The 72089-nt window shown below is 42.3% G+C and overlaps 2 protein-coding genes, 1 non-coding gene and 2 pseudogenes across 3 annotated transcripts in view; 2 read left to right on the top strand and 3 right to left on the bottom strand.

Moving 5' to 3' along the window:
- The first annotated feature begins 166 nt into the window (after nt 1-166).
- On the top strand, nt 167-1222 carry LOC137755591 (NAD-dependent protein deacylase sirtuin-5, mitochondrial pseudogene; annotated as a pseudogene).
- Nucleotides 1223-14481: 13259 nt separating this feature from the next.
- ZNF287 (zinc finger protein 287) lies at nt 14482-28543 on the bottom strand. Its single transcript, XM_068530043.1, has 6 exons — nt 28454-28543; nt 27024-27623; nt 26254-26354; nt 24340-24466; nt 23810-23896; nt 14482-18512 (listed from the first exon to the last, which is right to left on the bottom strand). Exons 2-6 carry the CDS (start codon nt 27424-27426, stop codon nt 16948-16950), a joined length of 2283 nt encoding a protein of 760 aa, XP_068386144.1. The 5' UTR covers nt 27427-27623; nt 28454-28543; the 3' UTR covers nt 14482-16947.
- A 4983-nt stretch (nt 28544-33526) lies between these two features.
- On the top strand, nt 33527-34051 carry LOC137755590 (ferritin light chain pseudogene; annotated as a pseudogene).
- A 7748-nt stretch (nt 34052-41799) lies between these two features.
- Nucleotides 41800-41871, bottom strand: TRNAW-CCA (transfer RNA tryptophan (anticodon CCA)). The gene has a single exon. It is a non-coding gene; the product is annotated as a tRNA-Trp (tRNA).
- An 18506-nt stretch (nt 41872-60377) lies between these two features.
- The window catches only part of ZNF624 (zinc finger protein 624), a 19590-nt gene continuing 7878 nt past the window's right edge, over nt 60378-72089 (bottom strand). Inside the window, 4 exon segments of the mRNA XM_068530042.1 lie at nt 60378-60570; nt 60572-62685; nt 68327-68422; nt 69145-69271. Of these exon segments, the coding sequence (XP_068386143.1) occupies nt 60466-60570; nt 60572-62685; nt 68327-68422; nt 69145-69271 (2442 nt within the window). The 3' untranslated portion in view covers nt 60378-60465.

Here is a 72089-nt window from a genome sequence, read left to right as displayed (position 1 = left end):
GGCAGAGCCTGTGTCTCATTCCCCTCGGGAGCAGCAGTCCTAACACAGGATCTGGAGAAGGCCTGTTCAATAAGAATGATCGAACAAAGCAATGAACAGTAATTATGCAGCAGGTGCAGAGGCTGTCACGTGGCTCTTCTTGTTTTAAAAATTGTGGTAAGACCGCATGTGCAGAGGCCCGAGGCCCGGTGTGTTCCCGGCACGGCGCTGGGGCAGCTGCGGCCCGAGAGACAAGGCGGGAGGCAGGAAACAAGCCCATCTCAATAATGAGTGCGACACAGAAAACCTGATCTCACCTCTCCGGATTGTCCCAAGCCAATTACTTTCCCAGCTGTATTGCGGATTGATCTCTCCAGCCTCTGCACAAACCAAGATCTGCCTAACAATGGCTCATCCAAGTTCAAATACGGCCGGGCTTCTGGAAGTTTTTTGCAAAAGCCAAGCACACAGTCATCATTTCAGGGGCTGGCGTCAGTGCTGAGAGTGGGGTTCCGACCTGCAGAGGAGCGGAAGGTTACTGGAGAAAATGGCAAGCTCAGGATCTGGCCACGCCTCAGGCCTTTGCCTGAAACCCGTCCCAGGTGTGGGAGTTCTACCACTACCGGCGGGAGGTGGTGCAGAGCAAGGAGCCCAACGCCCGGCACCTGGCCATCACCGAGTGTGAGGCCCGGCCGGACCGGCAGGGCCAACGGGTTGTGGTTGTCACCCAGAACATCAATGAGCTGCACCACATGGCTGGCACCAAGAACCTTCTGGAAATCCATGGTAGCTTATTTAAAACTTGATGTACCTCTTGTGGAGTTGTGGCTGAGAATTACAAGACTCCAATTTGTCCAGTTTTATCAGGAAAAGGGGCTCCAGAACCTGAAACTCAAGATGCCAGAATCCCAGTGGAGAAACTTCGCTGGTGTAAAGAGGCAGGATGTGTGGGCCTGCTGCGACCTCACGTGGGGTGGTTTGGAGAAAACCTGGACCCTGCCATCCTGGTGGAGGCTGACAGGGAGCTGGCCCTCTGTGACTTGTGTCTGGTGGAGGGAACTTCCTCTGTGGTCTACCCTGCCGCCATGTTTGCCCCCCAGGTGTCTGCCCGGGGAGCACCAGTGGCCGAATTTAACATGGGAACCACCCCAGCCATGAACAGATTCACGTTTCATTTCCAGGGGCCATGTGGGACGACTTTCCTGAAGCCCTCGCTCCTCGTGAAAATGAAGCTGTTTCTTAATTGCCCTGAGGAAGGAAGAAATCACAGCACATCTAAATACCAGGCCACCAACAGGAGAAACAGTCTTGTGGATGGTGAGCTGAATACTGAAAGGTCTGAAAATATCGTCTGGAATCCAAACTGCTGATAAGTGATGGGGACTTAGAAGCAACACTAGTAAACATGTTTAGAAGGAGAAGTCACAGAATTTCTCAAGTCAATTCATGTTATTTGGTTTGAACCTAAACATAAGATACCTCTGATGTGTTTGGTTGGTTACTGGGCGGGAAACAACTTTGTAATTAGATTGTCTAAAAAAAGTAATTATCCTGATTGTATTTTTGCTATTTGGGCAAAGATGGAAGTAGAGGGGTAAAACCCTGGTATTTGTGATTTCTGTGCAAGGGTTGGTGGAAAATAAAATCCCTTTCTACAGCAAAAAAAAAAAAAATTGTGGTAAGATACACATAACATAAAATTTACCATCTTCACCATTTTTAAGTGTACAGCTCAGAAGTGTTAAGTACATTCACAGTGTTGTGCAACCAACTATCACGCATGTCCAGAACTTTTCCATCTTCCCAAACTGAAAGTCTACCCACTAAGCACTAACTCCCCACTCCCCCTCCCCCAGCCCCTGGCACCCACCCTTCTACTTTCTGTCTCTATGAATTTGACAGATCCACATTTTAGGGACCTCATATAAGTGGAATCATACACTATTTGTCCTTTCGTGTCTGGCTTATTTCACATTATGTGTCCTCAAGATTCATCCATGTTGCAGCATGAGTCAAAACTTCCTTCCTTTTTAAGACTGGATAATATTGCATTTTGTGGACAGATCAGATTTTGTTTATTTACTCATCTATCGATGGACACCTGGGTTGGCTCCACCTCTTGGCTACTGTGAATAATGCTGCTGTAAACGTGGAAGTACAAATACCTGTCCGAGTCCCTGCTTTCAGTTCTTTCGAGTATATACCCAGATTGCTAGATTATATGGTGATTCTGTGTTTATTAATTTTGGGAGGAACATACATGCTATTCCAGGCTAGCACTTTACACTCATTATTTCATTTAGTGCTCATGGTAGTTCTGGGAGGGAAGACAGCTATTATTCCTTTCTCAACAGATGAGGAAATGAAGGCAGAGGGCGTTAACTTGCCAATTTCATAGTCAACCAGTGGCAGAGCTGGGACTGAGGCTCACAAATTCCAAAACCCATGCTTTTGAGCCCAAACCCATATTTGCTTTCTTCCAGAAGGGTGGGGGGCTCCCTCACTCTGATGGGCGAAGGACCTGCCTTGGGTTGAGGGAAAGGACCTTCCTAAATAAGAGGCATCCTGCTTGTAGGTGGTCACCGAGGTTAGATGTGTCCAGCTTTACCCCAGTCCTTCACAGGCTTGGATATTCTGTCATGAGGCTGTAACATGTCCTCTGGTGTTATACATCCTAGGATGAGACCGGCTAATGAGCTCATACTCAAGTGTGGTAATTACAAATTCACTGATTCAACTCTCAAAAACAACCTGGTTGTTGTGTATTCCTCTTAAGTGATGACTTAATATGGGTAAGAGGTCATTTGAATCTGGAACAGATCTCTCAGATTTTGTAATCCAACCTCTCTTTTAGGGGTTCAGGCATGAAAGAGAGAGTTGGTTCATAATTTACTAAATCATTCAGAAATAATCTACCTGCAATGAACTTTCCCCATCTGTCTCATCAAAGCTGATTATTTGGTAAATTGTGGTCAGCTCATACCCATATACATCACTGCATCAATAGACACAAAAATTCCCTTGCTTAGTAGCCACTGGATGTAAAGACTTGGGGCAGAGAAGAAAGGCCAGGGATAAGACGGAGAGTTCATGCTTTGATGTACCTTCTCTGTTCCAAACATACAGCAGTGACAGATAAAATATTGAAATAGAAAACCTAGATATGTATACCTAGATAAACTCAAGGATAAGATGAGTATCTGAAGATAGAAAAGATCCAGCAGAAAAGAGATAAATACTCCCTTTGCAGAAATGCACAACAGAGCAGACGGCAGCCTGGGGCGTGCTGTGCTCTGACCAGAAGTCAGCAGAACTGACTGCAAGTTTGATCCTATGGGATAAAGAGAGCTAAAAATGTTCCACACAAGGCTCACCGCTGGAAGTGAGAGGCAGAGTAGGTCATGAAAGGAAGTTGGGAAGAAATAAACAACTATTGCTGATCGCCACCTGGGGAGATGGCATTTCCTAGACCGTGAGACTGGAGAGGTAGGGACACAGAGATGAGCCTCACAACCAAGCCTCCAGTTGGTATACTTCCTGGTTCGGCGTGACTCTGAAACCACCGTGGGACAGGGGAGGCCTAAAATGTCATTGTAGGACTATGGCTTAGCCAGGGGTCAGGTGCAAGCAACCGTAAAACCACTAGGCAGGGCGGAGCAACTAAGCCCATGCGCCACAACTACTGAGCCTGCATTCTAGAGCCCGCGAGCCACAACTACTGAGCCTGCGTGCTGCAACTACTGAAGCATGCATGCCTAGAGCCCGTGCTGCACAACAAGAGAAGCCACCACAGTGAGAAGCCCACGCACCGCAACGAAGAGTAGCCCCTGCTTGCTGCAACTAGAGAAAGCCGGTGTGCAGCAACAAAGACCCAACACAGCCAAAAATAAATAAATGAATGAATGAATTTATTATTTTAAATAAATAAATTTAATTTAATTTATTTATAAATTAATAATTTATTAAAAATAAATTATTTAATTTAATTTATTATTATTTTAATAATTTTTTATTTAAAAAACCCACCAGGCAGGGAAGTATGAGCCCAGGGTAAGAGAGAGAGAGAGAGAAAAAAAGCTTTCCAAGAAAATAAAAAATTGGAAGGTGAATCCACTCCAAATTCACACTTTGGAACAGACTGATAAAGACTTCAAAATAAGTATATGTGGCATGCTCAGAGAGATACAAAAAGGGATAACTTCCATTTTAAAAAAGAACAAGAAAAATTTTTAAAAAGCAATCAGAAATAAAGCAGCAACAGGTGATGTTAAAAAGAAACAAATTGAAATCTTCAAATCTTGGAAAGAGAGTCACTGGAATTTTTAAAAATTACTCTACATATGGGATAAGCTTGATACTGGACAGACTCAAAGAGAAAATCAGTGAATGGAAAGAGAGACAAACTAAAAATGAAGCACAAGGAGATCAGTTGCATCTATTTTTGGGGAAAAAATCGACAGCCCGCGCACGTGATCTGCTTGTCACCGTCCCCGTGGACGACTCCCTGCTCAGATCACTTTCTCCTCTGCTAGGCAATCGGTATTGGGGTCAGCATTCCTGCTCAATTCCTAGGAAAGCCTCTCAGGGCTCAGGACCACCACCCTCTCCCAGAACAGCCCCCTTGGATTCAGGCCACAGTTTCCTCAGGAAGTACATGTACATAATGAGGAGTCCACTCGGGCCATCTCTGCTGACCTCTGTCTGGGTCTGAGCTTAACCCACTTCTAGCTGTTTTCACATCCACATGTTATGGGGCCGCATTAGTCCTTCCCTAATCTTGCAGCTTCAGCAGTGCAAATAGCGCCGCCCAGGATATTTCCAAAATTCATCTTGGTGAGAGAAAAACCTCCAAATACAGGTGTGAAAACTCTGGTAACTTCAATAGGTCAGTGGTAAAACAGAGTCCTGGTTCCTCCCAAGGGATATACATAACAATCTGATGCATACCTTAGAGTATTCTGCAGGAACTAAGATCATCCCCCACCCCCAGGTTGATGCTCTCCACCAGCTCGTAGACCCCAGACTGGTTGGAATCAGAAGGTTGATGATTAAAATTCCTGAAACACCACCCTGTTATCTCACCTCCAACAAACTAGAAGAAAGTCACCCAGCAGCCTTCCCCCAAATGTTGCCTTTAAAAACCCTTCCCTGAGAGCCACCTGGGAGTTTGGGTCTTTTGAGCATGAGCCACCCAGACTCCTTGCTTGGTGCCCTGCAACTAAACAGTGGACCTTCCTTCACCAAAACCCGGTGCCAGCAAATTGGCTTTGCTGTGCGGTGGGCGAGCGGACCCAAGTCCGTTCAGTAACAATACTCTCAAACCCTGGAAATGAGGTAAAATTAATTTCTAAATCAATAATAAAATGAACTATATTCCCTACTGTCTTTTACAATTTAGCAGCAGCATTAGAGCTGTGGGATTTTTACCCACTCAGTGTAAAAGACTTGAGCAAAGCCGCTCCTTTGAACACCACTGATTTTTATTTGCTTTTTACTTTTTAAAGTTGTCAGAGACATCTTCCCAGAATGCCCTGTGCTTAACTTGCTAAAAAGATTTCTACAGACTTAAAGGTACGCTTTTCTCTTAGATGAGGAGTGATTGGTGAAACGGCGATTCCACTCTAATTCTCCAGGATATAACCATTTTCACAATACAAAAAATTACATTTTAAACATTCTCTTCACTCTCTTACAAGCTTAAGATCTCTGATACGTGAAAGATGGCCAATATCTACCTTCATTGCACCTAAATATGTCCTAGACTCTCCATTTCTCTTATCTTCATGAGAAAAATACATAGAGCACAGGACAGCATGATTAGAAGGCTTAACCAGATTTCAATTATTTGCTTTATTTTCCTTTAAACCTCACGGCACCCAGGAGACAGCTTCATGCTCACTGTGTTTTCGTTTCCTGCAAACCTGCTGGCCACCCACCTCCGGCCTCTTTACTGAAGACCTCTGCCCACAAACCCCCTCTCCACCCCAAGTCTTAGCTTCCTGCTCAGCGCGTGCGTCCACAGGATAACTGACCCCCACCCAGACACACTGCCGTTGGAATATCTCCTCGCCGCCCCCATGAGCCCTCACGCTGAGGCTGCACCCCACAGGCCCCGCCACCACCAGGAACCTGCTCCCTCTGGAATATTCCATTTCAGAGCCCCATTCTCTCCCCCCACGGGTATGTCAGCTCGCAAGAACCTGCGATGCTCAGACCCTTGGACCTCTGGGAGCGCTCCATCCACGACACCGCCTGGCAAGTTGGTCACGACACTTACTTCCTTGCAATGCCCCCAACTTCCTCACAAAAGCCTTATTTAACTATAAAACCCACATTTTAGATGAGCTCAGGTGGCCTCCTTCTCCAGGCCTACATTTAAACGACTGCTTGTTTCAAAGAAAGATTACACAGTTGTGTGAAGTTTGCCTCACTTTAAACGCACGATCGAAAGACTCAAACCAGCGCGCCTGGAAATGCCGCTATTTCCCTGTAGTTGGCTTCCTGCCCACTCTCAAGTCCTCTGCTTCCAAGATTCACCTTTTCACATAATAATGGCTCTTGCACGGCTTCTGGTCTGATGTACAAGGTTGCAACAGACCAGCGCGCCCACGACAGCACACAGAAAGGTGGAATAAACTTTAAGAATGACATTTTTAAGGACACACAGGTGAGGCAGGGATGCAAAGAAGTCCAGAGGAATTAGATTCTAGAGAGCCAGGAGCCCTTCCCAGCTGGGCAGTGACTGGCCCTCCTCCCCGGGGACATCCTCAAAGGATCAGGCTTGCTGGGGTGGGTGGAGGGTCTCTGCTCGCTTGAGATGTCCGTGGAGGGTTGTTTTTTTTAAAAGTATTTGTAAAGTATCCGGTTGGCATGTTGGGCTGAAATCTGTAGGAACTACAAATGCAGAGCTAATTCTCCCTTTGCTGAGTGTGGGCCGCGGTGCTGGTGGCGCAGGGGCTGGAGCCTGGCATGACACGGGTGGATAAGGAAGATGAGAGGGAACTGGGGTCAGCCCGGTCACACTGCGGGGAACATCTGTCACCTGTGGACACCTGCCTTCAGTCCTGCTGCCAACAGCGTGCTGCCGGGAAGCTGTTGCCCAGCAGTAAAGACTGACTTCACACTTCTGACCGGACTCTCCTTTGAGTCACAGGCTGCCTCTCCTGCAGCCCCTAGAAGAGGTTCTCTGGATGGTTCTTTTCAACACTTTGAGTCAGCGGGGAGCAGCCATGGTCTAAGACCCCAGGTCACTCCTTTCCTCTTAATTGCAGCCAATATCCTGCTTAGAAGTTCGTCACCATCCTTAAGGGAAAAACGCCTCTTCCTGACCCCACTCTTCTTTGGTGAGAAGGCTAGGGAAGAAGTTTTCGCATACTCAGGTGTGGGGAAGTTATTCCGCTTATACATGAGTTAACTCGAATTCCATGTTAACTAGAACAGCCTGCGTGTGGCCTATGACATGCATCGTACGGCTGCTTTAACCATTAAAGAAAAGGGCACACTGACCAGAAGTAAGGAACGTCCGTGTTAACAATAAAGATGAGATGCCGCCCTCCCTGGGACCCCGTCGATGAAAACACTGCCCTCCCAGGCGCCAAGGCCATACTGTCCCGCCGCGTCCGAGCCGGTCTTTTTGGAAACCTTGAAGGAGTGTATCCCTGACTCGTTTGACCTTTGTTCTGACAAGATTTAAAACCGCGCTGAAAGCCCTGCCTCTCCAGAGCAGATCCGCAGAGCTACTGACAGGCCGTCTCCTGGGCCACAGTCCTCAGGTTGGCTCAGATAAACCTCTTTCCCATTCCTATCACAGACTGTTCATTGTCGACAAGGGGATGCTTCTACCACCCTCCACGCTTCGTGCCACCCGCAAAGCCCACGAACAATTCCCGGAGATAAACATAGAATCTGGGTAATAAAACAAAGTCTAACCTTTCTTCTCCTCTGTGCTGAGTCCAGTCTCTCTCGCTCACAGGGGGCCGCGGGCACAGGGCTCGCACCCGGCCCTTCAGCCTGGAGTTCCCGGCGGGAAACGGCTGCACCTGCACCTCAGCTCGGGGCCGTGCGCAGAAGCGCTGCGCACGACACTCAGTCCAAGATGGCGGCGGCGGGCCGTGCGCAGAGACGCTGCGCCCGACACTGAGCTCTCGGGCCGCCCCCCCAGAACCCCGCCCCCTCCCCGCCCCCGAGACCCTATAAAGCAGCCCCACCATGGCCTCTCCGACTTGTCGGGAGCGCTTGTCCTCGCCACTTTCTGATCGGAGAGTAAAGCGTTCCTTTGCTTCTCACCCCAACCTGGTCTCCTATTGGCTCGAATGACACCGGGCAGGAGGACCCTTGTTGGGACCCGACTCGGGAGGGTCGGTGACAACTGGACAATCCTGCAGCCTTAAGTTCTCTTGTCTTGGGCCTCACTAGTCCCCCCACAATTTTAAGAGGAGTCAAATTGGCTGCCAGCCTGCAATCAGTGGGAAGAGAGAGCCTACTTCAAATGTTTTATTTCTTAACAACAAAATAAGAAATCAGACAAATGAGGCAGGTTAAGAATGGACAAGACAGAGTGAACACTGGTGTTGGTTATGTACTTCAGTACTTCACTTTACTTTTTAATAGGATTGAGATTTCTAATTAAAATAATGCAAAGGGAATATAACTTTAAAAGATGCTGTGGGGGGGGCGGGGGCGGGGGCGGGGGCTTCCCTGGTGGCGCAGTGGTTAAGCATCCGCCTGCCAACGCAGGGGACACGGGTTCGAGCCGTGGTCCAGGAAGATCCCACATGCCGCGGAACAACTAAGCCCGTGCGCCACAACTACTGAGCCTGCGCTCCAGAGCCCACGTGCCACAACTACTGAAGCCTGAGCGCCTAGAGCCCCTGCTCTGCAACAAGAGAAGCCACCGCAATGAGAAGCCTACCCGCTCGTCGAGAAAGCCTGCGGGCAGCAACGAAGACCCAACGCAGCCAAAAGTAAATTAATTAATTAATTAATTAATTAATTTAAAAAAAAACCTGCTTAAAAAAAAAAAGTACACTGAAATGTTTACAGGTAAAATAATATGATGCTGAGATCTGGTTCCAGATAAGGGGCGGTGAGTGTTGGAAGCGAGACCGGCCGACTGTCCAAGCAGGTGGACAGGTACGTGAGGGTCACCTCTGGAGACCAGAGCGGCTGCTGCACTCTTGGAGGGAGGCGATGGGAGCGGCTAGAAGGGGCTGTTTGAATATCCGCACCAACAATCTCCTCCGCCCCTGAGGGCAGAGCTCAGGCGGCAGCTCGGAGGAGGTGTGGGGGTGCGCGGCCAGGCCGCCCCGGGGACGCCCCCGCTCCCTCCAGCCCTGCCTGCCTGACCGCAGCGCGCCAGCAGGTGCTCTCGCGCCGCGCGGGGCAATAGGCGGCGACGGGCGGAGCCACGACGACAGGCGGTGCGCCTGCGCAGGGAGGTGCCGCCCGCATTTCCCAGGAACGCCCGCGCGCCTGGCCCCGCCCAGCATCCGAGAATCGTCTGCAGGCCGGAAGCTGGGCGTTCCCGGGGGCTGTCGGGGCGGCCGCGCTGTGCGTCCCGAGGGATCCGCGGCCGTGGCCCCGGGGGGGCGGCTCTGGTTCGAACCCCTCCCTGTAGAGGGTGAGCGCGGTCTCTGGCCGTTCTCTCCCCTCAGCCTGACGGCGGGCCGTCCGGAGCGGGCGAGGGTCCCCCGTCTCTGGGTGGACTTACCCCGCTCGGGGCGTGCGGAAGGTGGGCATCGGGCGGAGGGGCTTACTGAGAGTTTCTCAGTCAGAGTGGGAGCAGGGCGCAGTGCCGCGGAGCCACCTCCCCGCTTGTGTACTGAGTGAACGGCTGAATAACTAGAGGAGAGGGTGCCGAGTTCACCCACGTCTCCTTCCGCAAGACTGGAAAGCGAGTCCGTGACCCCGGCCGCTCCGGGGAGGGAGGACCTCTGACGACCCGCGGGCCTCCGCTCGGAGGGGGACGGGGCTCGTGGGCGCCAGGCGGGGAGTGGTCGGCAGGGGCGGCATGGCTCGGGCGGGGGTCTCAGCAGGCCTGGCTTCTCGCTTCGTGGGCAGCCGGCCGCCCCTCCCGTGTTAGCCCGGACTGCCGGTTGTGCGCGTCTGTACCCCTTCGCTTCCGTGCTCCGGGGCCCTCCCGGTTGACTTTTCTGTCCTAGCGCTCTCGCCCTCCTCTGCACACCCCGAGTGTTGCTCCTTTTGCTAATTCGCCTGGTGTTCGCTTAGCCGGTAGACCTCAGCCCGCACCCTGTTGTGCAGACGCAGAGTCGGCTGATTTGTTCTGTGAAGAGTCAGATGGTAAATAGTTCAGGTCTTTTGATGGTCCACGACTTTGTCAGGAAAGCAGCCATAGACAATATTTAGAGGAATAAGTGTGGATGTGTGCCAATAAAACTATTTATTGACGCTGAAATTTGAATTTCATGTGTCGAGATAGTCTAATTTTTTTCAACCATTTAAGTTTCATGTAATGTATTACACTCTAGTGTAAAGCATGATGCTCAAAAATGAGATCAAGTACTCCAGGTGTAGTTTTAAATCAGTGTACAGTGTAGTGAGATCATTACTTTTCAACTTCTGGGTGTAGGTCTGATTTAGTGTGACCTAAGATTTTTCTTCAGGAAAAGACCTCTAGTCCGTAGGCTTGGAACAGGCAACTTCATTTTGCTTCCTCTCTTCTTACCTGTAGGCAAGAACGACCCCCTTCTCAGTGGGAGGTTTCCAGTCTTATACACTACAAAGGGCATTCTTGGGAGAGGCAGTAAGGCCACGGCCCTGAGTATCCCTACATGTTTGTGCTGGTATCTTTACCTGGGCCACTTCTCAGGCTTGTGTTTACAGCGAGCAGCGTGTCCCAGGACAGAGCATGCTTGCTTGCCGTTCACTATAAAAGGAGTGATTTCCCCAGATGTTGCTTTCCTGTGATGCAGCCCTTCCATCTAGGCCCACCGGTCACCCTCCTGTGATTGGGGTGGGGATGAGGGAAGGCAAGGGTAACTGGCTCGGATGTGAAGTCTGGCTACTGCTCTTGCCATGAGTAATAAAGTTCTTTGTCTTTGATCCAGGAGTCGCATGTCTTGTGCCAGCACCCATGAAAATAACAGGCTAGTTTATTATCTTGGAAGTCAAGTAAAATCCCAGACCCTTTGCAGTTCTGGACGGACATGTAAAATGATTTTTTTTTCTGAGGAAACAATCTTGTTTATTGTGCAGAGGTTCCTGCAGAGATGCATTCATCAAACATTTATTGAGGGCCATGTGCCCGGCACTGTGCTTGGTGTAGGAGATACAGAAATGAACACGCCAGTCTCTCCTCTTGGGAGCAAAGACAGCCGTCCTTGACTCCTCTCTGCCTCACACCCCAGTCCAACTCATCAAGTCCTGTACTCTACCTGCAAAACACACCCAGCGCTGGGTCACTTCTCAGCACCTCTACTGCGACCACGAGTTCTCCTCTGAATCACTTGTAAACACACCTTCCTCACTGGCTTCGCTGCTTGCTGCCCTTGCTCCGCTTTGGAACATTAGGATCACCTGGGCAGTGAAATGCTGAGATCCAGGCCCCATCCCAAATGAAGTCAATCAGCTGCTCAGGTCATTCTAACGTTCAGCTAAGAGTGAGAGCCAGTGCTGCTGATGGTGAGATGCTGAGGGTTTTTCAGCAAATGGTGACACAGTCACATGCACTCCTCCACCTGCACAGCTGTATGTGGTGGTCCTGGTTAGATGTCTTCACTTTGGCAAATGCGGCAGATACAGTGAGAGGTGCAAGATCTGGGGTAGGGTGAACACTTACCTGGCTGGCTACAAGATAAACAAGAGCTGATGAAAGGCCTGAAATGAGGTAGTGGCTGTTGGGATAGAGAAGAATGAACTGGAACATGGAGGGGTAAAGCCCAAACCCGATGGTCCAGGTGGTCATTGACCAGATGGTTGCCGAGCGGGGAAAAGATCTGGGTGGGAGACCAGAATTGGAAGGGGGAGGGGAGTGCATCGTTTTTTTGGGCTCTTCTCATATAAAGATTTGAATTTAAAAAACTCCACGGCAAGGGAGACAAAAAACTTTCAATGCTCTAATCTCATCAAAATACATAATTAGGTACATACTTTGTGTTCTGAGTTTTCACTTAACAATATTTTACAGGAAGAACTCAACTAAGTGCTGGAGCCATGGGTTCCAACCCTTGTTCTGTCACTATGTGTACGTGACCTCAGGTCAGCATCCTGGGCTTCACTTTCCCTGTCCACACAGCGGACTCAATGCTGCTGACAGGCTTACACACACATGTATACATATCACCGCAGTGCACATGCTTGCCATATTCAATGGTTATAGTGTTCTGAGGTGGGATAATTATAGTGAAATAGAGTGCCATGAGGAGAGTAACGAAAATAGAGGGCTGGAAGTACATTTACAGGCACATGCAAGTGAATTCATACCCGAAGATAGAGTGTCGAGTGAAAACTAATGGCTTTAAGTTTCAAAGACCAAATAAAAGTTTAGCAAGAAAAACTAGTACTTTGCATGAAATAGACCCTCAGAATTCAAATTTAGATCAGAAACCTGCCTTAAGGAAATGTGATGGGAAAGGAGTGTGATTAGCTTATCAACACAGTAAATCAGCAAGACACTTCATAGTTAAAACACAACACAGTTGGTGTCCTTCACTTCGTTGCTCTTAACTGCCCTCTACTTAACCCACTTGCCAGGTTGACTGACAAGCTCCCGTCCTCTGGAAACACGCTGCTGACGGCCTTGGCAAAAGACCTCTTGTGGTTAAGTTTGCTGCTTTCCTAGTAAGCGTAACACTTGTGTTCTCTCCAGTTTAGTTTGCTCAACAAGACTTGTTTGCTCCCAGAGTCCTTTGTCCGGGAGGTACTTATGTCTCCCATTACATAGATATTATGTAACTGATGAAACTGAGGGCAGAGTTGCCTTTATGCAGACTCAATGGTTGGAAGGGCTCAGCCCACTTGCTAAGCGCGCCCAGTAGCAGTGAGCCTGCCCACTGCCCAGACCTGGTTTCTAAATTGCTGCCTATTAAAAAGAGCCAGGGCTTCCTGGAGAAATGGCTCATGTCATACCTGGGGTATTTAAAGTGCAAGGTGAACCTGAGATGGCTTTGTCAAAAGGCCATTAAGTGCCCAGGACCTCCCTGGTAGCACAGTGGTTAAGAATCCGCCTGCCAATGCAGGGGACACGGATTCAAACCCTGGTCCAGGAAGATCCCACGTGCCGTGGAGCAACTAAGCTGGTGCGCCACAACTACTGAGCCTGTGCTCTACAGCCCGTGAGCCACAACTACTGAGCCCACGTGCCACAACTACTGAGCCCGCGCACCTAGAGCCTGAGCTCTGCAACAAGAGAAGCCACCGCTATAAGCCCGCGCATCGCAACAAAGAGTAGCCCCCTTGTCGCAACTAGAGAAAGCCCGCGCACAGCAACGAAGACCCAATGCAGCCAAAAATAAATAAATAAAATAAATACATTTATAAAAAAAAAAAGGCCACTAAGTGCCCAGAGATTGGAGGGGTAACGTCAAAGGACAAAAGGGCTACTTGAAGGGCTCTAACTGGCCAAATCTGGGATAATTAGAGCATCAGAAACAATGATCATAATTGTGACACACTGAATCACTTGTCATCACTGCCAGTGACTCCTGACTCTGAAAACTGGTAATTTAAGGAAAGACTTGAGCATGACCCTACGTGCATTCCCAGCTGACGAAGGAAAGCTCTTCCTTAAAGAATGCCAGTCAGTAACTGTAAAAAGAATGATAGAGAATTGCCATTTTGCAGGGGGAATTCCCTGATGGTTCAGTGGTTAAGACTCCTCGCTTCCACTGCAGGGGTCGCGGGTTCGATCCCTGGTCGGGAACTAAGATTCCGCATGCCACGTGGCGCGACCAAAAAAAATAAAGAAAATCGCCATTTTGCAAATCTTGACGAAATGATTGATTCTGGCAAGGATCATCATCATTGAATCCCAAAACCACCAGATAAAAGGTTGTTGGTAAACGGGCTATCCATGCACTGCTGGTGTCAGTGCACAGGTTATCTATTAACTGCAACAGCAAAAACATACCTTACGTTGGGAAGATGTGATCAAATTCTGCATCACAGTGAGTCAACCAGATATTAATGAGACTTTTGTTGTGATGCAATATGAAATACATCTGTGAGGTGTTAATGTCAAAAATTTGTAACCTGAATACACCAAGCCTTTGGCCCTAACTGCAAATTTACAGAAACTACAGGAACAAGATAAAGTGTTTAGAGGTGAAATGTCTGTAAGTTACTTTCAAACTATTCAGTAAAAAATATGGCAAAATGTTAATTTTTAAATCTAGGTGGATATACAGTTTGTTTTATTATTAAACTTTTCTGTATATTTGCACATTTTCATAATAAAAAGTTGTGGAAAATAAGACTACCTGTTAAAAAAAAAAACTTCAAAGCGTGGATCAGACAACTGTAAAAGTGGGAAAAACACAAAGATCTCGGATTCTCCACTATTATTATTATTATTGTTATTTTATAAGAGCATCAACTGCCTCAGTGTTTCAGTGGAAGACCTTATAAATGCATTATTTACATAAAACACACGAAGGTAGGAAATACAAATTAATGCAAAGAAAGGCGCTATGGACTGTAACATTCCACACATTCATTCCAGGAGAAAACAGCGTTGCGTAAGGTATGAAGTGCTATTATAAAAATTGCATCTTAAATACAATGGTTATTTTTTAACATGATAACTATGGCATAAGCATAATTTGAGTATTATGCAACCTGGAGAAAATCTGCACTTCGTGAAGGATGATTCCGTGACATCAAGGTTAACTATTAGGAGGACAAGGGGAAAGCAACTTCTTGAAGAAAACACTCAACAAAAAAGACTTGAAGATGCTGGTACCCCAGGTCCTTCGCCACTGCCCCCCCCCGCCGGCCAACCAGGTTTTTCCAACGTCCAAATGAAGCTGCATGGTCAACACATGCTTAAATTGGTATTTATGACACCAGAATTTATATCAGGTTTTCCTCACCTAGCTCAGGAAAACTTCCTGTGCAAAGATGTCCCATGATTTTTTAGGAATATCCCCACTGTTAAGATTTGGGGATTCTCATTCTTCATTTTTAAGTAGTTCCTGTCACTAACAAATGACTAATATTTGTTAAATATTTCTTTGCATGTATGCACCAAGAAGTATTTAAAATTTTGCCAATTTCACTCCATATCAGTTACTTCTAACTTATTACTCAAGTCTAACTTGACTACTTATTTATTCATTAATTCAACCAACATAACTTGACCACCTACCATATGCAAGGCACTGAAGAAAGAAACAAGAGCAAGAAGAAAGGTCAGCTCTCAGGACGTGGTCTTAAATTCTGAGTGCAATGCTGTGGATAGTAAGTACAATAGCATTTTCACCCGTTTCTATTTGCGTTTCTACCAGTTTTCCTTTTATGCTGTTTGGGACCCCACAAACTCAGTTATTATTGTTGAATGATTACTGCATCAATGACAGTTTCTGCATCAATGCTTTTTCCAATGAAACTTACCCTGTTATTTTAAGAGTAATCCCTATTTTACTTACACGTACAAGAAGTACCAATTTCAATTATCCTTTTGAAATCAGTCATTTCAGTTTCTTCTTATAAACAGGCTGAATTTTGCTTTTTTATTCAAGTAGTCACTCATTTTCTTAGGTAAACCAAGTCCAGCAACACTTCAGTTACAACAGTTGCCTCTGTATTCTCTTTCCTCACCCCTACGTCTTCAATTTTCCCCCCGACCCACTTTCTGCACTGAACTCAAACCTATTTCCCACTATTTTTTCCTCATACTATTTAAATAGCTGCTTTCATTACTTCCTTAAGATAACGGGGTTGCATCTGGCAACCCATTTTAGCAGGTTTCTTAGGTTCATTCCATAACGTACTGGTTAAGATCATGTCCTTGACTTTATCTTTCATTACTTTATAAAGCTTTCTATTGCTTAAATTAGCTGTGGTTTTCGGCATTTAAGCCCTGGAAGAATCCAGTTAGGATGTTTGGGCCCTGAGCACAGTAGGCACTCAAGAAACGTGTTTCAAAGGAAGAAACAGACTTTCTACAGTAAGTCACAGGGGAACTTTAAGGTATGAATTTTGGAGTCAGGTGGAAAAAAAAAAAAAAGAATTGTATTCTTGTTTTTTTCCTTCTGAATGACAGTTGTCAAAAGCTAGTGAAACTAAGGCTAATATGTTTTAAATATTAAGCTTGGGGGTTTAATCTTTGCCTGTAAATTTGTACACATGTCTAAGGATTATAGACACATTAGTTTCTCCTAACAGATCATCTTTCATTAAGCTTCTCTTTAATGTTTCAGTATTTAAAGGAAAGCGTAACTAAACTGTGGTCACATAGAAATCGTTAGGATACTTTCAACTTTTTTTTTTTTTTTTTTGCAAACCTACTGGCTCCACATGGCAGTTATGGCATAATAGGAAAAGGGAAGTAAAAAGGAGGAAGGGACCTTTACATATTTAAGGCTTCAAAGCTGAGAAGAACTAAAGGCCTGAAAGCAGCTTTTTTTCTGTTACCCCAGGATTACTCTCTGGTGTGAAAGCTCTACTGGATGGAAGCTTTCCCAAGTTACATTCGTAAGGCCTCCTTAAGAAATACTTGAAACATGGTTAAGAGTTGATGAGTTACAGGTTTTTGAGTACTCTTACTTTCCTAGGGTTTCTTTCTGGAATGAATTAAACTGGTATCAAATAAAGGTTAAGAAGTGAATGTTTTCTTCTTAAATTTCACAGTACGTTTAAATAGGTTATATCCACATCACTAATTCTGATACTTCTGCTGAGTGATAATCTAACCCATATTGCACTTCTCTTGAATAATGTTTTTAACACAGAATACAAAATAGAATTTTAAATGGTTAAGTTTTATAACCTAAATGAAGTCTCCCATATGCATTAATTACGATGTTTGGCACCTGTATGAACACGCTGATGCTGAATGAGGTTTGTACTCTGGGTGAAGGTTTTACCACATATACGGCATGCATAGGGCTTCTCTCCTGTGTGAATTCTCTGGTGCTGAATAAGGCATGTTCTCTGGCTAAAATCTTTGTCACATTCGTTACACTTATAGGGTCTTTCACCAGTATGAGTTCTCTGATGCTGATTAAGTGATGACGAATAAATAAACGCTTTCCCACATTCATTGCATTTGTAGGGTTTCTCTCCGGTATGGATCCTTTGATGCTGAGTAAGATTTGCACCCTGTCTATATGCTTTCCCACATATATTGCATTTAAAGGGTTTTTCTCCGTTGTGAATCCTCTGGTGCTGAGTAAGGTGTACACTCTGGCTGAAGGCCTTCCCACACACACTGCACTTATAGGGTTTCTCTCCGGTATGTGTTCTGTGATGTTGGGTAAGGTTTGCACTCTGGCTGAAGGCTTTCCCACATATATTGCATATATAGGATTTCTCTCCAGTGTGAGTGGTCTGATGCTGAATAAGAGTGGAGGAGTGAGCGAAGGCTTTTCCACATTCGTTGCATTTATAACACTTCTCTCCAGAATGAATCCTCTGATGTCGGATAAGGTAAGTGCTCTGACTGAACACTTTCCAACACTCATTGCATTTATATGGTTTCTTTCCTGTGTGTATCTTTTGATGCTGAAGGAGGTGTGTGCTCTGGCTGAACGTTTTCCCACACTCGTTGCATATGTAAGGTTTTTCTCCAGTATGAACTCTCTGGTGATTAATCAGCGATGAACTGTGGCTGAAGGTTTTGCCACACTCCAAGCACTTGTAGGGTTTCTCTCCCGTGTGTGTCCTCTGGTGGATGGTGAGGTGTGCGCGCTGGCTGAAGTCTTTCCCGCAGTCGTCGCACTTATAGGGTTTCTCTCCCGTGTGGATCCGCTGGTGGATGGTGAGGTGTGCGCGTTGGCTGAAGGCTTTCCCGCACTGGTGGCATTCGTAGGGCTTCTCTCCAGTGTGCATCCTCTGATGTGCAATGAGGGATGAGACGTGTCTAAACTCTTTCCCACATTCTTCACATTCATAAGACTTCTCTTTGGCATGGCTACTTTGGTGTTTGATGAGGGATGGGTACTTTCTGAACTTCTTCCCACACACATTACACTTATAAGGCTTCTCTCCGGGATATATTTTCCTGTGTACGATACCGTAAGAGACATGACTGAAGGTGGCCTTGCCTTCGTCGTACACAGAAGTTTTATCATCTGATTGGGTATCAAACTGTATCATTAGGTTTGAATGCTTTTCAAAATTACTTCTATATATATCATACTTATAGTCTTCTGCACGATCATCTTCTTCTGAAAGGACTGACTTCAAACCAAAATCTCTCTCATTGGTGGGAATTCTCCTGAAGGTCTCTGTTGCTTGCCCTTCCAATCTGTCATCATAGTCACAGGGTTCTTCCAGCTTGATGGTCTTGGTTCCATCCTTTGTGAGTTTAGAAACATTTTCCACCGGAGTACCCTCTTGGGCTTCTGTTTCCCATCCTGAAATTAAAAAAGTACATAAAAAGTCTTCCTCTATTTGGAGAAAGGAAACTGCCAAAGCAGAAACAAAATAATGAACATAAATAAAATGCCTAAAAAGACTATGGCTCTGACAACCTCATAACATGGTCCTTAATGCTCGGGAAAGGAGAATAAAAGGGCAGAAAACAGGACTAAATTGTTGAAGGAGAGGCTCCTCCCTATTCAACATGGGCGTGGAGTTAATAGAATAGGTTAGGTCAGGCGACAGAGCTAAGAAGTGAAAACAGACGATAAACTGTGGGACGACCTGGGATGACTTTTATTACACAAACATTTATAATCATATAAGCTGTAATTTACATAATGGGTCATAAAGCAGGCTGACTGTCACCACCCCTCCTTCCAATCTACCCTGCACACTGTACGTAATATTCTGGAGGCAGTTTCACGGTGTGTGTTCCGTGTTTTAATACGTCTAGTAACTCTTACAGCCTGAAGCCATGGTTCTCAGGGGTACAATCCCCAGACCAGTGGCGTGAGCATCACTGTCACCTGAAATATGTCAAGTGACTGGGCCCCTCCCAGACATACTGAGTCAGAAAACGGGGGTGGGGCTGAGCCCTCCAGGAGGTTTGAATCACACTGAAGTTTCAGGATCAGCGGCTTAAAGGATAAAAGTTAAAGAAAGAGAAGTTAAAATACCTCCACTCAGTACTCAGACCCCAAATAATCTAGCCTTTTCTACTGTACTCCCTCCTCTATCACAACTCATATTCAGCTTAAAGTTCAAAGTTATCCACATAACTTAGAACTATGTCCTTATAATCTTCTAAAGGTGCCACTAATTCCAGACTCCAGGCTTCTCTTATGACACCTTCTCCACCTACTGAAAAAGATGCTTATGGCCCAGCTCATGTTTCTCTCCTCCTTCTTAGAATCCTAAAGTACAGATTAGGTTGAATGATATGAAACTGCCTTTTTTGTAGGTCAATCTGGCTGAATATCAGCAGTTTCATACGGTCCAACCTAATAAAATATTGGGCCCATGGCAGAACTTGGCTTTATATTATTATTTCACAGTTTTGTGTGTTTCTTGTATTTCCAACTCAGATGCAAACTCTGGAAATGGCTTATGCTTCTTTTACATTTCCTACAGAAAATGGCCCAAGACTCTGGATATGAAGTCCACTGAATGGAATTGGTAAAATAAATGACAATACCTTGTTGTAAAAAGGTGAACTCAAATGAAAGCGTACACACACACACACACACACACACACCTGGACCCCCAAACCTGACTGCAAAGCCATCAAATACACATTTGTTGATGCCTATTATGTTTCTATTATGATGGTTTAAAACAAATTTAAGTTGCAATACCTTTCTCCTTTGAAATCAGATAAGAAACATATAACTTGCAAATGTTAAGAATTATATATATGAAATATAATGAAATACGGAGTTTATAATATAGCAAAAATGGTGCTGGATAGTCCAGAAACTTTCTAAAATGCAGATCAAAGTATAATAACTTTACAAATATATACATTCAATAGACTCATCCATCAGTAAAGGACTAGTTAGAATAGGAGATAATGGAATATTGATAACTGATAAAAATAGGTACATCGATATGAAAAGGTGCGCAGGAAATATTAAGTGAAAAAGAGAGAGAGAGGGATAAAACGGTACACACAGAAAGATTCCATCTGTGTAAAGATGTGTGTCTCCAACCCCTCCAACCCCAAAACCAGGGCCTTCTCCCCTGAGATCAGCACTCCCTGCAGGTCTGTGTACATAGCTAGGTGAGGGGAGGGAGACACATACTTCATTATGCTTCCTTGTGCTGCTTGAATTTACAAACTACTTTTATTATCTTGATTCAAATACAAAAATTAGACACTAGAAAATGCTTAAGAGTAATGTTAAATGAAAAAAAGAATACCATAACTAGCATGAAAACTCATTAGAACTAGATATATATTACCAAAATGCTAACAATGAGAGTTTGTTTCAAAAAATATTTTCTGATTTTCAAGAAATTGGTTATATTTCTTTTATTGTTTTTTGGTTACTAGAAGTGTTGCTATATTACTTTTTCTAGAGGAAAAAAATCTAAAACCAACTTTCTCAAACCAGGATTTATTACTCTCCCCTTAGAAAAACGAAATGAGAATGTTAATGGACTGCATGGGTAGGTGTGTATATACACAAAAACAATGAGATAGTCCAGAAGCTGAGTTTAGCGCCTATGTAATCAGAATCAGTCTGTGACAGACTGTTCCATACACCTGAGAAGGAAGTACTAAAGTTATAATTAACAGGCTTAAACTAACAAGTCTGAATGATGGCCATGAAAAAATCACTACTATAAGCATACATTTTTAAACCAGTCAGTTTACTGGTAATTCAGAAATTAAGATCATTAAGCAGGGCTTAAATATGTGTATATAACAAACTGGAAAGGACCGAATACAGTGGTGTAATATTTCTAGCAGAAGAGATCAGTGTTGACCAGGTAATGAAGGAACACTTTTAGGGGAGATCTGGTTTGGGCTGAACCTGAAAGAATGGCTGGGTCCTGTATGATGTAAAGACCATAAAGTTCTGAGACAGGAACAGCCAACACTACTGCTCGATTTGTGAATCATCAAAGTTTCCATTCCCTCAGGTATGACTGATGAGATGCCCTAACCAAAGGTTCAACTTATACGTCTCTGAGCTGATAAGAAAGTGAAATCCTCAAAGCCAAAAACCAAGTGAGAGCAGGAAGACCAGAAGTCAGCGAAAGTTGAAGCTGGCTTCCTGAGACACTCCTCCATCCTGCTGACGACCTTCAGCTTCCCCTTGAGGGTGCAAGGGGCTCGGGGGCCAGAAGACAAAGCCTGCAGCCAACCTGGGGCAGCTGGCAGGAGTCTGCACACTCTGTGCTACACCCTGTATAAGGACAGGCTAGAAAAACAAACAAAACCCAAACACCTCACCTCTACAGAAGGAAAAGAGGACCTTGCCTTTCTCAGTTTTGTGCTCTTTGGTGGGAGCAAAATCTCCCCCCAAAATACATAATCATAAACTGCCCCTCTTGTGGGTTTACAGCCTTAATTCAACCTGAATCACCTAAAAACCTCAAGTGGTCCCAGATGGGCAGCACCTCCCATAAGACAGTCCTGACTCCAGCACAGGCCTAGCTCCATCTTGCCACGGGTTTTCTCAGTGTTGAGAGTGTGCTGAACTCACTCCCTAAAGAATTCAGTGTATATTTTGGGTCATTCTGCCAACTAAAGCAAATAGGCCATAAATTATGAGAAGAATTAGCTTTTCAAGTAGTAGGACCCTCAAAATACCAGATGACCGGATAAAGTTAACTTTTTAAAAAAGTTAAGCAATTCACTCTAAAGTAGCATATTATATTGTCATTATTGTTTAATTTGCTGTTAATGCTGGATTCCAGCATCAATACTGGTAGACATACTAGAAGGCAGTGGCTTAAATTAAAAAAAAAAAAAAAAAGGGAATAGGAAAGCAAAATGCAAAAGAGTACAGTGTACTTCTTTTGTATACAAAAGGAGAGCTAAGACTATATTTATAATTTATCTCTGCAAAGAGAAACACAGGAAGGATAAATGAGAGATAAGTGAGCCCTATAACCTACAGGAAGTGGACGGGAACAGGGCAGAAGGGATGGGAGTGTACACCTTTCCATAGTTTTGACTTCTGAACTGCGTTAATGTTTTTACATACTCAAAAATGTAAAATTAAATAAAAAAGAATCAAGAAACAAGAGAATACTAAACTTGAACACAAATGTAATCAAACAAGTTTAACTGTGTATCAAACTGTTAAGATAACCAGAAAGGAAGAATTCAAGTAACTTTGAACCCAGTATCCTCTATATCTTTAGTGGAATATATTCTAAGGACATGAAGGAATTTTGAACGTTACCTGAGCAATTTGTTATCTGAGAGATAATGATATACTTCTGAAACCATTTTTGTGTGATTATATGATAGAGCAAATGAGCAGATATACTGATATTGGGAACCAGATGACTCATTCTGTGGGAAAGGAAGTAGAAAACAGATATGGGGAGGCACAAGATAGACTGCCCTTGTGGTGCTAGATTTGAATTAAAGTCACCAGTATGAACTCAGGATTTAAAAAACCTACAAATACACACACACACACACACACACACACTTCACAGCTCTATCTACTGAACAAATCTAGAAGCAATGGTACCCAGAGTAGTGAGCGCACTCACTGCCCAGATCCTGGCCTCTCATCACTAATCCCCACTAAGATGAACCACTGTTCCTTAGAGAAATTCCAGGTCTAAGGTAGGCATGAAGTGAGCCCAGACCATTCTCTGCCAGAAAGCAAGGAAATGCTCAAAGACTAATGGGGACGTCTCAAAAGGACTTGATCTGAAAGGCTCCCATCGCCAACATTTGGGACAATTGAGCATCAAAAACAAATACTCGCCCCTCCAAACTGGAATTAATGGACTAACAATACATTGAATTTTTAAAAATTCCACTAGTCCATAGTGACATATACACATAAAAATGGGGTGGGAGGGACAGGTATTCTTTTCAGATTAATCATTTAGAGGAGATGGTGGAATTAGAAAATCACCATTTTGCAACCAGCAATGTAATAAAGCAAGGATCCACAGTGGATGCTGAGAACCTTAACTGGAAGGTCATCAGGGAATAGAATAGTCACGTGACCTCTAGGTGTCAAGCCACAGGTGACGACACAGATGCAGGAACCGGATGAATGCGGCAAATAGGTGGGGACTTCTGTCTGCACAGATCTGGCTTTATATATTTTTACAATTTCTGATCTTGCAAACATGTTATCTTTTTCAATAATTAGAACATAAAAAAGAAAGGAATGAGGAGAGTGGAGGCAGGGGGCTACAGGGTTTTGTCAATAAACAGAATAAAAGAAACTCAAAAAGAAGGTGAGAAGGTTTGAAGTTTGAGATTTTAGGGGACATTCATGCATGCTTAAAAATAGAGGGAGGGAACACACGGAAAGCCCCAGACAAAACTCTAAGAGACGGAACCCAGGGGTCATGGAGAAGCACAAAATAAGAGGGGGGTTGGGGGCGGTTGAAAAAATGACACCTGGAAAATCTCTTCCAAAGATGGCCTCTGTAAGGAAGCAACGCCAAGCAGCCCAGTGTTCTCAACAGGGTGGGATGTCTTCGTGCAAAGTGACTTGGCCACATGTAAAAACACATCTCACCACACTTAGGATAGTACAGGCTCTGAAGCACAAAGCATCTCATCGGCTGGTGGTTCTCTCACCTGGACTAGGGCCTTCTAGAATTTCTTTTATCACCATCCATGGTTCTTCCAATATGGGAATCACGGTTGGTCTGTACACTGTAAGTCCTGTTCAGGAGGAACAGAGTGAGTTTTACCCTGCAGATAAACAGTTGTTCAAGTTTTATTGCCTGACTTCTTACCCATGAGGACAGATCTCTACAGGAAAAGAATGGTTCACGGACATGACCTCATGAATGAGGTCACTGTCCTTTTCGGAGCTGGGACAAAAACTTCCTGCACCCTGGAGGATGCACGGCTGGAGATCACGGGGAAGGAGGCGCTGGGCAGGGCGCGGCGTCGGGTGGTGGCCCTGGGAGGCTGTGCGTCGTACCTCCTGATGACCCTTCACTTAGAAACCTTTCCTTTGGGAAAAGGGAGCAGAACTTTGCCATTTCTGTGCCTGAACGGACAAGCATGCTCCCCTCTGGGCCCGACCATTTTTGACAGCTGAGGGGAGAAAGACTCGGGCGCGTATGCAGGGAGGAGGGCCGGGTGCAGACGACGCTCACCCAGAGAGACCATGTTCCAGTAGTTCTGCAGCGTCACCGTCTTGTACAGCTCCTTCTGCACAGGACGCATGCGCTCCCAGTCCTCCCGGGTGATATCCACGGCCACATCTGTGAATGTCATGGATTCCTGAAACATCAAACGTGACTCAACTTGGTTCAGGAACTAGGAGGAAGGGGACGGCGACAGCACAGGTGCGTGTGTGGTGGGGGAAACCACAGAGTTTTGACCGTTGGTAGGACCCTATAAATTACCTAGTCAATACCTTTACCCAATGTATGGATAAGCAGACCTGAATGGCCTGAGGGGAAGTCTGAAAACAAAGTAGAATACATCAGTTTCGGTGCATGCGTTGGTGGCTCCATCTTAAAGAATAAAAGGATTTAAACGTAGATGACACAGAGAGAATGGTTTGACTTTCCAGCATTGCCTTACAAATAAATTAAATGTGTTACAGTTTGACATTTTAAGATATTTTGTGTACTCTATGATGGAATGCAGAGCCCTTCCTTTTTCCCGTGGCCTCTTTGTTGTGGCGTGCGGGCTTCTCTCTAGTTGTGGCGCACAGACTCAGTAGTTGCGACGTGTGGGCTCTCTAGTAGTGGTGTTCGGGCTCCAGAGAGCGTGGGCTCTGTAGTTGCGATATGTGGGCTTAGCTGCCCCATGGCATGTGGGATCTTAGTTCCCCAACCAGGGATGGAAACCACGTCCCCTGCATTGGAAGGCAGATTCTTATCCACTGGACCACCAGGGACCACCACCACTTCTTCCTTTCTAAAATAAAACTGGTACCAATAACCACACTGAACTACTGTACCTGGAGGTACATTTCACAGTCTGGTAAAGTTAGCATCTCTCTGCTCTTCCTTCGTTTAAAAAAAAAAAAAAAAATTCTTGCTTACTCTCACATGTTTTTCAAATAAACTGTAAGTTTCTTTAAAAAACTATATTGGGATTTTGCAAATCACATGTAAGTGTATAATTTAGGGAGAGCTGGCAGTTTTACAATCTTCAAGGCTTCGTTCTTGTCTACAGAATAACACAGGACTGCAAAGCTTATACTATGCTTAGTCGTAGTTATCTTAAATGTGGGGATAATACTGTGAATAGAACCCTTTATTTCATTTTAGCATCTATCTGATTTTTATGTATATTTAAGAAAGTGATTAATTTTTGTATGCCATTTTCTGTCGTGGTCACTTTACTCAAATTCTCTGTTATTGTTTCTAACAGTTTTTCCCTTGATTTTCTTAGGTTTTTTGGGTAAACATTCATATTATCTATAAATAATAATTTACTCTGGTTACCAATTTCAGACCATGTATATTTTACAGTAAACCTTTCTCTTAAGATGGCCTGAGCTGCTCTTCCTTAAAATAACAGATTCGTAATAAACAGTAACATCATACAATACATGGCCTTTAATTACTTGTTAACAAAGACAAATAATAAGTATTGTCTAATCTTCCTGTGACCTTCTTGATCACTTACTGTAATCCAGGCTAACAGGTCTCATAATATTTAACTGTCACGATCTAAGAGGAATATTCTATTCATTAGAGCTTAGTAACTCAGGCTATGAGTGGTTAAGTGTCTTGCCCCAAATCACAGGTTGTGGCAGAACCAGTAACCAAATCTAGATCCATGTGGCTGTGGAGGTGAATCCCTTAACCTCTATGCACTACCGCTGCTTTAAAGTAAAAAAGTGAGGAAAGGGATATCAAGGGAAGCAATGGATCCCATTTCCTATACAACGCATTCACCTACCTTAACAGGCCACGGTGACTTAAGGAGAAAACCTGAGGCTTAGGTCCTTCATAGGACTTCTGGGGTCACAGAAGGTAGAGGGCCAGGTTAGAAAATGTCCTCACACACTAGGAAGGCATTTTAAAATCACAGAAGAAACTGACACTCACTTTGGTCACGAAGTCATTGAGCCACCCTGCCTGGAAAGCTTGTCTTCCTTTGGGGTCTTCCTCTGGGGTCTCTTGGGAAAGGGTGGAGTTCTGAGGAGCAGCTAGGTAAGAGAAAGAGACCGTGGTGGAGATCAGTCCTGTTTGAATAGCCTAGGAAACTCTTCACCAATAGAAGCCTATATTTTCTTAAAGCGAGGAATCAGAAGGAAACCAAAAACAGCGCCCCTGCTTCACAGAACCAGAGGAAAGGGGCAATGACTTATCCTGAAACTTATCCTGTTTTTGAGCAGGCTTCAAAAACAAGTCTGCTCTGCGATGCTTCAGAATATGTACCAAATTTACAGTTTTCTACTAAACCTTTGCGTGATAGAAATTTTGTGAGTTGTCTTTTTACTTAGTAAAGAAATATTCTCTGGACACTTTTCTACATATTTGGAAGTATGCTACCATAAAACCCAATTCACAAAGCAAATGATTTATTGGCAGAATGGTTCAAACCTCTGCAGCGAAACTTCCTGAGGGCGCACATGGGGGTAATTTGGTTGTGTCTGGCCACTGTTTATGATATGTCCTCTGGGTTTACAGAACGTGTGTTGGGTTCCGAGCAGTTGGAAGAGGAATGCCAGGTAGGACGGGGCTCAGTGAAGCCTGTTCTCACTCACTCCCTGACCTCTGTTTTCCTAATCACCTCAGAGGGCTGCTCTCTGACGTGATGGCTGTCTTCTCGGACCACCCAGGACTCCTCCTCTCTCTGCCCTTACAAGCCTTACCTTCTTCCTCTAGAATCTGAGTCAAATCCTCCACCAGAGTCACCACTTCCTCGCTGCTCTTCGGGTACTGGGACTTCACCCAAGTCCTAACCTCCCCAGGCAGGATGCTCAGGAATTGCTCCAGGACCAGCAGCTCCAGGATTTGTTCCTTTGAGTGAATCTCGGGTCTCAGCCACTTAAGGCAGAGCTCTCGGAGCTGATTCAATGCCTTTCGAGGACCAGCCAGGTCTGGGTATGGAAAATTCCTAAAATTCTGCCGACAGGTCTCAGCGTCACGCAGGAGTCTTGAGGCGAGGGTTTCCTTCTCAGCATTGCGGGGTCCACTCTGAGCCTTGTCCGGCTTCCACGTTAGAAGGACTTGGGCACGTGACGAACTGGTCGTCCTCTTGCTCGGGGAGAACATGTCTACACACAGGAGAGTCAACCTGGCAACAGCCTTTATTTCTCCAGGAGTGAGCCAAATGCTTGAAGTCGCATGCTAGAACCACAGAGACATTTACCAAGGGCTGCTGCAGCCAGGGGCAGGACAGAGGCAAGGTAGAGTTAGCAGTCTTCCTTACAAACTCTGAGCCCAGAACTTGTAGGGATGGCTAAGAGACCCTGAAACACAAGAACAGACACAAGGTTAGGAATTCCTGGTGGCCTCTGCCATACGCACAAACAGTAATAGGCAGGCGACCCAGAGTGTACAAATAAACACAGAGAGTCTGCCGTGCTCTACCTCCCAGATATCCTTAGACTTGTAAAATAGATGCAACCTGCCCTGGGCACGGGTTGGGACTGCCATAAAAGGGTGGTGATAGAAGCAAAGCAAAAAGACAGATCAAATTTCTAACTTGCTGAAACAAACATTTTTTACAGAAAAAAAAAAAAGCTTCAGTATTATAGTCACTGATGTTACAGAAGCTGTAACGACTGAAGTGCCTCTCAAAAACAGCAAATCTGTTACTTAGAAAAAACTGGGAGGAGAACTTCTCCTTAAAGAGCTCAAGGTTCCCAAGGGAACGGTCAGGGGAAAAAGGGCGAGCCGTTTACCCGCTCTGCATATCAATGCCAGTCTGTTCCAGCCCTTCACTACCAGAGGGCTGGGCACAGGAAAGAAGCAGACTGGTGTAACCTGAAGCCCGTGAAGAGCTTCTACAGGACACAATTCCTAAGGAATACATTGGAAACCAGGATTCCCGCAGAAAACCTCACTGCAGGCCTGACCTGGAGAAGAACCGACACCACCTGTCCACGGGCTCCAGCTCTGAGCCCCCCTCAACCCCGTCGTGTCCCCCAAAGCCGGCTGCGCACCAGGCCTACGGGGCAGAGGCACCCCTCGCCTCCCCACCCCGCGAGGTCCCCCTAACTCCACAGTCTGAGGCTCGCGGGCCGCTGCGCGGGGACTGCCCCGCAGCCCCGACCCCGCAGGCCGCCCGCATCCTGACCTGTGGCCGGACCGGCGTACGCGCAGCCGAGCGGCCCGAGAAGCCCCGGGCAACAATGGCGGCGGGCGCGGCGCCTGCGTGGCGGGCTCGGTCCCGCGCTGCGGAGGGGCCTCGGCCCCGCCGCGTCCGTCCCGTAGAGCACGGCGCCTCGGCCGGAGCCACCCGTGCACCCGGTCCTGGGAAGGCCGGCCCGGAACCCACCGCGCCCCGGCTCCGCCGTGACCTCGCCTCGGCGCCACCGCGCATGTGCGCAGGAAGGACGCCGCGCCCCCTCGGAGCCAATCGGAAGCCGCGCCCGGCCCTCCCCGCCCGAGCTGCGGACCATGGACCCGTCTCCATGGCAACCTCCTCCGCCCATTGCTGGGGCTTGCTTGTTAGCCGCAGAGGTTCTGAGGGAACTTTAAAGTTTCCTTGGGCAGAGTCAGGTCTGGTAGACGACTGGGAGGAAGGTCGGGGAGCTACAGCATCTGGGGGAAGGGAATGAGGATTGGGCGGGGGACGGTTGGAGCCCCGCGCTAATCAACCAGAGAAAACCTGGTGGCAGAGTTCACGGAGGAAGGATGGAGAGGGAAGATGTGGGTCTTAAGGCAGAAAGACCCGAAGTGCTGGTTTGGGCTTTACTGCTCATAACCATTCACTCTTAAAGGCTCCGAGTCCCTCCGCAGGAATCTGATTCTGAGACTCTCAGATCGGAAAAAAGAACAACATCCAGCGTCATGTTGTTTATGAAAGACTCACAGCCTACATAAAATGCTTGAAAATAAAAGGACAGAAAAACATTCAGGGGGTCCCATTATCTAATGCTGTGTTGGCAAACCAACATTAGATAATGTTGGCAAAACTCTTTAATGGAGTTAAAGAACAAGCATTTTATTATGCTCCTGGATTCTGTGGGTCGGGAATCTGGAAGGGGAACAGTGGGTGTGGCTTTTCTCTGCTCCACTGTGTCTGGAACCTCAGTTGAGATGATTTGATGGCAGGGAGGGTCCATTTCCAAGATGTCTTCTTTACTCACATGCCTCCTCTTCTGGCTGAGATGGCTCAAAGATGAGCTCAGCTTGGATATGGCCAGAGTGCCTATATGTGGCCTTTTCGGCATGAAGGACTCAGCCGGCAGCTGAGATGGCGGCTCTGGGCTTCAAGAGCAGGTGTTCTAGTGAACAAGAGAGAAGCTCCAAAGCTGACTATGATGTAACCTCGGAAGTCACAAAGCATCACTTCCATTGTACTATTGGTCAAAGCAGTCACATGTCTGTGCAGAATCAAGTGGAGTCTGATGTAGACCCCATCTCATGATGGGTGGAGTGTCAGAGAGTCTTAATATTACCACACCAGGCAAATCTGAACAACAAGAAAGTTGGGTAGTTTGATGATCTTTGATGTGTCAACTTGGCAAGGCTAAGTCTCCCACTGTTGAATCAAACCCTAACCTAGGTGGTGTTGTAAAGGTATTTTGTAGGTGTGGCTAAAGCCCATAAACTCAGATGAATTAAGTAAAGGAGATTATCTGAAATAAGTTGGGTGGGTCTGAATGAATCAGTTGAAAGGCCTTCAAAGCAGAATTGAGGCTTCCTAGATGAAGAAGAAACTCTGGACAAAGCGTCTAGCCTGCCCTTCCTGACAGACTGCCCTACAGATTTTGAACTTGCCTAATCAGCCTCCACAATCGAGTAAGCCAATTCCTTGCAAAAAAAAAAAAAAAAAACCTCCTAGTATGTATGACCTACTGGTTCTGCTTCTCTGGCTGAACCCTGACTGATGCAAGTCATAAGCCTAATGTCTGACAAAATAGAATCTTAAAAAATCATTAGGAAAAGATAAGCATGACATCTACTTATAAAAGTTATAAAACTTGACAGAGAAGATATATCTATCGTAAATATATATCTCTAAAAATAATGCCTCAAAAGATGCCAAGCAATAACTGATATAACTGCAGAGAGCAAAATAGAAGTCAACAGCTGAACCTGGAAACTTTAGTACACCCGAGAGGGCACACTGTGATGGGCTGCCAGGGTCCCCCTTCAGGGCTGGGGCACCCATTCCTCCAGCTGCCAGTGTGGGAATACCTCCCTGGGAATTGTCCTGGCTGAAGGGAGCTGCCTCTCTCAGGTCACACGTTCTCCCCAGGGGCAGTCCACTTCCAGTGGTACTCGCTGCAGGGGTTCAAAGACCTTGCCCCCTTGCCTCAGCTTGCAGTCTCTCAAAGGGCCATCCTAGTTTGAGTTCCCTGTAGGATCAAATGAGTCCTCTGTTGCAATTGTACAGCAGTTCAACTCTTTCCTCCGCCCACTCTTCCCTCCAGGTATCACTTTTTAATAGGTGTTGTTCTAGAGAACACGATCCAATAACACCTCTGCACGCAATTTCCATCTCAGAGTCTGCTTCCATGGAATCTTACCCTATGACAAGTGGTACCAGTCGTGGTCCTAGGAAGGCAGACTCTAAGATGGGATTTGCGTGAGACATCACCTGTCCGCTTGCTGGCAATGAGGACCCTATCACTTGTGATTGATAGACTACTGATAGCACATGTCAGGCTGTAGTGGCACAATCATTAAAACTGTCCCTGGTGTTGAACCAGGATGGGATATTGATGGGACGGAACCGCTGGTGGGTGCTGCATCTTAGATCTTTAGGAGTTTGGGGGAGGTAGCAATTTTCCAGACTGTGGAATTGAGTGGCTATTACTGGGAGCCATCGACAAGGACAGGCGGGGGGTGGTTAATCACCAAGTAAAGGGAAAGTGTGAAGATCAGAGGGCTTCTTGAAGCCTGTTGGCAAAAATGTAAGAGTAGCATAACTTCAGATAAGCTGAATTCTCAATCCCAGAAAGTTTGCTATGTCAAGGTCAGGACCTTGTTTGGAAAGGAGGAAACCCTGAGACTTGGGATGGGGACATTCAGGTTGATGTGGGCAAACACCTTTAAACACCAGTCCCTCTGGGCCTGCAAATGTGACCCACGCCTCCCAGTCTTGTTTGAAGATGATGCAGACAAGGCCTCTACTTTGTGATAAAACTGGTGCCCCTTTCACAGTCTACTCTTTCCTCCCCTCCTGATAACTAGACCAATAACTAGGGTCAAGTGTCTACAAAACCCGACCAGGGAAACGCTGGGTTTGATAAGGGAGGAAGATTCAGTTGCTGTGGGCCTGGCCAATCTGTGTCTGTAGGAACCAGGAGAGTACGGGTCTGGATCCCGAGGATGCTGGACCACGGAGTGTAGAACATATAGCTGAGTGCTGGAGAGTTTATTGGAAAGGAGCACACTTCTGTGATGAGTGTTTACACGCTCTGCTGAGGATGCCAGGAGGTGGTGCTAACACACTGCAAGAAGGGCTTTTGGCGGCTTGGAGAAATAGATGGCTCTTTGCTGAGCAGAGATGCCAGAATTGCTAGGCTCAGAGAAGTGGGCAATCCAGAGCAGGCAGAGGATGTAGGGCTGGAAAATGTACCAGCTCTGCTTCTTTGGAAGGCCGGGAAGACCCTCCGTTGAGATACAGAATGTGCTGGTGGGAGGGATCACCAGCATCACTGAGAAGCTCTGGGGGGGCCGACGGTAGGGGTTCATTGCAGAACTCGGCTCACTGAACCTCGGAGACAAGTCGTCCTCAGTGAGCAGTAAGGCCAGAGTGGAAGGGGGGTGGGAGAGGGGAGGGAGCGCTTTACCTTCCGAGAGCGATGAGGACAATTAACAGAACAAGGCGTCTCGGCAGGCTGGTGCTCAGTCTATACAATCCAGTGGGATAAAGGCTTGGATGATCCGGAGGTTGAGGTTAACCTTTACCTTTACTGACCAAGACAGAGGAAAACCACAAGATAATCAAATTAGAATGGAAAGTGGAGACATTGCTGAGGACTTTACATAAATGAAAAGTATTATAAGAGAGTGCTATGAACAATGTACGTACGCCCACAAATTTAGGTAATTTAGATGAAACTGAAAATTCAATTCCAGTGGTTCAGCGGGCGGCCGGCCTCTGTGCGCTGCCCACCTCTGGCCACAAGAGGGCGCGCGAACACGCCCTTGCCGACCCTCCTGGAGCGCATGCGTGTTCCGGCCGCGGATGCGGCTTCTGGTCCACCAGGAGGAAAAAGATTAGAACGCGCTTCCGGGCTTCTTCTGCAGAAGCTTTCGTTTTCTAGAGTTCCCCTGTGTATTTCGTTCTTTACTTTCTCATGGTACCAGGACCTATTTTACAACAATAGCGCTCATTGAGGCGTTTGAACGTCGTACTCATAACGTGAGGGAGTATTTTATAAAATTCAGAGAAAGAAACGCAGACGGGGGTGAAGGGACGAACAGAATCGTGGTCCCTTCGAGCCCAATATGAGCTGGAAGTGGGAGGGGAAACAAGCGCTCCCCTGGACGTGCTTTTATTAATATTTTAATGTTTCGCTTTCCCTGTAACGTTAAACCACTTGAAAACATTGAAAAACTGGAAAGTAGGGGTGTTAAACATCATGTTTAGTTTATACCAAAGGAAAACTTATATGTCTACTCTCCTGGCTTCACTGGAAGCAAGCTCATCAATAACATTTTAAAAATATGCTTCTTACCTTATCTCATTTTCACTTGAGATAATTGACATGTTAGGCAATTTCTCACGACCCAGTGACAATCTTAAATAATTGTTCATTAATTTCAGTTTTCTCTCTTGAAGGACCCCATCGTGACTGCAGTGGGCTGTTTATCCCCAAAGACTAATTAAGAAACTTTTCTTCATTATTCTGGGTAGACAGCCCACTTCGTAAAACATCTGTGTTAGATTTTTCAAATAAAGGAAAAAGAACCTTTCAAACAGTTTACTGCAAGCCGGGAGGCACACTTACTCAAATCCCTTCGTAAAGAGTAACCCTGAGCTGTGCACTCGGCGGTCCCCGCAGATCTGTCTCTTGCTTCAACAGTGTTTGGATGGAACAGACACAGGGACGCCCCTTGCTCCAGCTTCCGACCACCCTCCAACATTTTTTCCAGTCGCAATCTTCAGAATCAGCCACTCAAGCTATCCTTGGCCACTGGGACCAGCCAACACCATTTTTTGAGCTTAACTCCTTATTACCGATCAACCATGAGCTCCCAGATTTGTCAGAATTATTCCATCGAGATGGAAACCGCTGTCAACCGCCTGGTCAACCTGCATCTGCGGGCCTCCTACACAAACCTCTCTCTGGGCTTCTATTTCGACCGCGATGAGGTGCCTCTGGAGGGCGTAGGCCACTTTTTCCGCGAATTGGCCAAGGAGAAGTGCGAAGGCGCAGAGTGTGTCTAGAAAATGCAAAACCAGTGCGGCTGCCTCGCCCTCTTCCAGGACGTGCAGAAGCCATCTCGAGATGAGTGGGGTGAAACCCAGGACGCTATGGAAGCCACCATTCTCATGGAGAACCCAAACCAGGCCCTTATGGATCTACATGCCCTGGGTCCCACCCACGCAGATCTCCACCTCTGTGACTTCCTGGAGAGCCACTTCCTAGATGAGCAGGTGAAACTCATCAAGAAGGTGGGCGACCACCTGACTAACCTCCATAGGCTGGCTGGTCCCCAGGCTGGGCTAAGCCAGTATCTCTTCCAAAGGCTCAGCCTCAAGCACCACTAGGAGGCTCTGGAGCCCAGCGGTCTTTGAGGAGCTCCTCTGGTGTCCGGGCTTCTGCCTGAAGCCTCTCTCTGCAGCCACTAGGCAGCTTCTTAACCACCCTGGAGCCCTCTCCCAAGCCTTGGACCAAAGAGAAACAATAAAGCTTTTTGCAGCAAAAAAAAAAAGAGTAACCCTGAGCCCAGCAGGTTGTGTGTGGGGCTGTTTTCACTGTTAGGACAGGGGGCACACTCCGCAGCTCCCAGGGGACAGGCCCAAAGAGCCAGTCTGGTGTCTGGTCACCACTGTGAGACAATTTTCTCTGTAGTAAATCCTTGGGCTTGTTTCCAGCATAACAATGATGCTCATTGGACCAGAGAGCAATTTTTGTGGATTTTTCCCAGAAAAGAAAGTGGTGCTCTTCACAAAGTCTCCCAGCCTCTTGAAGGGTGGGGAGGTGTCTTTCCGGATTTAGTTTGTTAATCCAGCATTTCTCTTGTAGCCTTGTCATCTAAAAAATTATTTCCAATTCTCCTGAATATAGACAGAATGACTTGAATAAAAATTACAAAACAAAGCCCTTTACTAAATACTAAACAAGTTAGCCTTAAAAATTTCAAACACCCTGAAAAAAAAAAGTCAAAATCCCATACCTGTGTTTCAGGTGGGCAGTCTCCCTGTTAGTCTCAACTATCTCTTTCTGCAACATGGTTCTGAGCTGTGGAAGAAAAATACATCCATATCTGTCCTGGTTGACTCCGCATAAAAAGAAAGACAAAATCTTATCCAGTTGCCACGATGTTTCTTCTCAAGTGTAGTGATCACAAGAAGACAACACATCAGAGAATATATGATCAGAGATTCCGAGGGCCATTGTCTGCATTTGGGAGTGAAGAATTCTGCAAAGCAGATTGAATGTTACCTGGTGTCAGAATGAGCGTTTCTCATCTGTCTTCGCCTATGTGTTCCTACTGCTTTCATCAGCTAAATCACAATATTGAATACAATTCTAGATATTCTGCCCATGTTCCCATTACCCTAACAACTAAACCCTAAGAGTAAGACTCTCATAAACCAAGGAAAATGAAACAAAACAGTGACGGAGTTACTACTGTATGTTAATTTTATTTAAATTTTATGATTATCCAGAGCTATTATATTGCTGAGTAACGATGGCCAAGCATGTAACTAATATTGCTGTTTAAAAATTTGCTAAATGATTTGACAGTTATACCTCAGTGAAGCTAGGGGGAAAAAAATTAAATTTAAAAACGTTGTTAAATGTACCATCAATGTGTTCTATGTTAGGGTGTAAAAAAATCATATATTTCAAATAACCATCTGGAAATGGATGAAGATCAAGGTGTTTTTCCACAAAGGACTTGCCCCCTTTTATACCCCTATGCGTCCTGAACATGGTCCCCATAGATGAGGTGAAGACTTGAATTAGCTTTTAGCCCGTTTAAGGCTAGTGTCAGCCTCCCTTACTTAGGACTCCTGAAGTGCCTCTTCCCATCCCAGCTGGTCTGCTGGAAAAAGAAGGCTGCAGGCTGCATGGGTCTGGCTACACCCATCAGCAGTCAGCAGATACTCTATCTTACCAACCATCTTGGGATGCTTCAACAAACAGTCCTGAGGCCTGCGAAGCACCGCTCTCTACACCAGGCGGAGCCTCCAACTGGAGAGCCACTAGCAGTGGTTGGAGCTGGGCAAGGCCCCCCGTGAAACTCCAGGGCTGCCAGGACAGGACCCTTGCCCAGGTTCCTGAGGGCCAGGTGCAGGCTCCCTGGGATGCCCTCTCAAACCCCTTTCCCTTGAACATGACCCGGTCTACCTCTCTGACCTGCTTCCACACTGATCCCTTACACTGCTTAAGGAGGTGGGAGGTCCTGGGCTGTGGAGCTGGTGAGTCCAGTGGAGCCTGGGTCGTGGCCACCAGAGCCCACCTGGCTGCTCATTCTGGGTTCCCATCGGCCCTTCTTTTCTGAACTGGCCGCTGCCCCTTCTTCATGCTCCCCAACATCACTGCTATCAGATTCTGCAAAGCTTCCAGGGCAACCTTGCCATCTACTCCCTCAAGGATGCCCTTCATTAGGGATGCCTGTGTGCATCTCCCTGCCTGGGCTTGGGGACAAGGGGTGTGAATGTCCACGCAGCTGGGAGTCACCCAGACTAGATGTGGAGGTGTCTTTACTGCATGGAATGTGCATGCGAGGAATTTAGGGATTTTCTTGAGGCCTTTGGAAAGGGTTGTGTCCCTAGAAAGTGCGAGGAGCTCCCGTGGGGCCAGCCCCCCACTCACAACTCACAGGAAAGGCCTGAGCCGGTGGTGAAGACGTCCAAGGTGCGTGCCTTCCTACCTATTCTGGGGAATTGGACTGGGATTTCCTCCCGTTCTCACCTGCGAGTCTCTGCCAAGCCACCGGCCCTCTCCAGGCCTCCTTAGGGAAGACTGGACCTCCTGCGGAGATGCTGACAGTTCAAAGCCCTGGTGGTCCATGGTCGGAAGCTCTGAGGCAGTGGATTATTGAGTCCGCGTGGCCGGGTCTGGAGGGCGGGCCGTGGGGAGAAGGAGGCTGCTGCAGGCTGAGGCTCTGAGGCAGGAGACAGATGGGCTCCAGGCTAGACATTTACAACTGGCCTCCTGTTCACACCTCCTGGAGTGAGAAGAAGATGGGCTCCAGCAGGACATTCATTACCAGCCCTCTGTTTACATTTCCTGAAGCAAGAGACAAACAGATGCCAGGACTACATATTTATGACCAGACTCCTGTCTATATTTCGAGATCTGCACCTCGATATAAAAACCAGCAATAGAAATAGGGTAAATAACCAGACAATGGACATTTTTATGGCAGGGACAGAGTGGGACTAAACCCTGTTAAAAGATCAAGAGGTCATACATTTCCCATCCTTGGGGCAAGGGAGATATTGCACATGGGCAGAAAGGCTCCTCGGGGGTCAAAAAGGAAGGGGCACCACCCCATAATAGGTGATGCTAAGGCCGTCCCATATGTCTCTGGGCTGTAATCCATCTTGGAAAAAAGTTGCACACGCATGTTGGAGAGGGTCCTAGGGCAGGGCAGGCGTGGAAAAAGAAACCAGATAATTGGCCAGAGGTAAACAGAGACCCGGAAGAGCTGCTCTATAGAAGTGACTTAACCGCCTCTCTACTGCGCTCCTCCTCATTGGGGGGATGCCCACACCCTTTCTCTCCGGTGTGCATCTCTGCCTTGCTTCTGTCTTAACTAAACAAATCATTTCTCTGTGAGCTCTCCCACTTGTTGTTGTGCTATGTCTCTAATAATAAACTTTGTACCTGTTTTTACAGTTTTGCCTCCGTGAGAAATGCGTTTTTCACTGGGGGCAAGAGCCAGGGGGTGTGGTGGCTAGGATTCCTGGCTTTCATCCAGGCTCCCCAGGTTCAGTTCCTGGGCAGGGAATTAAGATCTCCCTTCATGCCACCACTCACTGTTGCGTCTCCGAGATCAGCTCCACTTCCTTCAAGGGCGGAGAGAACTTAAGCACCGAGGTGCTTCAGCACCGAGGTCTGGACAGCGGCCTCTGTCCTGGCAGGAGGCGCCCTAAGAGAAAGTGTCCACATCCCCCCGACCAGAGCTTGAGTCTGGAGGCAGGGGGAGGGAGCCGGCCCTGGCGTGCTGACCGCACAGGGACAGACGGGAGACAGTTGGAGGCGGTGGACAAGTTAGGACCCTGGGAGAGCCGTCCCAGAGCAGTGTGGCAGGCAGGACCCCTGGGCAACCCCAATCCTGTGCGGATAATAGGGCTGTCCCCACGCCCACCCCCATCCTTCCCTTCCATTGCTTAAGTGCAACAAATGTTAAAATGGGGGTTTCTGCTAAGAATCTAAGACAGCAGATATCAGATACCTGAAGTGAGCTGTGAGGCAGACCACCAGGCAGAATTGGAAAAAAAAAAAAAAAAAAAAAAGTAGTGGCTGAGAAACTGTTAGGGGATTGTTAAGCCCCTCACCTATACTGAGTATCAAAGGGCTCCTAGAAAGGGTTGAAGAGGATTTCTGAAGTTTTGGAAAGAGCTTCACAGAGGAAAGATGGTGGGGAGATTGCTTGTCCCATAGTTCAAACATAGTGAGAGGTTTTAACAGGCCACCTGGACAGCTTGATATGTGTCCCCCTGGGGTTTGGGGACTCAGTGGCCTGATGTATATCTTGGCTCAAGAAACCTAAGGGGCAAGAGCTGGCCAGACTAGCTGTTCACGGTGAGTTGGAAGAGGTGTCTGCACACTTTTCAAAGCACAAATTTGGGGACAAAAGATGCATGAATTCTTCCCATGGTCTAGAAATGATTCATGTGCATGGGGTGGGGGGTTGAGGGGAGTTCCTCTTAGCTGCTATCCACAGGGCTGCCTGGAGGGCTGATCACATCTCCTAGAAGAGAGCCCTAAATGTTGCCCCAATAGAGAGCAACCAGCTGAAATAGTATTTTCACCAGGGCTAAGTGAAATACAGAAGGATCCTCAGCACTGAGGGAGTCTCTCAAAATTCCACCAAAGTCCCAGAGAGTAGGACGCCTGCTGACTACACTACTGACCTACTGATGTGGAGACGTTCCCTGCACCCTTGTTTATCCTTCCTCCCCTGCTCTGACTCAGATGGGGTCAGAGACACCCGTTAGCAAGCTGTGGATGGAAACTAGAAGTGCAAGACCAGGAGGGAAGGGACCCCAACTTTAATTCATGTTCAGAAACTTGACTATTACATAGGATGCTTGTCATAGTCACAGCCTGGGGGAGTGTTTCTTATCACAAAGTGACCAGAAAAGTCATGGAATTGCCCCTCACTCTCTTCACCCCCTTTTGCTCCCTCATCCATGAGAAGGAGAACTAGAAACTGAATATCTTTGCTAAACTGGCAACTACTGCCCCTGTGCCTTCAAGGCAGTCCAGTGGGGTAGAGTGTGCTATCATGTGAATATCAGGCATCATGGCATCATGGGAAGTGGGTGATGCTCATGTGACTGGCTGGAGCTTCAGGGGTGGGGAGTTAACGACTATTTTTTTTTTCTTTTTTCTTTGTTAAATAAAATCTCCCCCTCTCCTTTCCCTCTGTTCCCTGTTTTTCTGCCACACCATGAGGCATTCCGGATCTTAGTTCCGCGACCAGGGATCAAAACTGTGTCCCCTGCAGTGGAAGCGTGGAGTCTTAACCACTGGACCACAAGGGAAGTCCCTAACTACTATTTTTTTTTTCTTGGCCATGATCTGTTTCCCCTTCCTTTTTTTCTTTTTTTTATTAAATAAATGGATCAAAATTAAATAATTCAAGCCCTGCCTTCAAAATGAAAATTTTTTAGTATTGTTTAGCAAAAACAATAAACCCAAATTGTTTTAACCATCAAAACAAAAACAAAAACAAAAGAGAGAAACTGAATATCTTTTTAAGGGATGATAGGAAACAAAGTCATCGTATGATCTCAGCTCACTGTGTACATGTTCAGAACACCCTCTGAAACAAACAGCAGGTCCCATTTGCTTCCAATCCAAATTCCTTGGAGACCATGAAGTTGGCTCAGCCTCTGCAGGAGAGCATCTCTTGGGCCAGGGGCAGTGTCCCAGGGCCTATCTGGCTTGAGGTAAGGAAGCATCCTCAATGGGAGAGACAATGGGCCAAAAGAATTTATCAAATACTGTATCTGTGGCAAGTCTGTGCCGTCTTTAAGTTTTACCTTCCTTTTAAAATAAAGCAATACAGCCAGCTTGGTGTGAAGCAGGAATGTACAACTAGATTAATAGAACAGAATAATCTCTAGGAAATTTTAAAATTTAAAAATATCTGATGCATTGGTGCAGGTGGAATAAACCTTTGAAATTAAGTCTAAGGCAATTTTTCTTTTTCTTCCTCTTCATCCCTACTTTTTCTGTCTAAGAAGTGATACTTTACCCACAAAAAATACCCTTGCCCCGGTTTTTCTAAAAATGTATGCTGCCTTTGTTTTCTCAATGTTGAGGGGACAAGTGCTTATTCATCTGAAATAAATGAGCGGAGGGTTAAAACTGATGACTGAAAATCTGCTCTTATAATAAAAATGAGATTGTATGGTAAAATATTATCTGACAATTTTACAACCTTTTACAGTTTGACTTATGAATATATGAAAAGAGAATTTTATCAATTCACATAAGAAACTTTAAGGACACCATTAAAACTTTAAAATTAATAAGGTTTGCTTAGAACAAATTCTTAGGCTAGAATATCTACAAACTAGATTGAATGTAAAATTCTTGAAAGAAGAAGAATCTAAGGGAATTCAGAGTATTTGTTTGGCATTAAATTAAAATGTTACTTTTAGGAGATTTAAGTGAATAGAAAGGTGTTGTTTTCTGCCTTAGCTAAGGAGGTAAGATCCACTTAAGACATGTAAGTTGAAACTCACGCTGAAATGTGGGATCTCTAGGGTTAAGTACTGCTTTCACTGGCTCACAGTAGCAAGGGAACCTCACAGGAGAGGAGAAAATGTCACTGCAACAAAGCCCTAGGGGACACCTTCCTGAGCACTGGGAACAGGGTGGGCGCTGTGCCCCAGCCTGTCCTCCGGCCAGTGGATCTGAGAAGGCATCTGACCCACACCAGTGAACAGAGAGCAGGGCCAAGCGTTAGCACAGCCCCATCTGTTGCTTCACACTGAGTCTGAACAGATTTTAAGGGATCAGCAAGAGTAATTTCACAGTATGAGTAAGAGAGAAAAGCAAGTTGTTGTCGTTGTTTGTTTGTTTTTGTTTTTGTCTTTTTAATTTTGCAGAACTAGAAAAAGAGCGTAGCTCCTGACAGAAGAAAAGCATACCACTAAAAATGATGGAAAGTTTCAGGATTTTTAATTTTGTTTTCTTCAGAGAAACAGTAAGAGGCTTCCTCCAAGATGTGGCTTCTTTGAAATGAGGTGTGGAAAGCGTCATGGGGCAACTGACTGAGTTTAAAAGAGAGGAGAATAAGACAGGGGACACCCTGGAAACTGAAATGACAATATGGTAGGATCACAGGGCTCTCTTAAGTTGCAGAATATGGAATCCCAGATGGTGGACACGCCTGAGAAGACCACCCAAAGGGCAGAGAAAATATGAAAACAGGAAACGTTTTGAGAGAATATTATAGATGCAGAGGATACAGAAGCATGATTATCCATCCATTGGTGGTAATTATCCACCATATGGAAGGGTGAATGCATTCCTGGAAAAAGTCTAGAGCAAAAGGAACAGAAGCAATATTGAAAAATATACTTGAAAACTTCTCTAAACTGGCTGAAAAGTATTCTTTTATAATTATTTTAATTTCCTCTGGTCCTGTTCTTTGTAGCTTTAAGGATGTGAGCAATGCGATTTAATGTAAGCTTTTTGATCATAGGTTAGACAATCTCACAGGTTAAAAATAATTCATTGAATTCTAAGTTGCGTTTCTCTTATTATGAAAGAAGTTATTTTCATATGTTTAAAAATAATTTACATTTCATTTTCCAATAACTGTTTCATCCTGTCTTCTACTGTGCTGTTGGTCTCTCTTTTAAAGTAGCTTTTTGGGTGACAAGGAGAAGTGGCATTGGCCGGTTGGCTTCACGCTTCCCGGAGTTTCCCAAATCACCCCCGTCAGATACGAAAATGACGGAACAGAAATTCTAAGGCTCGTCCTCTGAAACTCGGTGCGGAGGAACAGGGAGCACGGAGGCCCGAATAGAGCCGTAGGATGAAATCCCAAGCGGCCCAAAGTCCCCAGTTAGTTTGGGGGGAAAAGGAGTAACTGTGACCCCGACGTGACTTGAACACGCAACCTTCTGATCTGGAGTCAGACGCGCTGCCATTGCGCCACAAGGTCACGGAAGCCACTTTACTTTTGATCCTTTAAGGCTCTTTCTTCCCGCGCATCCAGGTCGCTTCACCGTATAAATCTTTCGCTTTTCGAGTGAACTTCAGGTCAAACTGAAAAGGAACGAGAGGCGGGCGGATGGCGCGGCTGTGCGAGCCCCGGAACCCCCGCCCCGACCCGGCTACGTCGGGTCGGGGCGGGGGAGCGGCTGCAAAACCTGAACCCGGGCCGGCGAAGCGGGGTGAGGGGGTGTGCAGGACCGAGTTCCCGCCCCCGGCATGGTTAAAGGGGGAAACCAAACCAGGACTCTGCGGGCACACCTGGGAGGTGACTTCGGAAGTTAGCAGAAAAATAGATGCTCATGTGTCCACCCCCGCCACCCCCCGACTCCCCCGCCCCCTAATAAAGCTCAGTTTTGAACATTCGAACATTATAGAAGAGTGTAAGAAAAATTAAAATCAATAATCCCACCACCCGCTGTAAAGCATTTTGATGTATTTCTTTCTAGATTTCCTTCCTCCCAGGTATACACAAGTGTCCATCTGTGTTTGTTAAAGCTTCTTTGCTGTAAAGTACAGCAGCTACAGAAAAAGGCACAAAACTAAGATATTTAATAGAAGGATCACAAACCCTTGCCACCACCAGACCTGCCAGCCCCCGCAGAGCCTAACATCTGCCTTCCGCCTCCACCTGCAGCCAACCCCGACGTCTACGGAAAGAGCTTCTTTGCTTTTGTTTAGAGTTTTATCACCCAAATGTGCATCAGTAAACACTGTAGTGGCGTTCCGACGTATATGTCACTTTTAATCCATCCCTTTCCCCTCACATCCTCCCCCGGCCCCAACAAAACGACGTTCTCAGCACCGGTTTCGGGAAGTTCGCGTTGTCAGTGGGTCTTGTTACTGCGGACGCTAACTTAAATCATTTAGTCAACACGCTTTCTGCCGTGGTCCTCCACTGTATGCTACCATTTCCCCCTTGGTAATTAATAAATATTCGGGGGTAAACGCTTTCAGGCTATGCAAATATCCTGTTTCTCGTCAACCTTGCACCCACTAATTTCAGCATCCATCCTGACTGCAACAACTATGACTGCAGTGTTTGCCTCAGGGTCATTTTCTTTTTCGCCTTTTCCATCTACATTTATCAACATAATCCTTCTATGAGAAAGAACTGGTTCTTCTCTTCCGTTTACTTATGTATTATATATTCAATTATTTCTTTGCATCAATACAGATTCATGGATGTTTTTTAATTTTATAGGTTTAACCCATAGAACATCATTTAAAAAATATTGTTTCTGAAAATTTCCCAGCTTTGGCTATTACAAACTCCTTCAGGTTGGCTCATGTGTCCTTTTGACATCTGCCATCCTGTTTTTAGCACTTCCTTAGTTTCTGGCACAAGACGTTCCAGGCTTATCTTGTAGTTTCCCTGCAGCAGCCCTGGAATCAACTATTTCGCCAAGGAGCTCTGTTTCCTGTTTTTGGAGAGAATGGTGTTTAGAAATCAAGATCTAGTTGTTAGATGTGATCATTACAATGGGCTGTCATTCCCCTTTTCATTATTTGTAGCTTCTTTGACACTGAGAAACGTAGCTCTCCTTAGCTATAACATATGCACTTATATATGTATACATACATGTATGTGCATATATGTGTGTTTCAGAATTACTAACCCATACACCTGTAAGAAAAGATTCACTAAGATGATTACCTTATATGTGTACAGGGTTTTTTGGGGTTTTTTTGTTTTTCTGTAGCTTTACAGGCAAAATACTGTTTTGCAAAGTTATTTAGGTTAGTTCTTCTCTTCCTCAAGCCTTCACTTTTGGTTATATTATTTATTTGTAGTACGGTTAGGTTGTTACTTTTATTCATTTGTTTTTATTTCTAGCTGTATTGGGTCTTCCGTTGTGCAGGCTTTCTCTAGTTGTGGTGAGTGGGGGCTACTCTTTGCTGCGGTGCGTGGGCTTCTCACCGTCGTCGCTTCTCTCGTTGCGGAGCACGGGCTCTAGGCTTGCGGGCTCAGTAGTTGTGTCTCGCGGGCTCTAAAGCTCAGGCTCAGTAGTTGTGGCGCATGGGCTTAGTTGCTCCGCAGCATGTGGGATCTTCCTGGACCAGGGCTTGAACCCATGTGCCCTGCATTGGCAGGCAGATTCTTAACCACTGCGCCGCTAGGGAAGCCCCTGTTGTTACTTTTATATTCCATTTCAGGTTCATGATTAGTTTTCATTATTTTCTTTAAACTTATGCATTTGTAAAATATTACCATAGTTCTAAGTACCAGCGCTGTATAAAAGGGTATACTAAAAACTGTGTCACTCCCTTGTCATCTCTATTACTCAGACTCATTGCCCCCTTCTTTCCACCGCTTCCCAACTACCCCTGTCGGTAACTAATCTTTTCAGTTTCTGGTTGATCCTTCCTGCATTCTTTTGCACAAATGAGCAGGTATATGTTTATTTTATTACATCCCCTTCTTTCTTAGATAAAGGATAGCACACTATAATTACTATTTTGCACTTTGCTGTTTTACCTCAGCAGTTTATCCTGGAAATCACTCCATGTCAGCTCATTGAGATCTTTCTCTATTTTTTTTTTTTTTTTTTTTTTACAGCTACACAGTACTTCCTGGTGTGGATGTAAGCATAGCTTATTCAACCACTGTCCTGTAGTTTTTGCATAATATTTCCAAGGTTCATCCATGTTGCAGCATGTATCAATACTTCATTCTTTTTATTGCCCAATAATATTCCATCATATGGATATATCAGATTTTATCAATTTGGTAGGATGAAAATCTACCAAAAAACCAAGTGGAGGTTTTTGCACATCGAGTAGGAATCAGATTCTCCCCCTTCACAGGTTTTGCTGTTTTTCTTGATTGTTGAAGGCTGTAGTAGTCCATTTGTTTAGTGACTTTCCCAAATTATTTTTGCAAAGGCTGTATTCCTTGTTGTTTGTGGTTACTGAAGCGTCTCTGTTCCTTCGTTTGTTTTTAGCTAGTTTTTTGACAGAGATTTCCTTGAATTCCAGGTACTTTATTAAAAACAACAACAATAACATAACAACAAACCCCCAACCCCCCCTTTTTTTTCCAGATTGGCTCTGTGCTGGCCCTCCTTTAACATTTAGCCAGGATTGCACTAAGCCTAGGGAGAGCCTGAGGTGAAATCTCAGCGTCTTCTCAGATCTGTTCTGAGTGTGCGTCTTTCTCTCAGCATGCATGAGGCTTTCTAAACTCCCCCATATAGATAGTACTTTGTAATGCCCTAATTTCCCAAAGAAACTCCCCAGCTTTTGCTCCTGGGACTTCGGTGGTCCAGGGATGGGTTGGGGCAAGGGCAAGTAAAAATGCCACAAAGTTTTCCTACTGCTTTGAATTCATCCCTTTCTTGATTCAATGTTCGCTTGGTTGCTGCAAACCTTTGACTGTTTTCCAGAGTCTCTGACAAATTTGGTTCTGGCAGTTCTGCTTGTGTTTTTGGTGTTTCTGTGAGGGGATGAGAACTTGGAGCTTCCCACTCTGTCATTTTGCTGATGTCACCCACCTGCCTTTAAATAATTTTTTCTCTGCCTATAGAATGCTGGCTTGACAATTTTTTTATTCTTTTATGTTTTAAAGATATTATTTCTTTGCTATTTCTTCTACCTTCCTTAGTTTTTAGTTGATAACATAATGTGTCTCTTTATTTTCAGCAAATCACTATGTGCCAAGTATATTGACCTTTCTATTAACCTTTTGGGGGATGGCTGAACTTGTTGACTTTGTGAGTTGACATCTTTCAATAAATTTGGAAAGTTCTCAATGTTACTTTTGCAAATATTTCATCTGCCCATCCTCTCTCTCCTGTCTTTCTTGGACAGCAATTACATGTAAGTAAGCTCCTTTCTTATACTTTTTTGCTCCTTCTATTCTTATTTCTCTCTGTTATTCAGTTTAGCTGTTTTCTTCTTGTTTTCAAGTTTAGTATGTTCTGTTTTCTGCTGTGCAAAGTCTGCTGCTAAAGTCATCCAATGAATTTCAGATATTTTATTTTGCAGTTCTAAAATTTCCACTTGATTTTTGGCAGATTTTAATGCTGTTTTGAAATACTCTATCCCATGTCTTTAACAAATCTGTTGTCACCCTCTTTCCTTCTACCTTTTTAAACATATGAATTATAGCAATTGACTGCTTACTCCAAGTCTGGATCATTTCTGGATTTGTTTTTATTGACTGTTCTCTCTCTATTATGGCTCACCTATTTCCCCCTTTTGTGCATGTTTTTAATTTTATTTACTTATTTTTTTTGGCTTTGTTGGGTCTTCGTTGCTGCGTGCGGGCTTTCTCTAATTGCAGTGAGCAGGGGCTACTCTTCATTGCGGTGCGCAGGCTTCTCATTGCGGTGGTTTCTCTCGTTGCGCAGCATGGGCTCTAGGCATGCCGGCTTCAGTAGTTGAGGCACACAGGCTCAGTAGTTGTGGCTTGCGGGCTCTAGAGCACAGGCTCAGTAGTTGTGGCACATGAGCTTAGCTGCTCCGCAGCATGGGGGTTCTTCCCGGACTAGGGCTTGAACCCATGTCCCCTGCATTGGCAGGCAGATTCTTAACCACTGCACCACAAGGGAAGTCCCAGCCTTTTGTGCATGTTGATTTAACTTTTTATTTTGATTTTTTCTGGGCAATGTGGGTGATAAATATAAATTTTGGAAGCTCTGGCCTGATTACAGTAACTTCCTTCTCTTCTGCCTTGTAAGGCCATGAGCATTGGTCCCACAGAAAAGCCACTGTGAGGGAGACAACAGCTTTTCCCTCAGGAAACACGAATCCAGACTCTGCCCAGGAGTTTCCTACCAAAGGAAAAGAGCAGTGATGCTGTCACACCAATCCTCTTCTCACATTTCTGGGTACACCTGGGTTTCCTGGTGTATCTACTGCCTGGGGATGTGGAACATCAGGGTTTCCTATGCCGATAATATCACCTTAAGTGACAGTGTGGTGCTGTGCTCACATGAAGGATTTGGAGAAATTTCTGGTGCAGGTGGGATGGCAGGAGTTGAAAGTTCTCTCTCAAAGATTTGGATCCTGCTCTCCTCAGTTATTTTGCTGTTCTCAGAAAGCTCATTTCCTTCTTCTAGTGATTTTACATGGAAAGAATGAGGCTCCTTTTGCAATTTGTATGAGATGCAAAAATTCTCAAACATAACGAAGGCAATGTCAAAATAGCAATTATTAAAAAGGACGTGATTGCCCAATATTGGCAAAGATGTCAGGGCAGGAGGCACCCTCATACACATCTGGTGAGAGTCCAGAGCTTTTGGAAGGCATTTGGCACGTGTATTAAAAGGCCTTTCCAATATGTGTACTTTGCCCCAGAAATTCCATTTTTATGACCCCATGGAAAACAATTAAGGATGTTTGCAATGATTTTCCTGCAGGGTTATCAAAGTTCTGTTTATAATAGTGAAGAATTAGAAGCAGTTTTAGCTGCTCTGTTCCATAAGCAGAGTCTAGATTTTTGAAATACGAGAGGCAGGAGGGAGACTATCCCAGGTTGGGTTCCCCAGGAAGCTGCGTCTGAGTGGACGTTTGCATGGAGGCTTTTGGGATCCCAAGAGGAGGAAGCAGGACTGGGGAGAGAGAGGAGAGGGCTGCTGTGCAGTCTCAGTAAAGGCATCAGCTGACCCCACGAAGAGCTCCAAATTCACAACTGTCCCTAAGTTAAGTGGAAGGGCCAGGTCTTTGCTCCTATGTCAACCAGTCATTGGATGTGGGCTGTCCCAGGAACGGGTCTGCTTTGGGGCAAGGCGACTCTCTCAAGCTGAGGACTGCCTTCCAGCAGCATTTCTAGCGGCCGGAGAATAAACGCTTCAGTTCTGAAAGGGGGGAGGGGGTGGCCCACAATTTCAGCACCTGGATTCACTTCTTCATACGAGTTTTGGGAGAAGCAACACCAGGATTCTGGTGGGCCTGTTCTCCTGGAAGAAACTTACAAGGAGGAGGAACTACAGCCTCCTCGCCCCTGCTGGTCTTAGGACTGCAAATTATATTCACTGTTGCCTTCCTCAACCTCAGCTAACACCTGCACTGGTCTTGGTGGCTTTCCCGGTGGCCAGACCCAGACACTTATCCCTGAGGCCCTGGTCACCGTGTGCTTCTCAGGTGAAGACTGCTGAGTTCATTATTTACTACCTAAATGGGTGAGACAGTGCTAAGAGGTATTCTAATATTATGGGGAATTAGCTGGGTGCCAAACATACGTCTCCCTTCTCCCACCGTAATAATAGCCCCACCTCCTCCTAGTGATCAGGACCAAATATCCGTGTCACAATGGTGACCCCTCTTGTTGCTGGCTGGTCCCCTGGCAGCAGCTGTAGTTTATATCTCAAAAGGACTACTGATGTGTTTCCTGAATGAACTGTTCTGCCTTGGGAATCAAGCCTCTAAGCCTGCAGTGCCCAGGCTTGCAGGAAAGAGCAGCACATATTGAGTCACTGGGAGTGAGGTAAGCGCGCCTCTCCTGCTTCTACTCCTTGGTTCCCAGTCTATACGTTCCATCTACCAGGAACACAACCATATAAAGGTAGTTGACTTGAGGCATAAACTGCACCCTGAGGATGGTGCCCCGTCCCTGTAAATTACTGCCTCCACACTGGCACTTACAGTGTGCCTTTCACAGGTCATTCCATCTCCAACATCTATCAGCCTGGCAGCTTCTGGGGATGCGGTATGTGATATGACCAGTGGATCCCGTGAGAATATGCACACTCCTCTATCTCCTCTGCTATACAGTAGGTTCCTTGGTTTGATGTGGTATCATATGGATGAATCAAACATTCTATAAATCCCCAGGTAGTGAGTGGTTTTGTCTGAGGTCTGGCAAGCAGGAAAGGCAAGCAAATACCTAGAGTGTGGGTTGACTCAGTTGTATGAATTGCCGTTGCTTCCAGAATGGAAGGGGTCCAGTGGAGCCAACTCGCCACCAAGCATCTGACTGGTCTCCCAGTGGGATGGTAACCATACTGGGGGCTTAGCACTGAAAAGCGTGTTGCTGGAAGGCGGACAGCAGTTGCAGCAGGTAAACAAGCCTTGGGAAGGGGCAGCCTGTGACGCTGGGCAAATGCCTCCATGGCTGCTCCATTCGTGCTTGTGTTGTCAGCACTGAGTGACTGAACAGGAGCTGACAGACTTCAACTGAGATCTTTGACAGAAATGAAGTGTAAGAGGTGAGCTTACATTTACCTGGCGTTTCCTCTGTTTATGGATTCCAGGCAGAAACTGTCAGAGTTTAGGGGTGCCGCTGGGAGATAAGGGGTGATATCCTAGAGGAGATAGCTCTACAACTTGCATAAAATTTCCCCTCAAACCTTTAGCTGACTTCTAAGCTGTGAATGGTGAAAGTAAGAGAAATCCTGTAGAAAGCAGCACTTGAGAGGTTAAATGGATGAGCAGGTCTCAGCAGCTGTCTAGTACTGGAAAGACAGAGATTACAGTTCAAGATCAAGCCCTAGCAAGTTAGAGGGGCTTGGTAAACGCCTTGGAGTTTCCACTGAGATTCCAGAAGAACCATGCTGGACAAAACTGAAACAGACCAGCTTTAACTCAGCCTAATGCCAATCACACATGGGGTCAGGGTGCTCCACTAGTACTGTGTCTGCTAAAATAAAACTTTGTTTTTTTAAACTTTTTATTTTATATTGGAGTATAGTTGATTAACAGTGTTGTGACAGTTGCAGATGTACAAAAAAGTGATTCAGTTATACATATACATGTATCTTTTTCAAATTGTTTTCCCATTTAGGTTGTTACATAATACTGAGCAGAGTTCCCTGTGCTATACAGTAGGTCCTTGTTGGTTATCCATTTTAAATATAGCAGTGTGTACATGTCAATCCCAAACTCCCTAACTATCCCTTGCCCCACCCTTCCCCCCTGTTAACCATAAGTTCATTCTCTAAGTCTGTGAGTCTGTTTCTGTTTTGTAAATAAGTTCACTTTTAAAAAACTTTTAATTTTATATTGGAGTATAGTTGATTAACAGTGTTGTGATAGTGCTAAATAAATTTTGACCCTCTTTAGAGGAAGATAAACCAAGGATCTCCAGAATTTTTTCACCTATAATGTCTGGCATCAAATGAGATATTAGAAAGCATGCTAAAAAAAATCAGCTGACCAGATAGCAAGAAAAACAACAGACATAGGAACAGACCAAAAAGTGACCCAGCTACTGTAGATAACTGTCCAGGACTTTAAAATAAACATTATTAATATATTCAAGAGAAAAGAATGGAGAATTTCAGCAGATACCTAGAATCCATATAAGGACAGGACAAAAATTCCAGAAATAAAAAATCTGACTAAAATTAAGAATTCAAAGTGGGTTTAATAGCAGATTGAAAACAGAATAGGCATTAGTTAATGGGAGGGCAAGTCAGTGGAAAGTGTCTAGTCTGATGCACAGAGAGAAAAAAGGGATGGGGAACACAGAAAACCTAAAGAGAGACCTGGACCATGGTGAAAGGTCTAATCTACAGATAATTAGAATCCTAGAATAAGGGAGAGAGGAAATGGGGCAGAGGTAATATTTAAAGAAATAGTGGCTGCGAGTTTCCCCACACTGATGAAAGACATCACAGCACAGTCTCAAGAAGCTCCACACACTCAAAATATGATTTAAAAACAAACAAAAAACCTCTCCACCTAGGCACATTAAAACTTACCAAAACCAAGGGCAAAGATAAAATCTTAAAAGTAGCTGGAGAGGGGCTTCCCTGGTGGCGCAGCGGTTGAGAATCTGCCTGCCAATGCAGGGCACATGGGTTCGAGCCCTGGTCTGGGAAGATCCCACATGCCGCGGAGCGACTAGGCCCGTGAGCCACAACTACTGAGCCTGCGCGTCTGGAGCCTGTGCTCCGCAATAAGAGAGCCTGTGATAGTGAGAGGGCCGCGCACCGCGATGAAGAGTGGCCCCTGCTTGCCGCAACTAGAGAAAGCCCTCGCACAGAAACGAAGACCCAACACAGCCAAAAATAAATAAATAAATAAATATTTAAAAGTAGCTGGAGAAAAAATAAAAACAAGAACAGAACACAGCTGATTTTTTAATAGAAACTTTGGAAGCCAGAAGCTGAGGTTTTATTTTAGGTGAGGAAAGAAAAAACAGCAACAACAATGAAAAACAAATGCCAGACTAGAACACTTATCCCAGTGAAAATATCCTTCCTAAATGAACGCAAAGTAAAGATATTTCAGACAAAAGCTGAGATAAGCTACTGGAATACTATGATAAATGTCCAAAGGAATTAGCCAGGCAAAGGGAACATGATCCAGTTGGAACAAGGAATGTCAGGAAAGAATGAAGAACACGGGAATAGGTAAATATGTAAGTACGAATAAACACTGCTGAAAACAGTAATAGTAATAAAATCCTTTGGAGTTCAAAACATGTAGAAATAAAATATATGACAACAATTGAACAAAAGGCAAAGAGTAAATGGAATTAAACCATTAGTTTTTTTCATTGCTTTGAAATATTAATTTCAAGAGTGCTCCAAGAAAAAAGAACCAAAAAAAAAAGAGTGCTCCAATGGAGAGGCAAACAAATTTTAAGGGCAATGATTTTCAGACATTTCAGTATCAGGACAACATTACAATTTTAAAAATTATTGAGGAAACCAAAGACCTTTTATTTATGTAGGTTACATCTATTGATGTTTGATGTATTTGAAATTAAAATTGGAAAAATTTTTAATGTTTATTAATTTATTAAAATAATACTATTAAACTACTATATAATATTGAAAAACGTTTTTAATAAAAACAAATCTTCAAAACAAAAAAATTAGTGCAAAGAGTGGTACTGTTTTAAATTTTTGCAAATCTCTTTAACGTCTCACTGGATTAGTTTGCTAGGGCTGCCATAAAAAAACACCACAGACTAGGAGGCTTAAACAACAGGAATTTATTTACTCACAGTTCTGGAGGGCAGAAGTCCAAGATCAAGGTGTCTGCAAGGTTGATTTCTCCTGAGGCCCCTCTCCTTGGCTTGCTGGTAGCCACCCTCTTGCTGCCTCTTCACATGGTTGCCCCTTTGTGTGTACGCACCGCTGGTGACTCTCTGTGCATCCAAATTTCTCTTCTCATAAGGACACCAGTCAGAGTTATTAGGAGTCACCCTAACAGCCACATTTTAACTTATCACCTCTTTAAAGGCCCTATCTCCTAAAACAGTCACATTCTCAGGCACTGGAAGTTAGGGTCTCAACATATGAATTTGAGGAGGGATGTAATTCAGTTGATAATAATGGCTCAATAGAAGATAGCTGAATTCTGAGATCTTCTTTTGCATTAAATATTTTGCAATATCACATGCCATGCAGCTTCTGAAAAACAGCAATCTATACTCATGAGAAAAATGAGAATGAAAAAGGTAATGTCTTAGAATTATTATGAAAATAGTTCTGCTGCTCCAGAGTAACAACCAAAATAATAAATGAATGTATAATTAAACTGAATAGGTAGAAAAATGAGAAAATGAAACATATTTGATTATTCCGAAGAAAAGCAAGAAAGGAGAAACAAAAGAAGAAACAGGCAAAACAAATAGAGAGACTTAGAGCCAAATATATTAGTAATTACATTAAATGAAAATGGATTACACTCACCAATTAAAATACAAAGATTATCAGACTAGATAAAAATAAGACCCAAAATATATGCTACTTACGGGAGATACACTTTAAATGTAAGGACACAGATTAAGTTAAAAGTAAAAGAATAGGAAAAAGACATATAGCATGTGTATTTGTTTTCTACTGCTATATAACACATTAATGGAAACAGCGGCTTAAAACAACAACTATTTATTAGCCCACAGCTCTGTGGCTCAGAAGTCCAAGCATGGCATGGCTGGGTTCTCTGCTCAGGTCTCAAAGGCTGAAATCAAGGAGTCAACGGGTTAATTCTTGTCTGAAGGCTGAGGAAACAGCAACTCCAAGTGAAGTCAACTTGTTAGCAAAATTCAGTTCCTTGAAGTTGCAGGACTGAGGCTCCTGTTTCCCTGCTGGCTGTCAGTCACAAACTGCTCTCAGTCCCTAAAGGGTGCCTACACTCCTTGTCATACAGCCCCTCTATCTTCAAAACCAGCAATGAAGAATGTCACTCACACTGAGTCCCCCTTATACACCAAATCCCTCACCAGGACGAGCCCCACACTTCTTAAGGTCTCAACTGATTGGATCTGGCCCACTGAGGGTAACTGCACTATTTTCAGTCAACTGATTTGGGACCTTAATTATATTTGTGAAATCCCTTCACAAAAGCACCTAGATTAGTGTTTGACTGAATAACTGGGAACTACTTGTATACCAGGGGCTGGGAACCTAGGAACCAATTTAGAATTCTGCCTACCACACCATGCAGACACTAACAAAAGGAAAATTGTTTTGGCTATATTAATATCAGAAAAAGTAGAATTTATGGCAAAAAACATTACTAGAGTTAGAGGATACTTGATATCGATAAAAGGGTCAACTCAACAAAAAGATATAACAATCCTAAATTCATATGCACTGAATAATATATATTCAAGATGTAGAAAGCAAACATTAATAGAAATAAAAGAAAAAAAAGATAAATCCGCAATCATAGTTGGAGATTTGAAGACACCATTCTTAGTAGCTTATAGTTCAAGCAGAAAAATAAATCAGTAAAAATATAGAAGATTTGAAGAATGCTATTAACCAACTTGGTCTAATTAATATTTATAGAACATTACATCTAACTGCAGAAATTTCAAGTGAAAATTCTTATTTCCATGCTATTTTCATGTGAACATGGAGCATTTACCAAAATAGACCACTGGCTGAGCCACAAAGTATGTATCAACAAATTTCAAATGAGTGAAATAATACAGTGTGTTCTTTGACCACAGTGGAAATAAGCTAGAATTCCATAATATATAAATAGAAAATCCACAAATTCATTAAAAGTAAGCAACATGCTTATAAATAACCCCAGGGTCAAGGTAGAAATAACAAAGAAGTTTAGAAAATATTTTTAACTGAATGAAAATAAAAATACAACATATCAAAATCTGTGGTCAGAAAGATTAACTCAAAATGGATCACAGGCCTATATATAAAATCTAAAACCATACAACTTCTAGAAAAAAACATAGGAGAAGAAACTTCAGAACCTTAGGGAAAGTGAAGATTTCTTGGAGAGAACCCAAAAAGCATGACCCATAAAAAGGAAATGTTAAACTGATATCCTTTAAAATAAAAACATCTGCTCTTCAAAAGACACCACTAAGAAAAGTTAAAAGGGAAGCCATATTCTGGGAGAAAATATTTACAAAACATATCTGACAAAGGACTTGTACCTAGACTATATAATCATTATCATCATCATCTAATTTAAATGGGCAAAAAACTTAAACAGATACTTCACAAAGGAGAGATATAAATAGCCATTAAACACATAAAAAATGTTCACCATTAATCATCAGAGAAATGCAAACTAAAACCACCATGAAGTACTAGTACACACATTAGAAAAGCTAAAATTAAAAGACTGACTTATATGCCTGAAACTAATACAATATTGTATTGTATTATCAACTATACTTTAATAAAGTTAAAAAAAATTAAAGGCTGACAACACCATGAGTTGGCAAGGCTAGGAGTAACTAGAGCACTCATACATTGTTGGTGGGTTGCAAAATGGTACACTTTGGAAAACAACTTGGCAGTTTCTTATAAAATATTACATAAATTTGCCATATAACCCAGCAACTCCGAACCTAGGTATTTATATAATAGAAGTGAAAATATGTCTACACAGAGCTTATACGTGAATGTTCACAGCTGGTTTATTCATAATAGCTCTAAAGTGGAAACAATCCAAATGTCCATCAATGGCTGAATGAACTGTAGTATATTAACACTATGGGAATGAAGTACCAACCACATAACATGAATGAACCTCCAAATTGATGAGTGAAGAAGGTAGGCAGAAAACAGTATATAGTATATGATTCTATTTATATGAAACTCTAGAAAAGACAATTCTAATATATAGTGATAGAAAGCAGATTAACGGTTTCTTGGAATCAGAGGTGGGGACAATTTTGGGGTGATGAAAAATGTTCTATACCTTGATTTCGGTGATGGTTATACAGGTGTGTAAATTTGCCAAAACTCATCAAAATGTAAAGTTAAATCTGGTACAACTTATTATGTGTAAATTATATCCCAATAAAGTTGATTAAAAAAACCTCTACTTGATGAAGCTAAATAGGAACTTATAGAAAAATTTAGACTTAAATATTTGCAAAAAAGAAAGGTTGAATATCAATTATGTAAGATTTCATTTCAAGAAGCTAGGAAAAGAACAATGAATCAAATTCAAATAAAGTAGATAGAAGAAAATAAAAGATCATGAGTCAATGAAAAAGAAATTAGCTGTGTATTAGTTAAGAGGTGGCTTTTGAAAAGATTAATAAAGTGTTAAATCCCTACAGAGCCTAACCCAGAAAACAAAAAGAGAGTACACAAATTACCAATACCAAGACTGAAAAGGGAACATCACTTTAGATCCTACAGAGATTAAAAATATAACAAGCAGGCATTATCAATTACTTAAAGCCAGTAATTAGATATTTTAATGAAATGATATAGACAAATTAGAAATAAAACTTAGCAAAATTGACACAAGATAGAATATCTCAATAGTCTTATGCCTATCAAAGTAACTGAATCTATAATTTAAAACTTTCCTACAAAGAAAATTCCAGGCTCATTGGGCTTTACTGTTGATTTTTACAGAAAAGATTTATGGAAAAAAATAATACTAACTGCAATAACAACAAACTCTTCCAGAGGGGGGTAATTACCAATTCATTTTACGAGCCCAGCATTATCCCAGACACTAAATCCTGACAAGGCTACTACAAAAAGGGAAACATACAAGACAATCTGGACATAGACATAAAATCCGATATAAAATTTTGAAAATCTAATTGAACAATATTTTTAAAAGGTAATATATAATGACCAAATATAATCTATTCCAGGTATGCAAGTTTGCCTTAACATTCAGAAATCAATCCATACAGATGAATTTTGAGAACATTTTGCTAAGTGAAATAAGTCACAAAAGAATAAATATTTACATAAGGTACCTAAAGTGGTCAAATTCACAGACACAGACTGAAGACAGAAAGGATGATAGTCTCCAGGGGCTAAGAGAAGCGGGTAATGTGGAGTTATTGTTTAATGAATATTGAGTTTCAGCTTAGAAAAATGAAGAGTTTTGGATGGTGGTGATGGCTACAACAACATGAATGTACTTAATATCACTGAATTGTACACTTTAAAATGGTTCAGATGGTAAATTTTATGTTATGTGTATTTTACCACAATTTTTAAAATAAAAAAATCAATCTGTAAAATTCAACCACATTAATACGATGAGAAAAACCATATGGTCATCTCAATAGCTACAAACTACGTATCTGATGAAATTCAATACCTGTCCATGATAAGAAATCTCAGCAAACTAGGATTTAAGGAGAATTTCCTTAATCTCATAGAGATTATCTACAAATTTATACCTCATATCATTTCTAATGGAATGTTTAAGATTTTCCTTTAAATTCTGGGAAAAAGGCAAGGATGTCTACAATCATTACTTTTGAAGGACCTAGCCAGTGCAATAAAGCAAGAAAAAAATGGCATAAATATTGGAAAGGGTGAGGTAAGAAAGATTTTACTTTATCACAGGTGACACATTGTGTACGTAGAAAGTCCGAAAGAATGAACCAACTATTATAATTAACAAGTGAATTTAGGAAGGTCATTGGATATAAGGTCAGTGTAAAAAAATCTATTATATATAATATTATTACTTATTACATATTATATATTTAATATATATAGTTATGTATTATATATATTAGCAAAAGTCAGAAAATGAAATTAATAGCCTTTACAGAATCACCAAAACATCAAATATATAATAACCTTAAAAATATTCAAAATTTTAATTGAAAAAATACAAAAATTACTAAAATTAAAAGATGTGTATAAATGAAAAGGTATGGCCTGCTCATAGATTGGATGTCTCAATATTGTTAAGGTACCCATTCTTCCAAAATTAATCTATATATTTGATGTAATATCCATTGAAATCACTACTTTTTATGGTGGAGTAACTGATAAAATAATCATTCAAAAATGCATATGAAAATGCCAAGGACATAGAATTACAGTGACAATTTTGAATAAGAAGAACAAAATTAGAAGACATATACCACCAGATGCCAAGATTTACTATCAATCTGTTTTCACTAAAAATATTTGGTATTCAACAGAACAATGAATCAGAATAGATAATCTAGAAATAGACCCCCTCACATAATCTGACCATCTGACTTATCACAAGGGTACCCAAGGGGGAGGGGAAAAGATGGTCTTTTCAATAAATGATGTTGAATAAATTGTATATTTGCATGGAAAATATTAAATTGACCTCTTCTCTACACCACACATAAAAATAAATATCAGATGGATTGTAGCCTAAAAGTGAAAAGTAAAACAGTAGCTATGCAAAAGTAAATGCAGGAAAATATCCTATGACTTTGAGTTAGAAAAAGATTTCTTAAACTAGGCACAAAAAAGCAGTAATCATAAAAGAAAAGATTGTTGAATTATTCATCAAAGTTAAAGACTTCTGTCCATCAAAAGACAACATTTAGAGAGTGAAAAGACAAGATACTGATGAGTAGATATTTGTAATACAAATATCTAAAAAATACCTTGTATCCAGAATAAAGAATCCTACAAATAAAGAGTTATCAATAAAAATGGGCAAAAGTCTTGAACAGGCACTTCTCAAAAGAGGATATTCCAAAAGCCAATACACACCTAAAAGGGGACTCAACATCAGTAGAGAGTAAGGAAATGAAATTAGACCTGTAACGAGATACCACTACACACGGGAACCAGGCTTTGGCACCTTAGCAGTTCATGGAAACTGCTCTAGCAAAGGTGCCCTGTATCATCTCCATCCCCTAACCTGATGGACACCTTTCAGTTCTTATGTCACTTGAACCTGCTGACCTTACTCCTCCTCTACCTTCTAAGGCAGGGAAGGGAGACGGGGTTTAGGTGTGGTGAGGGTTTGAAGGTAGATACGAGCAGCCAACAAAGTTGGCATCAAGTCATGTAGACTGTTTGACAATAGAGTTTCTCAAGGATAGTATTTCAAGGTCAGACCCTCAAACTTTCCAATCAGAAAGTGGTACATTTTGTCCAAAGTAGACACATCTCCTGGTAATAGTTAATAAAATTTCACTATTAAAATTCAATCAGAAATAGTCATTTCAACCACAATGTCAAATTATTCATTTTAAAATGGGAGACAGCTCACATCAGTCACCCAATATCCCCTTCCCAATATTAAAGACTCATCCTAGCATTGTGGGAGGAGTATTTGATTTTCTTTCCTTCAGTCTCCACTGAAGTGTAGCTCTACATGCCTTGTCCTTTTCAGATATCAGGTCCGCGGTCTCTTAGGGCCTTCCAGTACCAGGATCACAGCCTCTGGGTTCCCATTTTGACTCCAGGACTCTCTTAGTATTTCTAGAACTTCCAAGCTTTTATACATGGACTTTGGAGTTCTTGGCTGTTTCCCTCTCTATACTCCATCACGCAATGTTCTGCGGGGCTGTACACAGACCTTTTCACCATTGTGATCTTCCCTTTGGTGCCATGTTGAAAGTGGAACTTGTCTCTGAAGCTTGCAAGTCTTCTGGTCTATAACCTGGACACAAGTTCCAGATATTCTCGGATATGTTTTTCATCTACCTGAAATTTCTATTACCTCCTCCAAATGAAACTGAGAGGTGGGGGGTGGTGAAGTGCTGGATAACTTCTTTGGAATCTAGGTGGTATCAAGACCAGTTTCCATGCTCTTAGATCCATGACCACTCCTGCCCTGCCAAGGTATATCCGGCACCTAGGGTAATTCCTGGGCTATAACAGGTGTCTAGTAAATTAGCTTCACAAAAATAGGTTTTTCATGTTTATATAAATATTACATGCTCATTGGAAAGAAAAACTGAAAAATACAGAAAAGCAGAGAGAGGTAAAACAAACAAAAAACACTGGCTTCTGCAACAAATCTAAAACAACTGTCATTAACTTTTTGGAGACTGTCCCTTCATTCATGGCTATCAAAACTTCACACAAATACATAGTTTCATACCATACATACTGCATTTACATTCTTCTATTTTCCTAGTTTTCCCCCCCCACTTATATCACTGCTTCTCCTTTTCTCCCTCCCTTCAAGGTAACCAATATTAACAGCCTGATGTATATTCTTCCATACTTGTTACCATGCTCATCTAATCACATGCACACATATATGCATACATAAATGCATGTGACCATTACTTTAACAAAAAACGAAATCTTGTACATATACATCTCTGTAATAAAGCAATTACTTATCAAAAAATTGTGGAAATACCTTGAAGTCAACTAGTGTAGCTATAACTCATTTTAAAAGTTACCCTCATGCTTTTCCATGGTATGGCTATATCACAATTTATTCACCCATTCCCCTATTAATTGGCATTCACTTTGTCTCCAGTTGGGTTTCTTCTTTGTCTCTACAAACAATACTTTAATAAACATCCTTATTTATACATATGCCTTTGCACTGATGCTATTATTTCTGTAGGGCAGATTCCCCAAAAGTGAGACTGCTGGGTCAAAGTGCTTTCAAAATTTTACTTAAGAATTTAAAAAATATATACCGCTGGATTGCTGGTGGAAATATAAGTTGATATAACCATTTGGTAAGAGTATATGGTTTGCCAAACTCCACTAGCAAAAGACCTTTTAATTTTTGCCAACTCCATGAAGTGGAAGTAACATATTATGGGTTGTTTCAATTTGCATTTCCCTGAGTATTGTTTATTTAGGTTCATAATATTTTCATAGGTTAATGCATTTGGAGTTGTTCTTCTATGAATAGCCATCTAGTCCAGACAGATTAAAACTTCAATGTAAAAAATAAAATTATCAAAATATTAGAAACAAATTTAGGAGACTATAGATAACCTGGGGATTACTAAAAGAGTAAATACAGAATATAAAAAGGAAAAGATGTAAATATTTTACTATGAAAAATTAAAGACTTAAAAATCTTTTACTACATAAAAAGGTACAAATACTAGGTTAAGAAAAACATTTGCAACACATATGACAAATGATTAATATCTCAACTATATTAAGAGCACCTCCAGATTTATAAGAAATATAGATAAACCAATAAGAAAATCAGCAAAAAAAAATATAGGCAATTCATCGAAGATAATTTGTTAAATGAATAAAATATGAAATTTGGATGAAGGCCTTCATTTGCCCTTTTAATTATGAATTTTCTTATAACTTCTAAGATTTAATATGACCAACTGCTTTTCTACATTCTTATATTTATGAAGTGTGTACTTTCTGGCAAATTGCTCCTGAACATTTTCCCACATTCATAAAATATACAGTTTATAAGATTCTTGTCATATCTGGATGATAATTTACTGTCCTCTATATTAATTGAGCTTCTCTCTGATGTATTCTTTGATGTACAGTAAGGCTTGAGCTACTCCTAAAGGCTTTTCCACACTCACTACATTTATAGGGTTTTTCTCCAGTGTGCATCCTCAGATGTACAGTGAAGTCTGAGTTAGTTCTGAAGGCTTTTCCACATTCTTCACATCTATAGGGCCTCTCCCCAGTATGAATTCTCTGATGTAGAGTTAGCTGTGATAGAGTAATACAACCTTTCCCACATTCCTTACATGTATAGGGCTTTTCTCCAGTATGTGTTCTCCAATGCACTGTAAGGTATGAACCTCTCCTGAAGGCTTTTCCACAGACATCACACTTATAGGGTTTCTCTCCACTATGAATTTTCTGGTGTTCTGTGACGTGTACCATCTGGCTAAATGCTTTGCCACAGTCATTACATTTAAATGGTTTCTCCCCGGTATGTGTCCTTTGGTGGGTATTAAAGCCTGAGTTACTTGTGAAAACCTTCCCACACTCATTACATTTATAGGGTTTTTCTCCAGTATGCCTTCTTTGATGCACAGTAAGCTGTGATGTATTAGTGAAAGCTTTCTCACATTCATTACACTTATATGGTTTTTCTCCAGTATGGGTCCTTTGATGTACAATAAGGTATGACTTAGTTCTGAAGGATTTTCCACAATCATAGCAGTTGTAAGGTTTCACACCAGCATGAATTTTCTGGTGCTCCTTGAGATTTACCATCTTGGTAAATGCCCTCTCACAGTCAGTACATTTATATGGTTTCTCTCCAGTATGAATCCTCTGATGTACAGTTAAGTGTGATTTTATTCTGAAAGATTCCCCACATTCATTACAGAGATAAGGTTTCTCCTCAGTATGAATTCGCTGATGTATAATTAGAGATGAAGAACGCATGAAGGCCTTTCCACATTCATTACATTTATAAGGTTTCTCTCCTGTATGCATTCTGTGGTGTACAGTAAGGCATGAATAATTAATGAACGCTTTCCCACATTCGCTACATTTATAGGGTTTTTCTCCTGTATGAATCCTCTGATGTTCTGTGAAATTTGCTATACGATTGAATGCTTTCCCACATTCATTACATTCATAGGGTTTTTCTCCAGTATGAGTTCTTATATGTACAATAAGGCTTGAATTACTTCTATAGGCTTTTCCACACTCATTACATCTAAAGGGTTTCTCTCCAGTATGAATTCTCTGATGAACATTGAAGATTGTGGTATTCTTGAAAGATTTCCCACACTCTATGCATTTATATGGTTTCTCTTCAGTATGGGTCTTCTGATGTACACTAAGATATGACTTATTCCTAAAGGCTTTCCCACAATCATTACATTTGTAGGGTTTTTCTCCATTGTGAGTTTCCTGATGTCTTGCAAGTTTTGATTTATCACCAAAAGCTTTCCCACATTCACTACATTTATAGGGCTTCTCTCCAGTTTGAATTCTCTGGTGTTGATTAAGGCGGGCACACTGGCTGAAAGATTTTCCACAGACATTACACTGATAAGGTTTCTCCTTAGTATGAATTCTCTGATGCACCATAAGGGATGAAGAAGCAATGAAGGCCTTTCCACATTCATTACATTTATAGGGCTTTTCTCCAGTGTGAATTTTTTTATGTTGACTAAGATATGAAGGCTGGCTGAACATTTTCCCACATTCATTGCATTCATAAGGTTTTTCTTTAGTGTGAGTTCTCTGATGTTGAATGAGTAATGACCTATAACGGAAGGCCTTTTCACATGTACTACATTTATAGGGTTTTTCTTTATTATTGTTTTTTTTCTCTACAGTGAGTTCTGAAGCAGGGCTTATGACTTTGTTGCCTTCTGTATCCTTGCACATTTTCTTCCCCAGATGGGTATCTGTAATCAAATCTAAATTCTCTGTAAAATTTTCCTCATGTGTTTGGTATTTGCTGTGGGGCTCTTCTGTGGTAACTCCTGGTTCTGGAAAAAGAACAGATCCAAATCTAAAGCCTTTTTGAAGAGTGGGAATTTTCTTGTGTTTAACTATTCTTTGACTCAAATGACTTTCTTGACTATGTTGCAATCTCAATATCCTGTCACTCCATTTCCATAATCCTCCCATTTTGGTGTCCCATAGACCATTCTCTATGAGTTTCTCTACTATGGTCTCCTGTGATAAACATTCTTCAGAAATATTCTCTGTTGGTATAGCATTCTTGGTTGTAGGTTTGGTCTCCAACTCTGGGAGGAAAAGAGAGAGAAATCAAATGACTCCTATTTCCTAGGTTGAGGATATCACACTAAACAGGAAAACAAAAGGGAAGCTTGAATTGGTAACGAATATATGTTTTTAACTGCTTCCAAACTGCCCTTGTTTTCTAGGAAGGAGGAGATTGCGTTAAGGAAGGCTGACTGAGCAAAGAACCAAAGCAGTAAATTCGAGTTTTTATCCTATTAAAAAAAATTCATTTGTGGTAACCCTTCCACAATCCAAGTTTCTCAAATATTTCCTCCTTTTCTCATTCGTTTTAGAGTCAAATTCTTTAGAGAGCAGTCTTCCTAAGTTGTAACTACTTCCTTGCTTCCCACTTACTCCACAAACCAGACATTCACCCTAAATAATACTTTTTACTTGTTCTCATTCTTTGTTCACTACTTTTTAAAAATTTATTTTATTTTATTTATTTTTGGCTGCATTGGGTCTTTGCTGCTGTGCACAGGTTTTCTCTAGTCGCAGCGAGTGGGAGCTACTCTTCGTTGCAGTGTGCAGGCTTCTCATTGCGGTGGCTTCTCTTGTTGCAGAACATGGGCTCTGGGTGCGTGGGCTTCAGTAGTTGTGGCACGTGGGCTCAGTAGTTGTGGCTCGTGGACTCTAGAGCGCAGGCTCAGTAGTTGTGGTGCACAGGCTTTGTTGTTCTGCGGCATGTGGGATCTTCCAGGACCAAGGCTTGAACCCGTGTCCCCTGCTTTGGCAGGCGGATTCTTAACCACTGTGCCACCAGGGAAGCCCTGTTCAGTAGCTTTTTCGTGAGGGCTTTCTCAAATTTCCCTGTCAGAATAGCTTTTTCAAGTCTTTATATGTACCTTTTTTTTTTCTTTCGATTTAGATTTTTTTTCATTTAAAAAAATTTATTTATTTATATTGAAGTATAGTTGATTTACAATTTTGTGTTAATTACTGCTGTACAGCAAAGTGATTCAGTTATACATATATATATATATATATATATATACACATTCCTTTTAAAAAATATCCTTTTCTATATGTAACTATAGAACATTTGTGGAAGAAGACACTTTGATTTTTCAGAAAGTAGGTTGAACAAGCTAGTCAAAATTAATACAGTTGTGAATATTACAAATAGTGATAATTACTATTAGCAAGGGTAGTTTTGCAACCTTTTTATGGGTCTTAAGAACATATCTGACAGTTTCAAAATTTTCTTAAACAATTATACTGGGGGGTAGCGGTCTTACAATTTGTTTGTATATGCGAACTTAATATTTTACTTTTTAGAACACTTTTAAACTTCTTATAAATTTCTAATTTATTTCCAGGTAATCATATCTAAATGTTTTTTAAAAATTGAATCAAAATCTTCTGTGGTTAGTAAAATGGCTTTATGACTTTAAAACTCAAGGTAAGTAGAACTTTTAATGGATTCACAGGGCTAGACAAAGATTTGAACTCAGGGTCACCAAAAAAGAAAACTCTAGAACCCAAGGACTAAAACCCAGCTCATTTAAATGTCCAATTCAATTAAGGTGACAGGAATTTTTTTTTAGGCAAAAAGAAAAATGGAGAGAATATAACACCAGCAGATCTGAATAAAGGAGAATATTAAAGGGCATTCTTTAAGTAGAAGAAAAATAATCCTAGGTAAAAGTTCAGAAATGAAGAAAAAAATGAAGAGAAAGAGAAGGTAAACATCGGTAAATCTGAATGAATATTGACTGCATACAAATTAATAATAATATGAGATTTGACATATATAGAATTAAAATACATAACTTCATTAATGTATAATTGAGGTTAAACTGAATAAGCTGTTCAAGATTCTTGTATTGTTTGGGAAAATCTGTAACCACTAAACAAATAACTTAAAAATTTATAATTACCAACTGATTACAAGGGGAATAGAAAAACAAAAGATGATAAATCAAAAGGAAGGCATGAATGGGAAGAAAAAGAATATAGAAAAGGCAAGATACTCTCACAGTTAGAGGGTAGATTTAAACATTATATAATTGTATTATGTACAAATGGATTAAAAACTCCAGAAGATACAGACTGTCGGATTAGTTAAAACAAAAATTAACAAAATGCAATTATAAGAGAAATAAAATACAAAGATACATAGAAGATGACAGTAAGCAGATAAAAAAAGATATATCATATATACAATAAAAAGAATGATGCTATAGTAATATTAGTATCAGGCAAAATAGACTTTAAGGCAAAAACAATTTACAAAGATAAAGAAGACACTTCATAATGATAAAAGATCCAATTTACCAGAAAGATATAACAATTCTAACTTTGTTTTTACCTAAGAACACAGCTTCAAAATACATAATGCAAAAATTAAAGAACTAAGACACAGACAGATCTATACTCACAGTGGGAGACTTAAAAAAAAATTTCTCAGTAACTGATAGAATAAGCTGACAATCAGCAAGAAGACAGACTTCAGCAACATAATTAACAAACTTGACATATCTAGAACAGCACTCAGTACCTAAATACTACACATTTTTCCAAGTGCACACAGAATATTTACAAAAATTGGCCAGGTGGCAAAGCAAATTTCAAGAAACCTGCAAAGACTGAAATCATACAGAGAATGTTTTCTGACCACAGTAGAACTTAAAACAACAAGATTATTAGAAAATCCCCATATAGTACAAAATTAAAGAAAATACCTCCAAATAACCTGAGGGCCAAAGACATCACACTGGAAATGATCAAATACTTTGAACTCAATAATTATGAAGGTGTTACATAAAAAAAGTATGGTAGTCTTGATAGCCTTAAATACATTAGCAAAAAAGAACGGCTAAATTCAATAAGTATCCAACTCAAGAAGTTAGAAAAGACCAGCAAATTAAACCCTAAGAAGGTAAAAACAATGAAAGAGAAGAAAGTAATGAAACAGAAATCAAATACACAGTAGCAAGGATTAAAAATTATTTTTTAAAAGCCAAATAAGATTGATAAATCCTAGCAAGACTGATTAAGATAAAAGAGAGAAGACAAAAAATTTAGTGTCAGGAATGAAAAAGGAGACATCCCTTCGGATCCATATAGTCATTTAAAAGATAAAGAGAGGATGTTATGCCCCCAAATTTAAATTTTATATTAAGTAGATGAATTCCTAGACAAACACAACTTATTAAACTGAAATAAAAAGAAATAGAAAATATGAATAGTCCTACAACTACAAAAGTAATAGAAGCTGTAATTAAACACCTTTCTCAATAAAAGCTTTAGGCCAACATGGTTTCCCTGGTGAATTCCATGAAATTTCTAACTTTCTCTCTCTCACAACTTTTTTTTCTTTTTAAAATATTTATTTACTTATTTATTTGGTTGCACCGGGTCTTAGTTGCGGCATGCATGTGGGCTCTAGTTCCCTGACTAGGGATAGAACCCGGGCCCCCTGCATTGGGAGTGTAGAGTCTTATCCACTGTGCCACCAGGGAAGTCCCTCACAACTCTTTCTTGTCCTCACTGTAAGCTGATGGCTCTCTTTATATTTTACTGAGAATAAAGAAGCTATCATCATAGGATGCCTCAATCTTCTCACCACCAGTTGACCTATATCTGCTCCCATCTTCTCCATCCTGCCTAGTGTTACTGCGGAAGAGGTGTCCTCCCTGCCTATCAAGGGTAAATCTCTCCTTTTCCATTCGTGATTTTATCCCCTTTCACTTTCTCAGACACTTTAGTTCTTCAGTGACCCTACCTTTGTCTTACAACATCAATTTCTCCCTCTCCACTGCAACATCATTCCTACCAGCACTTAAGCACGTCAGAAAAGTTTCCATCTCAAAAATAAAAGTTTTCTTTTTTTATTCCTTCTTTCTTCCAGCCACTGCCCCATTTCTCCTTCCCTCTTCATATGGAGGGGGGCTTTCTCTAGAGAGTCATCGAAACTATCTCTAATGTCTACCTTTCACTCACTCTCTAAAAATACATATATAATATTAGAGATATAAAAATAATATATGTAACACATGTACAAGTTATGGATGGCATCACAATAAAATAAATACGCAAATGATCTAGAATCCATTATTCCTTTCCATCTCCACCATCACCCTAATCAAAGTTACTATAGTCTCTTGCCTAGACTATTTTTTTATTTTTTTAATTAAAAAAATTTTTTTTGGCTGCGTTGGGTCTTTGTTGTGGCATGGGCTTTCTCTAGTTGCGGCGAGTGGGGGCTACTCTTCATTGTGGTGCACAGACTTCTCATCGTGTGGCTTCTTTTGTTGCAGAGCACGGGCTCTAGGTGAGCAGGCTTCAGTAGTTGTGGCTCACAGGCTTAGCTGCTCCGCGGCATGTGGGATCTTCCCGGACCAGGGCTTGAACCCGTGTCCCCTGCATTGGCAGGTGGATTCTTAACCACTGTGCCACCAGGGACATCCCTGCCTAGACTATTTTAACTACCTCTTTACTGATTACCTGCTTTATGCCCTTAAGTTCAATTTCCATCAACAGGGTTATTTCCCAAAGATCCTTGATTAAAACCTTTCAGTGCCTTCACACTCACTTTGATTAAAATCCACTCTCCTTAACATGGTCCACAGAGCCCTGAATAGGCAGTCTCCTGTCTGACTCTCTATCTTATTCTGTACCAGTCTCCCTCTCCTTATGCTTCAGTCAGGCAGCTTCCTCAGATTTCTAGAACTCAGTACATTACGTTCTGCTGTCTGGAATGCTCTTCTTCTTCTCTTGCCTTCTGGCTGGCTTCTTCTGACTCTTCAAGTTTCACCTTAAATGTCACCTCCTCAGAAGCCTTCCCCGACCACACTATCTGAAGGATAGTTACTCTTCCTTAGGATAGTAACCCAAGTTACTCTTTCGTATCCTCATGGCTAAGTTATTACAACCATTATTTAGCTTGTTTTTGTTTATTTACTTGTCAATTATCTATTTCTCAAAATTTAATCTTCATGAGAGAAGGGATCTGGTCCATCTTACTGCTGTAGACATAGTACTTAACTCAGTTCACAGTATACAGATAAGTATTAAATACTGATTGTTTAATATTAATAGATATTGGTTAAGTAGATAAATACTGTATTTTGATTCTCAACTGATTTACTGCTTGTATTCTCAATTAGTTAAGATTCTGGAGGACAGTAGGAGGGTTCCTCAAGTTTCAGCAGGCATGCAGGTGAAGAAAGTTAAATAATTAGTCAATGGGTTTAGCTTAAAAGAAATCAGTGATGATCCTTAAGAAAGCACTTTCAGGAAAGTTAATAAAGGAAGGGATATCAAATAATGGTAAAACAAATGAGAAAAGTGTAAGGTTAAATGGAGAGGACAGAACTGAAAGGGATATTTTATGCATGTTTGAATGAAGGAACAATTATGAAAATCATGTTCCCAAGAAAGTGAAGTAGGATGTGATGGGAACTAGAAGTAGAGGGCAGAGATGGCGGGAGAGGGAAAAGGACAGGGAAACAGAGGGAGACAGGGAGGGAAGGCAGGAGGGAGGGAGGGAGGTGTAGGGAGAGAGGAAGAGAGGGGGAGAATCTTTTCCTTCAAGATAGCTTTGAGCAAAGATACCCCCAAAATATGTCAGATGTTCTGCTCCATCCATGACCTACTGAATTCAAAGAAATCCCATCCTCCTGGTTCTTATTAACTCACCTGAATAGGGGGTTTTTGAAGTTTCTCTCACTACAGCCCATGGTCCTTTTCCATCCTCCAAATGAGATATCATGTCTGGTTTGGAAACTGCAAGCCCTGTTCAGAGAAAAATGAATAGGATTTGATTGTGCCTGTGAGCAAGAACTAGGGCCAAATTCAGTCTCAGCTCCTGATCTTCTGTGCAGAGTGGTTACTACAAGAAGTTCTAGAGGTGCACTGTCCAATGCAGCTGACAATAGTCACCTATGGATATTTAATTCTGAATTTAAATTAGTTAAAATTGTATAAAATTTAAAATTCAGTTCTTCAGTTGGACTAGCCAGATTTCAAATTCTCAACAGCCACAGTGTAGAGCCTACCACACTGGAAAGCACAAATACAAAACATTGCCATCACAGGAGAACATTCTACTGTACAGCAGTGTTGTAGAGAATTACAAAGGTACCTCAAAGAAGCTCAACACGATGATCCCAGGTTTGGGGATAATCTCAGTTTAGAAAGAAAATAGACATATTTGTTCCTTTCTTTCTAGAGGCACTGATAAGTCTTATGGAAGTGACTAGAAAAAACAGTCCTAAATCGGAGGGACTGTCAATGATCTCCAAGATTCCAATGAAATATGTATTTCTTACTCTACAATGGGCGAACCACTGAGTTAAGAGCAAGAGACGGCATAACTCCCAACAATATGCCCCTAAGATTATGAGATTTTAATGCTTAAATTCTAACCCAAAATTCAGTTAAGTACTTTAGAGGGTCCGTATCTTCAGTAAACCTGGTCCAGTGGGCAGATACATATACCTGGAGGTTACCCTTACCCAAGGAGACAAGATTCCTATAATTCTCTAGCATCACATCCTTGTGCAGTTTCCTCTGTGTAGGGTCCATCAACCTCCACTCTTCCAATGTGAAGTCTATAGCCACATCTTTAAATGTCACTGATTCCTAAAATAAATACAGAGATCACTCAGGGAGTGCACAGTTAGCCCTATTAGGCAGATTAATACATACAAAACTGGGGAAGAAAACTAGAAAACGAGTAGTTTCCAGCCAAATCATCTTTTCTCCCTCAAAATCCTGCCTTATGTATAATATCAACTCTTTTTCAGTTCTATTCTATAAAATATGGCTTAATAAAAGACACAGTTTATCATTCAGATTGTAGATATAGAATATTATAAGCTATTTATCTGAGAAAGAAAAATAAGAAATCATGGGACTTTGGGGAGCTTCTCTGGTCAGGATATAAAATATATGTATACATGTATATATGCTTGTAAAAAAAATCAAAGAATGAGCCATAAGATTGTTTTAATGGTTGGTTACCTATTGGAGGAAGGGGGAAACAGAGTGAAGAGGACTGGAATAGAAGCTAGATTCCCTTGAATATTTCTTGTTTTTTAGATTTGACTTTTGAACCATGTAAATATATTATTATAAAAGAAAAACTAAATAAAAAAAGCAATTTCTAAATATTAAAAGTAAAATGAAGCCAGCTGGTAGCATACACATTCATCAGAGAGGAACTATTTTGAGTATCTTTAAAACACAGTAATTTTTCTGTATATCTCTTGTGAGATATATCCTGAGGAGAAAAAGAACTGCAAAAAACTAAACAACACATTTTCAGTAAATAATCATTATTGTTGGTGGCAGTGATGGAAATGTTATTTTGTAACTGTTGCGTGTGTAGTGTTGGCTAAAGCAAATTAGTACTGATATCATTGAGAGCTAATAAATTTGACATGGGAGAAAGAAGATATAAATGTAATATCAATGAGATTATGTACAATGAGATTATGGACAATCCAAAATTGCATCGGAAATATCGGTATAAACTCATGAAGTATTTTAAGGAAAACAGGCCACATACTTCCTATCTTCGTCCATTCAATAGGTCTAGAAACAATAACCAGAAAGGTACCATTATGCAGTCTAGACTGTGGCCCCTACAGATTACTTTCCTCTACAAGAAACCAGGGCTTGGAACTTTCTGTCAAAATAAAAAGCACGGAAGCTATCAAACACTAGTACTAGGATCACGTCTGAGACTTGCGAGACAACTTCAAGAGGCTCTCACTGGCCAAAGATGGGACAATGTGAACATCCATAAGAACAATAACTGTAGTGGGCTTCAAAAATATCTAATACATTTAAAATTATGATTTCACTATAAAACTCTAAGGATACTCATTGATCATCTTTGGAGAATGCCTGGAAACTGGTAAATAAAGAGAAAGAATTAACCCTTTGCCCTTCTTTTCCTATGCAAAATACATATAGTTTGCACAGTTATAAAATGTAATCAGATGGTTGATGAGGGGAGGTTTCTCTTTATGGAAGTACGCCAGCTAATACGTGAACATGGAATGAAAAAATTAGAATATCATCATTTTGCTACCTCTAATGAATTAAAGGATTATCAGTGGCTGCTAACACGCCAAAGAGGCTTCAACTAGGCATTATGTAGCTTCTGGTAGTAGACACCAGAAATATGAAATACCAATGAAAAAAATTTTTAAAAAATCAAAATCTGAATCTGATCAAGCCTCTAGATTTAACTAACAATATAAAGGAAATACAGGAGACAGAAGTGCATGTTAAAAAAACCCCATGGGGATGCAATAAATAAAATCCATATTGTGTGAAATTCTAAATCAATGTTGTCCAACAGAAATATAATGCAAGTCACAAATGGAATTTTAAATTTTCTAGTAGTCACATTAAAAATAAAAAGAAACAGGTGAAATTAGTTTTAATAATATATTTTAGTTAGTCTAATATGTACAAAATATAATTTCAACATGCAATCAATGCAAAAATTATTAATGAGATAATTTACCATTATTTTTTGTATTAAGTCTTTGAAATATGATGTGTATTTTAAGTTAATAGTACATCTCAACTTGAACTAGTCACATTTCAGGTACTCAACAGCCACATGTGGCTAGTGGCTCCTGCATTGGACATCACAGCTCTAAAATACAAATGACTTGGTTTCTTCAGTAAATGATTACAAAGGGAAAAAAGGAGGGACGGGGAAACCTCTAGATTAAAAGTGACCTAAGAGACAATATCAGCTAATATGATTCAACTGGGGAAACAAATACCAAATTAATATGTGATAATATTAAGGCTTACTGTTCATTTTTTAGCTGTAATTATGGTATTATACTTAAAACTAAAAAAATCTGTTATAGATATATAATGAAATATTTATACATGAGATTATATAATGTCTTGGATTTGCTTCAAAATAACCAGTGAGGGAGGGTAGTATTACAGATGAAATATGATTGCCATGGGTGTTAACTGTTGAAGGTTCAATGGGATTCATCAAACTACTCTCTCTACTTTTGTGTAAGTATGGTTCATATTATTTGTCAGGTACTGATATGAAGGCTTTTAATGTAATGATTGAATCCTCACAATAAGGAAGGTGCTATTTACAGATAAGGAAAGTGAGGCATGGAGAGGTTAGGTGCCTTGCCTAAGTTCGCAGAAGACATAAACTCTCGATTCAAATCCAGGCAGTTTGGTTCCAAAATTCAAACTCATAAGCACTACACTCTATGACCTGGTAAATTAAGAACGCTACTTAGCTGACTAATCAGGCAAAGGTCTCAAGTTAGACTGTATTTGGCTAAGGTCTGCTCTGTATCGGAAGAAACTGATTTCCTCTGGAGTGTTTTTCTGCCATACAGATATGTATGCTTATCAAATTGTTTAAATCTTTTTATTTATTAGGACCTCAAAGTTTGTG

Source organism: Eschrichtius robustus, chromosome 20 (genome assembly GCF_028021215.1).
Source record: "Eschrichtius robustus isolate mEscRob2 chromosome 20, mEscRob2.pri, whole genome shotgun sequence".
Classification (NCBI taxonomy): domain Eukaryota; kingdom Metazoa; phylum Chordata; class Mammalia; order Artiodactyla; family Eschrichtiidae; genus Eschrichtius; species Eschrichtius robustus.
This window is presented reverse-complemented; position numbering and strand designations above follow the sequence as displayed.

Excerpts from the sequence above, each read along its gene's own strand:
- ZNF287 (XM_068530043.1), bottom strand. The coding sequence starts at position 27,426 with ATGTTCTCCCCGAGCAAGAGGACGACCAGTTCGTCACGTGCCCAAGTC. Across the intron at positions 26,355-27,023 it reads TCAGATTCTAGAGGAAGAAG|CTGCTCCTCAGAACTCCACC; the intron begins GTAAGGCTTGTA and ends TCTCTTACCTAG. Across the intron at positions 23,897-24,339 it reads CTGGAACATGGTCTCTCTGG|GACTTACAGTGTACAGACCA; the intron begins GTGAGCGTCGTC and ends CCTCCTGAACAG.